We start from the raw sequence: 72,089 nt of genomic DNA on the forward strand, positions 1-72,089 counted from the left end.
AGTGTAGATCTCCAAAATTGTGAATCAGACCCTTGCTGTCACAAAGTACAAACAGTTTGTATCCCCACTTGTGGGGTTTCATCGGGTTGTACTGTTTTAGTAAAGATGTGCCTTTGAAGGGCACAATCTGTTCATCAACACAGAGCATTTGTTCCTCAATAGGAATGTTTTTGAATTTGTTTTGAAGAGCATCAACTAGTGGGCGGATTTTAAATAGCCTATCTTTGTTTGGATCATTCTGTAATGGCATGTGATCATTGTTATTGAAGTGCAAGTTGGCCTTCAGTTCCTCCCATCTGTTACGTGACATAACATGTGCAACCTTTTCTACTCGTGTATTTCCATTCCAATACATTCCTACTCCTAGGTAGACCATAAATGCTCATGTAGATGCAAATGCCTATAAACTGCTCTACTTCCTTCTCTGAGGTATTCAAGGGTTTATTCGGATTTTTTTGGACACTATACAAGTTTGACTGAGTAGCAATCAAAGTTAAAAGGTCATTGTCAAAAAAAAATCTTTGAAGTAGTCAACTGGAGACTGAAGTACATGTTCGTTACTTAATTCTAGCATTGGCGGAGAAGGTTTCTCACTGTTATCTGGATTCACTTCATTCCAAGCAGGTGCTGGTTTTTTTGGAATCTTCTTTTTTGTGGCTGTAGACGTTGAAGGGATGTTCTCTTCGTCTTCATCTGTGCCATCACTGGAGCTCGCTGCATTGTTCACTGAAACAAAACAAACTCGCTGTTGCCTTGCTTTTTTTTCAAACCACAAAAAAGTATGTATTTCACACTAAAATAAATAACATATTGAGGTCTTTACTAGTATATAACAGCACCGCTGAAACAATTTTTCTATACAGGCCTAGTGTAACATAATCTGAATTATCCTAACCGTGTGCATTAAAAATGGTGCTGTCATAACAAGAAAAGACATATAATAAACAGAACATAGCCTATTAGTATTGAATATAAATTTAGATTAGTAAGTATGAGCCTAACTAAGTTAATTATGGAATTAATGGTATAAATAAACTTACAAAATAAGGCTAACTTGTTTCTTTTTGTCACGGCCAGGGGTGTAATCTGGATCCTCATCTGAGTCATCCACCAAACTGTCTTCACTGTCATCGGGGGGTTAAAAGCGAAGTTGTGTTGTTATGTCTTCTTAGTCGACAATGTGACATCTGACAAAAATAAACATTGTTGTACAAAAAGCTTGTAGGTTGACTTTAATGCCCAATGTGCCATTTTTGGACGAAAACTGAAAAAACTGCAGTTTTACAGTTGTGCCCAATGTGACAAATTTGGCACAAACCTAAAAAAGCATCATAAAACATAAACTAGACATATTTTATGAACTAAAAACTACTGTAACACACTTTCAGTTAACTATGTAAACTAGACCATATTTTATAAAAAGGGTACTTACTTTTTTTCTGCTAAATACAGGTATGAAGACTTAGAGGTTATGAAGAATTGGTGTTTACTGTGTATGGTAGATCTGCTCACTGGCTGTAGTTCACATAACTGCCACCAGGGCAACCAGCACAGTACAGTAAATTATTGAAAACAGTTCCATATGTGTCACAATGGGCATTTAAGGTTGTAATTTTCATTCTGACACTATACTACATGCATAAAATGGGTATGTGACAAATTTGGCACAGTGGGCGTTAAGAGGTTAAAACAACACTTTTCCAATATGATTAAATTTTGGACGAGGCCTTATGAAACCAAAGGTTTCATCGTCAGGTGATTCCACAAAGGCATATTGGAAAAGGGTTGTTTTAATAATATTTTCTGCAATTTTATTATAGTTTATTATTTTTGGCATAGCATCACAGATTCCACAGGATTGACTCGAAGTCTCAACAATTACTATGAACAATTGTCCGTTAATTATTGTCAAACAAAACTATAATTTACTTGTATGGTATTCTCGCAGAATCACCTCGTTGTTGTCGACCAGCACAATTAGATTTATAAAAGAATCTGTCGATGTAACAAACGAATAGATTGCGTACATAAATAATGCCATGAAAATCTGCAGATGACGGAGCTATATATGGGATAGAAAACTTTCAAGATTAGACATCAGATCACCTTAACAATGGTAAATGAAAAAAATGTACAATGCTGTCACTGAAACATCATCTACCACGCGTTGCTATGTATGTGATGCAACCTCAAAGGATTTTAACGATCATAGTTTTACATAAATCTATAAAGACTTTAACATTTGATCTAATGATACCATATGCTAGAATAAGGCTGTTTGAAAGCTTGTTACGTCTCCAATACAAGTTTAAAAAAAAGTACTGGCAGTTTAAAAATAAATGAAAATGAAAGATTGTAAAACGGGCAAAACTGGCAATCCAAGAAGAAATTAAAGGAGAGCTTGCGCTTATTGTTAATGTTCCTAAATAGAACTTCTGAAATAGTAACGATGGTAATACAAGCCAAAGGCATTTGTTATTATCCAGAAGTAGCAGTTAAAATAATAAGGCTCTCTTACGAATGAATTTACTTGATAAATATTGTCTTACAAGTAATTTCAAGTGCATTTAAAGTAAACCTAAACAGATTTTTCATACGCCATAGTAACAGCTCAACTATTATACATCCAACTAAAACCCTAAAATACACAACATTCTTGTTTTTAATAAATTTTATTTGTGTTCAATATTTTTAAGGACTTCCAAAGATCTCATTAGATTATTGGTAACACTTTGGCATAATAACTTTCAAATATTATGTTATAGTTTATAAATCCCAATTATTCGTAATCATAACCTTAAGTTTGAATTACTTTTGGAATATTTCACAACTTAAATATGTTGTGTTTCACTTTTTACTTTGAAATAAGGATTTAGGTTCAAAAGAAACTTAAGATTAACAAGTTCAAATTATTCTTCAAACCACAAAAAAGTCAATTATAAAACATAATATAAAGTAAAAGATACATCAAGACTTTAGTTCGTTCAAGGGTTTTATATGTATAAAACAATACACAGTATCTTTCTTAATTCACGTCAACAATAGTACACTTAAATGAAGCCTGAAGAGAAAAAAATGTATTATGGTCAATCCATTTTTAATTTATATGTTTAATTTTTTATGATAAATTTTACTATTTTACTGTATCTAACAGAGGTTGGTAACTCTCCCCTCCAACAGTGAAGCAGAAACCACAAGTTGGGCTGCTCGTTAGCTGGTGGACTAGGATTAGGACATTTTCATTATATTTCTTGAGTTGTTATGTTATTATAGATAAATTTTCAATTGATACAGAATGGACGTAAAAAATGAAATATCAGAAAATGAACAATCACATGGTGATACACACGAAAAGGATTCCAAACCCAAAAGGTAAATAGTTAATGTACATATTCGGCAATGTTAGGCTAGGTTCGCTTTAGTTGAATGATATGCAATTTTGTTAAACTTGAATCGTAAGTCTTATCATATTATAGCAGTTATAGAAGATTCTCAAATATTCAAAAAATATGAATTAATTGATTTTTTGTCTTAGTAATAGGTTGTTTTATAATATAGTAAGGATGAACTGGAATTTATTATATATTCTGAATGGACACATGCTATCTTTGCTACCATAAAACTATCCATCAATAATCTGTAAATTATGTTATTTATCCTTTTGGATTAACCTACTTTTTACTTAAATCGTAAGTCTTCACCTTTGTTAAACAGGGTTTTTATACTGCCTACATGTTATAATAGTCCTGTAACCCGCTACAATATAAGTGGCAACCACAACAATATAATCTTCTATTGGTTAGAAATATCTATCGAATACAAAAACAATTCACCTATACATAATGAATAATACCAGCTGTTTCTAATTTGATAAATAACAATACAATGTATGAGATTAAAGGCCGACCCGGAAAATCACGAATTTGACATTAACATATTCTGCTCATCCTCCTGAACAAAAGTATAGGTTAGGGTACGATAAGCGGACCCGGTTTTTTATATCGAAATTGGCAAACGATATTACTCAATCATAACCATCGATATAATCAATCGATACTAATTAATTATTTTGAACAATTCACTTAAATGATCGATATCAACAGTTGTAATCACTTTCAAATAATACACGTAAGGTAATATTTCAATGTTACATAAGTAACATGTGATTATTAAAAATGGCAGTAAATTTTAGAAAACTACACAACATTGCTTTGAAAGATGGTAAGACATGTTTTTCGTGGCTTCAACATGTAGGACTCGTACCGAAAAACCCATTATGTTAAATTTGTGGGAAAGAAACAAATGAAACTGAGAGAGGAGCAAATATGATCGTCTTCAGTTTTCCTAATTTTGGTTATAATAATTTGTTTGATCACTGTTAATATTAAATTCACATTTTAATTTAAAACATTAAATTTTTGTTGTTGCGGACTACAGATACTTCTATATCGATTGATAGTCTACGATTTGAGATGCGAATATTAGGTATCGATGATTACATTCTTCGATATAAATAACCGGGTCCGCTTATCGTACCCTACGCAAAATATGTGAGGTTTTAGGGGGTGAAAATGAGAAATGGGTTTATGGTACCCATGGTTTTAGGGGGTATATTCATAAATAGTTAAGTTATTAACCCTCCGGCTGGCGCGCATTTGAGCCTTGACTGGCACCCTGTTTTGAAGCTTCGTGCAGAGTTTTAAATTTTTTATCCTGTACAATTAATTATTGGAGAAAACACAAATTTGTTATACATCAAATTACTCTGCAGAATATGTTGTACAATATAAACATAATTATAATTTGACTTACCTGAATAATGGTGGATGTTTGATGGTCAGAACTCAAAACTATTTTTTCAAAAAATACTTTTTTATATTAGGCCATTAAAAAAAACTCAAAATTAATTTTATTTAAAAATCTAAAATATGCATAATGTTCACTTACTTATGCAAAAAAAGAAAATACATAGTTATAAACACTTTTATTTACAAATAAAATTACAATTGAAAAAAACAAGACTATATACAAGCACTAACAGTTGCCGAGTCGCGTCACGCGGAGGTAGTCGGGAGCTTTTAGCGGCCAGTAAAATAACAAATATTCATATATATATATATATATATAAAAGTGAATACATTATTAGAAGGCTTGGAATCTTATGATTAAAGTGATATAACTTTTATGCGATTCGAGCGGTAATTATCGGAACTATGACGTAATTAGTAGACGATGTTTAATGAGTCGTATATTACGACTCTGCCAGTTCACGGCGGGAAAAAATGAGTCGTAATTTACGACGTTGCCAGCCGGAGGGTTAATATTTTTATGTTCTGTTTGTGTGCTGTGTGTCTCGATATCTTTGGTTATGTTATCTGCGGCTGCGGGACTGATATTGTATTTGTTATCTGAGCGCTCTGGGGCTGTGGTCCAGTGTTTCACAAGATATCGTGTACTGTAGTTCAGATCGAGTGAGTGCTTGTCAATCATGGAACGAATCGTAGTGATTTATGTATCAGAGTGTTTTGTCAGGCATGTTAGGAGTTTACGTTTCGACAGAAATGAGATTATTTCCTTTAAATTTAATTACAAGTATTCTGCATTACTGTCCACTTGTATATTAACATTAGGGTTTTTACATGATTTATTACGTTTTTTACACTTTATGTACATTTCTTTGCATTACTTTTCAATTTAAGTTATATAAATTTCTGATCAGCTTCTCTAGAATTTGATATTTTACTCATAGGTACTATCTTGATGGATGTTTTTTCTTTCGTTTACCTTTGCTGTCGCAGTCCACGCTTATGGCCGGAGGCACTCGTCGCAACCCGATAACAGCTTATTAATTTGTAGCCTGAAATTAAGAAAAACATTGTTTGTTTGGGTAAAAATTATTTGCTCATTTCAGTATTATTTTTTATTTACGTTTCCAAAGATGGCGGTGCATCCGATGACATCATCATGAGGTTGAATCAGGGTCACAAAAGGTCACATAACGCCCGACGTGGATGTACAACATGGAAATATTGTGTGTGAAAAGTAGTTTCATTTTTTAATGTTCTACAATTTTGTTATTTGTCATTTTTACTGTTCAGTAGGGCGATTTCAATAAGTTAATAACACGAAACTCGTATTTTGCTGCTCCGGCCGTTACTTTCACAATTACTCAATACAATTTCAAATTCATGCCTATATTGTGTAAAAAAGTAGGATATTTTTAACCCATTAACCACTTATCACTTTACCGTCTCGTGATGGCCCACGCAGTACCAAAACGCCGATCACGAGATGGTACTGTGATGACGACATACATTATTAAATATTGGTTTAAGCAATAGTATGGGCTCTAATGATAAAGTTTATGTATTAAAACAAAATAAAATAACATGTACTAAACATATAAATTTAATATGTATTAACCCCATAAAAATATGAGCGTGATTAGTGTTTTGGTACTGCGTGGGCCATCAAGAGATGGTACCGTAATGACGACATACGTTATTAAATATTTGTTTAAACATTAGTTTGGGCCCAAATAATGAAGATTATGTATTTAAACAAAAGAACATGTACTATACATACATATAAATGTGTATTAATTAACTCCCAGAAAAATGATTTTGTATCAAGTATAATACTACACCCTTGTGCTTTTTGCGTGTTTGCTTGGATTTGTGTAAGTAGAACACAAATGCCGCATTTTATAAAAATCTATGTAAAATTGAAAAAATTAAAATAAATCTATGAAAAAAAATTTCCCATTTAAAGAATTAAATTTCCCATAAAACTATACCAAATATCATGGATTATAACTGTGTTTTGTACTAAAAACAGTTTTTTACTATGAAAATGTACAAACGAAATTCTTAAAATTATTCTCGAAATGAAAAAAAATTTTATGTATGTCAGTGTTTAGAAATTAAAGTATATTATAACCTATTTTATTAGCTAAAAATCAAAAGCTCAATCAACCAAATAACAAATAAAATTAAATGTTTTGTGAGAGTTTTGCTAAACCCTTGCATTTTTTGCATATTTAATTGTATTTGTACAAGGAGGTTAGGCGCAAGAATATTGAGTGACTTATGGGTTAAACATTGAACATTAGATGATATGTTGTTCCTTTAAACCTAGTGTTCAGTTTGTAGTGAGGAAATAATAACTAGAATCAAATGTGGAAATCAAATAGTGTTTTTTTTTTGCATAAGAAAACTCAAATCAAACACAAGGTTTACAAAAATGCACTTGAGAAAACTTTTTACACTCTTAATTTGATTTAATGAATATATTAACTATAATGTACTGTTATACTGTCCATACTTACTTTAGTTGGTAGAATGTGGCTTATGGGTGACAGCCGCACTACTATTACTCCTAAGACATTTGACCATGTTACAGTAAGTACGGTAATACTGTTGTGTTATATACTCAAACATCGTAATTTGTTGATTTAATTTATAATATTAAAGTATCTTGCATGAGGTTTGGGGCAGAAAACAAGGGGAGGCTTTGATAGCGGCCTACACTCGTTCTTATTGTTATTATCGAACGATTCAATATATTATTATGAAACTTTGATAATGTATAATAATCATATGTACAAGTTGTTATACTATTAAAAACAAGAATAGTACATTTCAATTTTAATAACATAAATTTAACATTAACAGTGCAAAATAACAAAACCAACTATGGCCTACATATCTAAAAAAATGTTACAACACTTACAGCTTGCCCAGATAGCAGCTGAGCAAATGCTTTTGAAAAAAGAGGAAAGTGTTCTCCCCATGGGTAATCGGGAGCCAAACCCATATGTGTATATAGAATCATCTCACTTAATTTCCTCATATTGATCACCATTTATAAATTCTCCAACAGTTCATTACTTCTTGCTGTTTATTGCGTTCATTAAAAATTACTATAACTAAGTTGATATCATATGTGTAAAAATTGTAGTATTCATTCTGATAAAAACAATAAATCCATGTGATAAAAACATCTGAATATGAATAACGAGTACAGATCACTTATTAAACAAGAAATCAGTAACACTACATATTGAGATCTGAAATCTGATCTCTTCTTCAGGTAAAGAACTAACCTAATACATAATTACAAACTAGATTAAAATAAACAAATCTTACCAAAGCGTTGTGGCACGCCTATAAGTCAGGAATCACAACCTACATGTTGTTTTTCAACTTCACTAACTCTATAAACATGCACTTAGTAAAAAACTATACAAAACACTAATCATTAAAACTTAACTACGGAATACAGGTCACAATACGTCTTCATTCGTCTACTAACCACCTACGACTGACCAGAGGGACTAGCCAATGGTAATCGTCACGGCTGGCTAAAACAAGATGGCGGAAATAAAAAGGAAGGGGGACAGGAATGGGCCCTTTCGTTATTATTGGTTCATACAAGATGAACTTCTTAAAACCATATTGTGACTCCGCATTGGTTTATTACAAATATCTGATCCGTTTGATAATTTTGGTTTTCTCTTTAGTTCATTTTTTAGAATTGGCAACCAAAGCAGCCTAATCTCAACTGATGGTTGACTGATTGGTTTGTCTGCCAATTTAATGTATGTTGCCTCAATTAATTTCCTTTTGAAGAAATGTGGTTCCCGATGTATTATGTTGGCTTCATCCCAATTCATATGATGGTCTTCGGACCAACAGTGGTGTGCAATTTTTGACTTTTCTGTGAAACCCTTTCTCGTGTTTTCTTTGTGCTCTTTTATCCTTACGTTTAGTGGTCTATGTATTCCCTATTGCAACTACATTTTATACTGTAAACACAGTTTTTGGAATCCTGTGTGCCATTTTTTGGTTTTGTTTTTACGAGACTTTGTCTAAAAGTGTTGTGTGTTTTAAACGTGGCTCTAATGTTGTACTTTCTACCTACTCTTCTAATTTTCTCCGATAATCCCGGCACATAAGGGATTGACATAAACGCAAATTTATCACAATTCTGTTTTTCTGACTCAGGAATGATCCTTCTGGTTCGTTTGCACTTATTTATTACTAATTGAGGGTATCCATTGCTTCTGAGATCCGATTCAATTTTCATAAAATCTTCTTTTAGTCCATCTTTATCTGAGCACAAGCTCTTTGCTCTATCAAACAACGAGTAGGCTACTCCTTCTTTGACAGATTTTTGATGGTTGGATTGATAATTTAAATATTTTCCTGTGTGTCTTATCTTTCGAAAAACAGTTGTCTTAAGGACATCCCTATCTCATAAATACACACACATCCAAAAAGGGAAGCTTGTTTTGGACTTCCACTTCCATTGTGAGGCGGATGGAAGGAGAAATACTATTAATGTGATTCAAAAAATTATTTAATTCAATGTCTCCATGAGAAAAAATAACAAAGGTATCATCCACATACCTCCGCCAAATCTTCGGTTTGAACTGAGCTGAAGCCAAAGCTTTTCGCTCAAATTCCTCCATAAAAATATTGGCGAAAATAGGAGACAGTGGAGAACCCATTGCCATCCCCTCATCTTGACGGTAAATTTTACCCTCTAACTTAAAATAATTGCATTGAGTGCATAGTTCTAACAGTTCCATAATTACTGGCACGGGAAGTTTAGTTCTATCCTTTAATGTTTGGTCTTCTTTGAGACGTGATTTAATAATTCCGCGAGTTTCTGGAACTGGTACATTTGTAAATAAACTTTCGACACCAAAACTTACCAGTTTGTCAGTTTCAGTCAACTTTAGGGATTTTGACTTCTCTACAAAATCCCTGGAATTTTTGATGAAAGAGTCAGTTTTTCCTACCAATGGCGTAAAGATGTCCAAGAGGACTTTAGACAATTCCCTGCAAGGTGAATCACGAGAACTAATGATGGGCCGGAGAGGGATGGTAGGTTTGTGGATTTTGGGAAGACCATACATATGGGGGATTTTGGAGTGGTGAGGAGTTAATTTAGATCTAAATTTATCTGAAAAAAATTCCTTATGTTTTCTTAAGGTGTTTGCTACTTTGCGTTCAAATGAATCAGTCGGGTCTTTATTTAAAACTGTATATTTGCCAGTATTTAAAGTTTCCGCAATCTTTTCTTTATACGCTACTGAGTCAAGTACAACAGTAGCGTTGCCTTTATCGGCTGGTAAGATTTTGACCGTGTCGTCTTTCCCAAGGATCGACATGGCCTTTTTCTCCTCTATTGTCAAATTGGGTTTTGTGGGGGGAATTTTTCTGAGTAAAAGACTGGCCTCACAATGAAACCGGTCACCCTGTTCCTCAGATTAAGAAAATTGAATCGGATCTCCAAAGCAATGGATACCCTCAATTAGTAATAAATAAGTGCAAACGAACCAGAAGAATCATTCCTGAGTCAGAAGAACAGAATTGTGATAAATTTGCGTTTATGTCAATCCCTTATGTGCCGGGATTATCGGAGAAAATTAGAAGAGTAGGTAGAAAGTACAACATTAGAGCCGCGTTCAAAACACACAACAATTTTTAGACAAAGTCTCGTAAAAAAAAACCAAAAAATGGCACACAGGATTCCAAAAACTGTGTTTACAGTATAAAATGTAGTTGCAATAGGGAATACATAGGCGAGACAAAAAGACCACTAAACGTAAGGTTTAAAAGAGCACAAAGAAAACACGAGAAATGGTCTCACAGAAAAGTAAAAAATTGCACACCACTGTTGGTCCGAAGACCATCATATGAATTGGGATGAAGCCAACATAATACATCGGGAACCACATTTCTTCAAAAGGAAATTAATTGAGGCAACATACATTAAATTGGCAGACCAACCAATCAGTCAACTATCAGTCGAGATTAGGCCACTTTGGTTGCCAATTCTAAAAAATGAACTAAAGAGAAAACCAAAATTATCAAACGGATCAGATATTTGTAATAAACCAATGCGGAGTCACAATATGGTTTTAAGAAGTTCATCTCGTATGAACCAATAATAACGAAAGGGCCCATTCCTGTCCCCCTTTCTTTTTATTTCCGCCATCTTGTTTTAGCCAGCCGTGACGATTACCATTGGCTAGTCCCTCTGGTCAGTCATAGGTGGTTAGTAGACGAATGAAGACGTATTGTGACCTGTATTCCGTAGTTAAGTTTTAATGATTAGTGTTTTGTATAGTTTTTTACTAAGTGCATGTTTATAGAGTTAGTGAAGTTGAAAAAAACAACATGTAGGTTGTGATTCCTGACTTATAGGCGTGCCACAACGCTTTGGTAAGATTTGTTTACTTTAACCTAGTTTGTAATTATGTATTAGGTTAGTTCTTTACCTGAAGAAGAGATCAGATTGCAGATCTCGATACGTAGTGTTACTGATTTCTTGTTTCACTGAACGATGGCAAATGTCCGGAAAAATCCTGTTTCCTTCACAATCCTTCCATCGTCAAAAATAACCTTCAAACAAAGAATGTATAATGTATCCTTCTGATGTAGTCAGCTCGTAAAGTGTTATCCCATATTTTGTTGCTTTAATTTTTATATACTGCCGAAACGACAGTCTTCCTCTAAAGAGGACCATAGCTTCATCCAATGAAAGCGACTTACAAGGGCTGTAAACTCTAGCACAGTTTGCTAAGATATGGTTTACTACGTTTTCAATTTTATGCATTCTGTTGTTTGTGTTATCGGTGTCTGGATCATAAAACCGTAAGCATCTTAAAATGCACTCAAAACGGTTACGGGACATTGTCCACACAAAAGTAGGATGTTCGTATAGGCTATCTTTGGACCAATAGTGCTTTATTGACGGTAAGTTTACATTACCCATGAACATGCACAGACCCAAAAACTTTTGAAATGATTTATGCTCTCTTGTTTGTCCAAGTGACAATTTTTTCTAGGAGAACGTTGTCAAAAATAGCATCAAAAGCTTCCAACGGGTAGCTGTTGTTTGTAAGTGTATTTCTTCTTCACCTGTAAACTCGTGAACTATTGGAACATTGTTTGTGTTGGTCCAACAACCAACTGAACTAACGTAGGCATTGTGAACTTCATTTGTTACGAACTGCACGTTAGAGTCATCTGCCAAACTATTTTGAGACTGTTCAGTTTCATCAGTGACAATGTTGGAGTTATTTACAATTTCATTAGCCTCAATGTCAAACAATTCATTTTGTCCTACTACACTACTATCATCACTACTATTATAGCTCGGAACGTACTCACTCTGTCCATCTGATGAAAACAAAGAACTTGAGTCATATTCACAGTCACTATTACTCAGCTCACGATCTATTTCACTGTCAGTACACACAAGCTTACGTTTCTTATTTCGTTCTCTGCAATAGTTTCTAAACACTAACAAAACTTAACCTCAACCGTAGTTCAGAAGAAAAAAGCCCGTGGTGTGAGGTTTACAACAAGAACAGTGTAGGCTGCAATGAACAAGTTTACCAACTGTGCGGGACGTAATTTTTAAGATATCCAGAGACCAAGCGTCCCACATGTGAGCCAGACATCCCCATAGACCAATAAAAAAGTATCAAGCCTCTAAAATAGACCAGTGATTTTTCAAGGCAATAATAGTGGCATGCAAACAGCGGCGCAAATATGGGACGTCAGTCTATTTGAGGTACCCCGAGCGGCGCATATTTGTGACGCCGGTGCACAGGTAGAAACCGTGCGGCTCATATTTGAGCCGGCTGGTCTATGAGTATACGACTTTTCTTAACATGGTTGTAGCGAACGTGTTAAAATTGAAGTATTATTAAGATCCTTAAAAATATTATTAGACTAAGCAATATATTTAACCATCTATTAAGTTTGTAATATATATTTGCTGTAATTTTTTAATTATATTATGATATGTATAGTAGGTTTTACTATAGTAGGTTTATAAGTAACTATTTGTTGTTTATTAATACGTAATACCATGTATAATATAATTCGGGTAGACTTTAATAAGCGGCCTACACTTATTCGGTTGTTTCTATCGAATGGTTCGATTGTTTTTATCCGAAAGAATAATTCAATATTACAATTTATTTAACTTAGCACATGATTTCAATTTATTAGTTATAGTAATTTTAATGTAAACAATAAGTAGCTAGAAGTAACTAATATTTGAGACTTTGAAAAATGACAATTAATTAATGTGAGGAAAAATATGTGAGATATTTCTTACAAGTGACAAGATTTATTTAAGTGGCTTCAACATGTGAGTTCGGCTCCTGGTAACCCATGTGGAGAATTCTTTCTTCCATTTCACAAAAGCCATTACTCATTGATATCAAGCTGGGCAACTTATAAATATTGTAAGGTTTCTTTGATATCTAAGTCTAGGCCACAGTTGGCTTTTTTCTATTGTAGTGTTATTGTTTAATTTATATTTTTTAAATTTTAATGTACGAGATTCTTCTTGTTACAGTAATTTATTATGACTCTTATTATGTATGAATTTTACATATGGAAGTTAGATAATATATTAAATTGTTCGATAATAGTAATCGAATAACGAGTGTAGACCATTTTTTTAAAGTCTTCCCTATAATACCACAAAGAAACTTAAGTTTTGTTTTCACTTGCACTTTTTTGACACAACCTCTTTAGTGCATAATTGAAATGTATTCATCATAATTTGAAACATATTTATACAAAATTAGGAACATATTTTTAACACTTTCACTGCGGCCTCCTGATTTTGCTAACTTTCTTACACTGCCATCCGTTTTAATGATTTTTAAATAAATATAATTTTTAACCAATTAAAAGGAAACCATGGGACACATTGTTTTTAAAGCTAAGTTCTGTCACTTTCTACACAAATGCTCATGCATGAATATTTTCAAACAGAAAATCTTGTTTTAAAACTGAAACACTTTTTTTAGTAAAAAGGTTGACCAAAAAACATCACCGTATTAGTCTATAACATAAATATATTTCTCATTACTATTTGCTGTATTCGGCATTGTCATTACTGTCACTATAGCTACACTGATGGAAAGTGTCTCTTCTTACAGCCTTTTCTGATTTTTTAATTTACAAAGAGTATAATAACAGTTTTTGTTACTATTTAGCTTATATTTGTTATTTGAGTAAAAAAACAAAAAATTATGTCAACAAACTTACTTGCGTCTCTAAGAAGTCCATTGGTAGTACAATCAGAATTATTATCAGTGTCATCTTGGAGTAAATCATCACTTTCACTGTCATCTGAAAATATAAGTAACTCTTCTAGCATTTGATTTTATTCAATACTTTTACGATTTATTGTATTTGTTACTCATAACACAATTGTAAATTAAAGTAATAGCAAGCAAAACAATAACAATGCAGACGACAACTTAGCAGAACGATAACAAACGGCCAACACAATGCGACAAGTTCGTAACAAACCACTATTTTCTAATATTCCAGATTACAACATTTCATAGATCATAGAGTAAGAAATAAAAACGTGTAAATAGCGAATAACTATCAATGCTGACTCAGTCTAAATACGTTTAAACGCATTTTATTACTGTAAAAGTTGGTGCCATCAAAAGACATTGCCGGCAGTCTATAGAATTCCATGTGGGATGTCAAATGACGTTGTAAAAATTTCAATGCTATAGACAATAGTATTGTTTTTATTATGTTAACACACTAAAAGTAGCCTATAGGATATCTCAGTGGGACAACACATCGAGATTGAGAGAACAATATGAAACGAAAATATAAACTAAGTGAACAAAGCATTGTCTATTCGTGGAATATGATAGAGGATGAAAGGATATCCCCTCTTCCCTCCATGAATCACTTGCTTTACTTGTTTCAGTTTCATTTTAATTCATCCACATTTGCAGATTTGAATAGCTCAATGTATATTTTTTTATTTAAACATATACGACAAATAGCCTACCCTTGAATCACCTTTAGTGAAACCGGATTGTGTGAAGTATTGTAGTAGTATCTGCGTTATTTTGGATAAGAATTACATGTGAGGGATCAACCCATCAAAAATTGTGACCGCACAATTCCAGTACTAAAGGAGTTAGATTACTTTGAAAAATGTTATCCAACTGAATGTGTAGATTTTTGGCATGAAAAACCCAGCAAGGCTACGTCAACGAGTAAATCCCAGCGCACACGGAGCGTCTATTCTGCAACTATAGTTGGAATCCAGTTGCGTCTGCAATTAGTTTGTAACTAAAACAAAACTTCTGTCCGCACACGTCGAAAGGTTGGTTGTGTATCAGTTAGTTGCGTCTTTAGTGGTGGATTAATTTAACGGAGTTTGTTTTTAAGACCTTGGCTTGACCGTTTGCGCTTACCATGTCAGACTTAGACGAAGAAGACATTGTTAACTACTATCAATACCGAAGATGGTGAAGGGTACAGAGAGAGCATTGGGTTCACCCTTGTTTAACCGAAAATGTGAAATCTAGGCTATTTGTAGCAGCTAGAGAGCTGTGTAAGTCAGATAGGAAGTTGAAATAATTTTACCAAAAGATAAAAGACTTCTTTTTGGAACTTACAAGACTGGTTTGGAACGTAAAAGACTGGTTGGTCCTTCCTTGGAGAAGCTGGACACAACCATGAGGAAATTTGTTCCTCTGCTGGAGCTAGACGTGATGTGGATAAACTAAAATCCGGATATACCAGGAATATAGACAATGGATAATTTAGATTATAAATCCAATTTATATGTTGCAAATTTAATAGTAAAATAGAGTTAGTATAAGCTAATAGTATAAGACAACCATGACAGTCAACTCATTGATATTTTTAATTAACTAAACTACCAAATAACAAAAACTAAAATGTCGAACTACTTTTGCTGCAGAAAAATTTGTTTAGGAATGAGTTAGGCTACATCATTGCGATCAGAATTTCTTTCTCAACAAGATCATCTGCTTCAAACATCTGTTCGTTGATATATGTTTGAAGAAACACCTTCAACACCACCACTGTATGCTACATTAATTTCTGTAATGTTAGACGACTAGTTTCACTAGTCGCTAGTATTTTGTTGTTTCTCGTAATATTATTAGAGTTGTGTTAGTATCAAACGACATCAAACTATTCCTTGTGAAATTTGTCATCAAGTGGTATAGATATCTTCAAGGAATAAGTAAATTATAAGTGCTTATTTTGTGATCAAACTTTATAATTTCGAGAGGACTGTAGCCGCCATATTGATTCCCCGGCATTACTCATTAAGTATTCTAAACTCTTATTTGAGAATTCTAAGCTTGCATTTATAAACTATACAGTGAACAGTGGTTTTATTTGTGATTCTTTTATTGTACAATCATTTAGAGACATTCACAGATCTGTAGGCTGAATTGTGATTTAAAAATCATTATTCCTAGGCCTAGGCCTGGATTACAATATTACTGTTTATTTCATTTTTTTTTATTTATTGAACACTATGAGTGATCTAGTAAATAAGTCAGGTGAATTTAGACAATTATTATTGTTAGACAATGAGTTTTTATTATAATAAACTTACTTCATTTTAAGCATTGTCTCACAGTATATTGTGTGTTGTTTACAACTTTTATTTCTTGAAAAAACACTTCTTAGGATATAGAAGTGCATCTGGGCAGAGGAGTGTGTGATGCATTGCTGTAGCGATTGGCTGGGCAAATAATATGGCCTTGAGATGATTCACCCTCACCAACCACTGTTATGCTGTTTCGCACTTATCTCCCGTCCTACCACCATTCCAAAAATATAATATACAGAAACTGTTAATACATAATTCATTTACCTACACACCCATTCTAATAGGTTATTTTTATATGTGATTGGATTAACCGAAAAACACGTTGTATGAAATAGTTACTCCTCTTTATTCCGGTTAACTGGGGTTTTACTGTTTAACCCAGTCATAATTGTTGATTTCTAAACAAATTCCATTAACTAAACAAAAGTTACAGTGTACGTAGTGTAGGTAAAACTGTATGCCTGTTAAGTAATACCAGTCAAGTTCATTTCAAAATTTTATCTAAACAACATCAAATAAATCTGTTAAGCGCACACCAGGGTTCCGAATCAGTGTGGAAGACTCCATGTTTGGCCTATAGTGGACAACAATCCTGCACGGAAACTGACTCCCAAGAGACAGATGTTTACAATTTTCAATTTTGATATAGAGATCAATTTTCACAAAGTTTCACACCTAATTTTAATGCTCTAAGTTACTTATTAGAAAGTTATCTTACATACAAATGGACATAATACATAGAAAACTAAATCCTTTACCAATTCAACTTCTTAGTAGTTAATTCTAAATAAGTAAATTTTTAAAACCACAAATCTAGATTTTAAAACGTATAAATGTATTGTAACATTTCCTTGTGCGCCTTCTATACACAAGCAGACACAATCCGAGTTCACTTTCAACTGCTTAACAATGCAAATGAATAAAAACTGCATTTTCAGGTAACAAACGTCTATTGATTTTCAGGCAATAGAAGGTGTTTCCTGTTTCATGGGCACTATCCTAGGAATATGCAAGCACACAAATTGAAATGTTGTAGATGGAGCTTATATTGGTTACTGTTAACTTAATTACATTTAAACATAAAACCAATATTTAATACTTTTATTAAAAGATGATGAAGAAATTATTAATAAATCAGGTATATACCAAATTAAATATGATGACTTGAACAAAAAATACATTGGACAGACAAGAAGAAAAATTCATACACAATATAAAGAACATTGCTCCCACATTAAATTCAACAGAAAAGAAAAATCAGCCGTCGCACACCACTGTATCAATACTGGACACACTATATCACAGGAAAACCTAAAACTATTAAAACATGTTAACATCCAAGATCATGCTACAGGTCAGGGAAATCAGGGAAGTCAGGGGAAAAAAAAACAGGACTGGAAATCAGGGAAAAGTCAGGGAATCCGGTCTCAAGTCAGGGAAAAGTCAGGGAATTTCGACGTTGGTCAGGGAAAAATATAAAATCCCTTTACACAAATAAACTTACTGCCGCCGCGCCGAGTCCAAGCCTGCAGACGACGCGGCACATGAAGCAGGCAGCCGAGGTGGCTCGGCCGGCTATTAAACTGTCTTCACTTTATTTTTTGCTTTTTTATATTTGCCACCCTGTTAGCCTCAACACCGCTTTTTTCCACCCATTAATTGCCAAAAACCCTGGGGATTGCGTCGAAAAAAGTCAGGAAAAAATGAAAAATTTGGTCTGGAAATCAGGGAAAAGTCAGGGAATTTCATTATTGGACTCCTGTAGCAACCCTGAAGATATTTAAATGCATGGGAGTCATATTACATTAATCAAACAAACACAGAAGATTTATTAAATCAAGAAGATGGACTAATACAAAATGCAATATTACTTAAACGAAGATTACAAAAATAAAATTCAAAATTTATATAGTATAATACCAGTAATAATTTAATTGTATTTACACACTACGCCACACAGGACAAATTAATATTAAATCACATATGTTTAACTATTATTAAAAATCAAATTTACGTTTTTTATTTACTTTTGTGATGTGTCTGACGAAGATAGCCTTGCTATCGAAAGGCCTCACAAAAAAATAAAAGTATTAAATATTGGTTTTATGTTTTAATGTAATTAAGCACACAAGTGTTTACAAGTAAAGTAGTAAGTTGCATATTACAGCTCCAGTTCTGTAGTAGTTTTCCAATTCTGACCTAAGTTTAAAATTTCAGGTCACTTGGTCTAATTAAAGTCAACATTGTATTTAACATGTACAGCCAAGAAAGTGAGTTTATTAATATTAACTTTTGTACTACTAACATATGAGATACATGCTCCGGCCATCTCTTGCTTTTTTCATTAGCAATCCGTGTTAACTATACACAGAAAAAAAATTCTTTGGCGTTTAGATTGTTGTGAACATGGCATTGCAAGTAAAGATAAAATGTTTAAGCTTTGTATGAAATCAACCAATCCAACAGAGTAACTTCTTCACGCATGTTGATTATTTACTATAATATTTCATATGACTAACCAACATCATATATTCTGTTTACGAATTTGTTTCTTCGGTGTTTTCCTCATTGCCGGAGGACTGTACAGTGGCACGATGGTTATCTAAAAGAACTGTTACGTAACAAAAGTCACTTTTTGATGGCCAGAAATGTACACTCCTAATGGACCATTGTGTATAATTTTCAATACTGATCTGGAGGTAGAGTTTCTTCAAAAATGTTAACCCTCTAGATCTTCTTGTTTGGCAGTTATTGTGGCTACAGACAGACTTAAATCGGATTTTGTTCATCAGCTACATTTGGGAGAGGCTAAATGCTTAGCCAAAGGTGTATAATTTGCATTCAGGAAAATAGTAAATGATTGAAAGATATATAGAACTGTTTAAATGTAAAATATAATCTATAAAACAATTTAGAAATATATGATAATAGATTAGTTTGAATTTCACTATACAATTTTAAAATGTTATGCTACAAATGTTATTATTAAGTTTATGTTAAGTTAGTGCAATTATGAATAAGTTAATATTATACTGCTGTACCTATCTTTTAGATTGTCATGGTAATGGTACACTAGAACCCATCATATTCGACCCTGACAGGACCAGGACCTGAGGAACAAAAAATAAAACCCTTTTTCGACATATTTGATGAAAAACAGTTGTGCAGTAATATAACAGTGTGGACATTATTGTTGAAATAATTTTACCTAAAATTGAAATTATCTTTTTATTATATAAATTAACTAATTGACGAAAATCCAAAAAGTCAGGACATGCTTTTAAAAATTATCACCTGATATTGGACAACTGTATATATTCAGACTCTAGGTCAGATATCCCGAAGAATGGGTTATCCTAAGTGATTGGATATGATGGTATGGATATGGATTCTGCTGTATTATGTTTCATTATTGCTGGTGAATTCCTATTTGTGTCTTAAAAAAAAATATCAAAAAACATTATCTTTGATAAGTTATACATTTGCTTGTCAAAATTCTTATTTCAAACACCATTACAATTGTTTACATGCTGTCTGAAGAATGTTTACTAGATCTGATATTTGTGCAGTGTTCAATTAAGAGGGTTGATAAAAATTAATGTATTTAATTGTTGATTAATAAACATCTAAAAGGGAAATTGTCATTTTGTTTCAAACTTTGTTTTGAATTTTGTAATTGATGCGCTCAATGTTCTGTATTGATACGTTGCCAGAAATCTAATACTATCTATCAAACTTTGATGTTATGTGATTTCTTATTCAGGATTCAGTCAAGAAATGAGATATATTTTGCTGTTAAGTATTATTTTTGTAAAGTGCTCTTGAAGACTTGGTTTTTGTGTTGTCAATGGACATTGAGTTGTTAACTTTGTTTTGGATGTTTCATGTTGGTACAAACGTTTTAAATTAAGTATTCGTCAGTTCTAAGGTAATGATATTTTTTTCCAGTTCCAAAAAGCGAAACAGAAGAAAAAAGGCAAATGGTATTGAAACCGCAGAGTCGTTGGATTCGTCAATTAATGATGCTGAGCTTCAAGCAGGCTGCAACTTCTCCATTCAGGTTAGTATTAAATAGGTATTTTATTTTCTTATTAGAGAAGTCGAACTTTTTCAGCAAGGAATATGTATTGGAAATTATGGGCATCAAGTGGGTAATTTTTACATTTTTTACAATCCAATGTTAACTCGTTCAGAAATAGGATAAGTTAATAGTCCTTTGGTCAGAAGAAACTAATAGACTGACTTTTTAGGGAATTGGTACAATACAGGTATTAGTGTACTTGACATTGCTGTATCTATCTACTGTACCTAGCAAGTCAAATGATGCCTGCAGAACTAGACTTTTTAGACTTCTTTGTTAGTATATATTGAGTGGAAGTGATATGACTCATTTAAAAAAAGGGTCAATATATCAGTTATTTCAAATTGGTTGCTAGGATATTAAATAAAAAAAATAGGTTTCCTATTTGTAATAACTATATGTGGATTAGTTTCTGGCCCTTGCTTAGCAAAGTAAATCATCAATAAATACACACAATCCATTTTCAAAATTTCAAAATGACCGGTTTAAAGATTTAGTCTTTAAACTTTAAACACTTTATGCCAATGCTTAAAGAGTATTTGAGGAAGGATATTAATATTTTCATATAAAATAGTCTAGGCTATGTCCATCTGTTTGAATAAAATTGTATATTATTTATCTTACTATAAAGGATGTAGGAAAAAGAAAAGTGTATTTAATCCTATCAGTTATCTTTAATTTATCTTAATCGTAAATGGAAAATTTCCCACGTTTTACTAGTGACGTGGTGAAGATTGGAATAGTTATCATTATATAGATTGTATTAATGGTTTCTTATAAAATTGAGGTATTCTCATTTATTTAATATCCTCAGAAGTTCCTCGTTTGTACCTTGTTTCTCAATGAGTTATTTATTTCCTTGTAGTTCAGAGGGAGTATGTTGACACAGTGAACTAAAAATGTGTTTACATGTGCTAAAGGAAACTGCCCATTGTAATTAACTGCATGACAGAAGTTCCAGAGTTTATTTCACTGGAATGTGCTGACTGATGGATGTACTGACGCAGGACTTGTTTGTTTACATTTGCTGCAAATATTTGTTATGCTACACTTTATCTTTGATACATTTGTAATCTAGATAGTTACTATACCATATCATAGTATCTGAGAATATTTGTAAAATAATTATAGATATGCTTGTCTATATAATTTTCTTTCACATTCAGACTATTTCTTGTTTGTACTGAAGAAATCCAGTGTTCAGTTAGGTAACTTGGATTTAATACAAATCTGCCTTTTGCAACAACCCTTATAATAATATTTTCTGAGGATTTCTTTAATTGCCCTATAAACATAGGCCATTTTGTATTTTTACAACAAAACTTTATCTCTAGAACTAGTAAAGGCACAGATGCCAAATTTTTCACATATTTTATGATGAGAGAGAAAAATTTAAAAAGATAATTGAGTGATTTGCTTTAATAAAAAAATAGCGCCTGTTGAAAATTTGTCAAATAAAAAAAAACCCATATAGACCTGGTACAGAGATAGAATTTACCTTTCAGGATTAGTACATTCCATTATGAACCAGTAAAAAGTTACAAGATGGCGGCGATTCACATTTGTATAAAATTATCATCTCCACTTATCTATAACATAGGCCTTAATTGAATTTTTTTGTAATAAAGTGTAAACAGTTTTTATACCTGTAGGCCTATAGTTTTATTTTTTCTCAGTTTTATCCATATTTCAAATAAAAGTCTGTACCTTTCTTTGGCCGTTATACCCTAGCTATTACGAAATACTGCATTTTTCTAACTTTAAGGAGAGCAGTTTACAAATTCTATCATCACACACTTTATGTCACTACTTAAAATTTACTAGAAGAAGGGCATTGATATTTTCACACAAAATAGTGAATAATATCACTGTTTCTTCGTTATAAAGTATTTGGAAGAAATAAGGTTTAGATTGAGACTACAACTTTTAACAGATTGCTTCTAGCTGTAAGATAAATATCACGAATCTCACTACCAAACGGAGATAGAAAACCCAAACCCACATTTTAAACATTCCTGGTATTTTTATAACTTATATTTAAGCTTTCAATATTACTAATATTACTTTAAATTTCAATATGATGGAGTTGTTTAATATTTTAAGAATATTGTATTAACCTTTTCTAGATTGACTCTACCAACTTCTAACAAGCGCCAAAAAGTGTATTTTATAATTTTATTACATTGATACTTTTTTATCTGGTGATAGCTCAGGAATTATTATTACTTTTTGTGAAAAAGATGTCAATTAATAACTATTTCGTATATTAAACAAACCTCAGATTTCAGTACTTTAGTAACAGGATTTGGAAAAATAAAAAAAGCCATTTACACAAAGATTATATTAGTTTTACTTTTTATATGCAAATAGATATTCACGTTGTCAATCAATAAATTAATTAAAAGAGTCTTTATTCATCAGTATTACAAGATTACATTGAATGGTGTCCAGTCTTAAAATAACAATAAGCCTAAATTACAAAACTCAATTATAATCTTCAATTAATACATTATTTTTATGCCAATATTAAAACATAAAATTAATCAAAAATATTATATAAACAGTATATACATCTTTTGTATTCAAAGATCCGTGAATGAATAAAGCATTTACCTATTAAGTATTGTTTGAGTTTATTTTTGAATTTAGAGAAAGAAATTTTTAATTTAATATTTTTTGGCATTTCCTTATAAAACATATATTGATGGTAGGTACTGTTTAGTATTTGACCTCCCATTTTGGACTTAACTGATACTATAACTTCATAAATGTACAATCTGTAGACTGTAGAACTTTTAATTCTGAACACTTTTCTTTTAACTGATGTTTGACGTTTTAAATTCAGTATTATTCTTATCGCTTTTTTCTGCATTTTTAATATTGAGTCATGATTTATTGGAGGTTGTTGCACCATATAAGGAGATACCAAAATTAATTATAGAATAAATAGAAAAAATATAAATAATTTTACTAATATCACAAAGATGTCTTAATTTTCTTAAAGCAAATAAACCGGATGATGTTTTTCACAGCACCTTGCTTATATGGGGGTCCCAGTTCAAATTTTTGTCATCTAATAGACCTAAACAGTTGACCACTTCCACCTGGAAAATTTAAAACTCATCAGAAAGAGAAAATGGCTCATATGTATTAAAATTTTTCGAGTGAAATATCATATGTTAGTTTTGTCTAAACTTAAAAGTAGATTATTTTGGATAAAATATCGTGAGAGATGTATAGAATTATTATTTAGTCTAATTTCAATGTATTCCCAAGAAGGAGCATTTATATTTATACTTGTATCATCCGCTTAAAAGCAAATTTTACCAGAACAGCATAGTCAAGGAAAGTTGTTTGTATAGCAAATGAATAAAATTGGACCTAGAATCAAGCCTTGAGGTACCTCATATTTACTTGGTTGTATATGCCCACATCATATAAACAAATAAGTTTTGAATCAGACAAACTAACATAGGTTGGGGAGATGAGAGCTAGCTGGCCCGCCCAGTATTACTGCATAGTAATCTCACATGTGTCTGACACCTAGCAGATGTAATTACTTCTAAAAATTGCCAAGAGTTGACTGGGTAGTTCACTAACAAAAATAAATAGATCACAAAATATACATTCATGCTGCTTTAAAATAAGTATTAAAACATACAACTGTTACGTCACTACTCTTCAAAGGGTTAATATACCAAATACAGAGTTGTAACACTATTTAATGCTACCGTATATAAAAAGATATTGCTTATTGTTCTACAAATTAATCTTCAATATTATTAATGAATTTTCATTAATGTTTTTGATAATTTCTACAAATGAAACTTACCTTTATTCCATTAACTCATTTAGGTTTATGTTTATATCTTTTCCCTCAGATCTAATTAAAGAACATGCTTATTGGTTGTTTGCTGTAGGGCTATATGTTGTTTAATGAAAACTATGGCACTGAAACAGATTCAAGTTAATGGTGATCAAGAGACTGGATGATGAAACTAAATCTTTTTCAGGATATTCGTAAGGCCATGGAGATGTTGTCACTGCAGCAGAAGCCAGCAAAGACCACAGAAGAGGCTCTGCAGAAACAGTACCAATTCTGGAGCACTCAGCCAGTGCCAAAGATGGGTGAGTGCTTATACATTTCAGAATTCAAAACAATTGAATTCCCTCCCATATTGCAAGTTTGTTATTTTTCTTCTCTTAACTCATTTTTATTTCAGCTCCTCATTTCATCATTTGCATTAGTTTACTTGTAGTCTTCAAAAGGACTGTTCTAGTTATCATCTATGATTAATATTATTGAACTTTGTCAGTGTTTATTGCTTAATAGTCATCTGTATAAAATGCTTTTGGAAAGAAACGTAATAAGGTTTGTTTTACATACTTTTACACCAAGAATAGAAAAGTCAACTCTAATATATTGTTATTTTAAATGTTTTAACCTTTCCACTGTCAGACAAAATATTGGCTACAAGCGCCACAGTGTCACTGATACTGAAACTATTAGCCCATTTTAAGACTTTGCAATGTTTTATATAAAAATACATGACTGCTTTATATTTATTTAAAATATGTATTAATTATAATTATATCACAAAATGTTCTGTTTTTTAAAGTTAATGAAATTAAAACTTACATATTAATTTTGGCCATATTAAAAAGATGTAATACAAATTTCATATTTAGGACTTTAATCAACTTAAATGTTTTAAATCTATTCATTGAATAAATTTACAGATCTAGATATATAGAAAATATTAAATAATATTAAACAACACAAAAACATAACATATTTAAAATTAAATTCTGTTTATGAAATAATAAATGTAACAATTTCATACATATTATGCTGTTATTAAAGTTTATTAGTACGGTTGAGTTTATATAACTTTAATCTGACTCATCTGGCAGTGTGTGACAGGAAAGTTTTTTTTAGTTTATTTGTTTTTATAAATAATGTTTTAACTTGTAGAAATATCATTTTAGTTTGCCTTTTATTTTGAATAGATAAAGAAAAATAGTGGTTAAAAATGTATTAATCCTTTTATCACCTAGTTAGTATTAGTGGAATATGTAAAAAAACACCTTTTTGGTTAAATTTAAGCTTTTACTTAAAATATTACAACTTTTACATTTTTAAGCAATTAAGTTGACTTATTTTTTGTTTTCTTTCAATAAATTGTACTCTTCTTAAAGAAAAAAATACTTAAAAGTTTGTTGCAAACTTGCTTTTACTTTCAAAACAATCTCAAAAATCTTTGATTTTGAACCTTTTCATTTTTCCCCTTGTAAATGGTCATTGAAAACATATGTCTGTTGCCCATGTCAATCTATATTTATTTTGAAAAAAGTGCTTGAGGATTATACAGAGGCAACTCTGTCACTATCTACTACTAATTTTTACGTGATATAAATCGGTTTCAATTAGGTTATCAAAAATATGTTACTAGTAGTACCAAACTTAAAACTGTACAAGCACTCCGTGATCTCAGCTTGGTACCAGAGTACCATAAAACCAGAGAAAATTTGTTTTCTCAGTCCAGAAAAAACTTTTGATCTTGCCTTTCTTATAAGTAAAAATACCATATTATTCAGTTTTATACAAAAATCCAGATTTTTCACTTTTGGAAAGTGTCTAGTGGTTTCTGATGACTTAAAAATAAAATAAACCACTAATATTGTTGAATTTTATATTTTTTGGAACTCAATAAAATATTATTTTATTGTTTGATTTTATATAAAGATGAAGTATATTTATCAAAGAACATCTACTGTATAAGTTTCAGTAGTATGAGTTGTTTTCTAAAAAATATTAACTATATTAGTATTTCATAGTAAAATAAATTGTATAGGCCTAATGTATGTTGACAGCAGACATAGTTAAAAAAAACTCAACATATTAACTAGCTTAACATATATTTTGTTCACTAAAGCTAGTTGGGGGATCTTCCTATTAGGACTTTTGAAATTACTTAATAACTCCCTACATTTTTCCTATGAAATCAAAACAATGTAATTGCCAATTATTAACAATAAAACAGCTCAATATAAAGTAAATGATAACAGGCCATATTATGAAAACAAACACAGATCATCTCATTAGTAGTCTGAAATACTGTTTTGTTGACATTTATTCATGTCACAGAATGCCGAAATAAGAATGCTAAAATCTACTAGCAATACATGATTCGATTGTGATGTTATTGATCATCTCATTAGTAGTCTGAAATACTGTTTTGTTGACATTTATTCATGTCACAGAACGCCAAAATAAGAATGCTAAAATCTACTAGCAATACATGATTCGATTGTGATGTTATTGATCATCTCATTAGTAGTCTGAAATACTGTTTTGTTGACATTTATTCATGTCACAGAACGCCAAAATAAGAATGCTAAAATCTACTAGCAATACATGATTCGATTGTGATGTTATTGATCATCGTGACATTAAATGACATTTAGGCATTTGGTATAACTCATTATATGGCTGGTAAACATAATAAAAGGAGACATGACTGAGATTAATGCCCAAAATCCTTCCTCGTTAATTTCGAAAGGAAGCGGCCCCCACCTCCAACTTTTCCTATCCAGAATATCCATTCTGGAAGTAGTGCAAAAGTCTGTTTTAGGATTAAATACAATTTCTGAGCTTTTTATTTTAAGAAAAAAAAACTGTTTTGATTGTTAAAATGTTTAGTACATTTTCTTTTTTCTTGCTAAAGATTCTGGTTTGAATTCCTAAGTAGCCCATACTAGAGCGTGTAAAATAATATGGAATTTTATTAAAAAGTTTTAACATAAATTTGGAAATAAAGTAAACCAATTAATTTCTAGGTAATTAATTGTTACAGATGCCAGATTGTTAACACGTTAAAGTTTAGTGATAAACATATAACAATGAAAAAGTCCTGTGGCCCCTCAAAATTATCCATTGTCAAAAACATACTACTTCCTAGTATTATATAAATTAAAACCCATAATAGCCTATTGGTACATACAGTATTTATTCCCTAGTGTGGTACTCTCACTTCATTACATGAGCTGATAAGGATTAATAAATGAGCATGTATATCAATTGTTTAAACAGAGTTTAGTGGTGTTGACATATAACCTGTTATTTCCCTGAGCTTACATAAGCTAAGTTAGCATACCCCAAGAATAGAAATTTTTCAGTTTGGGAGCCAGAGTGTTAGATAATAAGATAATATAATAATATAACATAGCAAAACATTACATAACAAACTGAGATAAATATATATGTGATTATCATATCAAGTTATTTAGCCAATAATACTTAATACTACATGCAAATGTCAACTTTAATATAATGAGTGTATGTAATAGAATGGAATTTTTATAGTTTTTTGGAATAATATTATGGTTTAATTACTGTAACACATTTTAACATTTTACCCACTAGGCACTCTTAATATTGGCTAGATATTAAAAAGTGGCTACACTTATTCAGCACTTTAAAGGCTTTTAGAAGTTCTTATGATATAATCTTTCTTCAATCATATCTCTAGGCTATACACCATATTATGCAAGACTTCAACGCCTTATCAGGCATGATGCTTTACTAGTTTTGAATATTCTACTTCATATGAATTTAGAACTAATTTGATTGGTGCTTGTAAAATTGACACCTCTTTTTACATATGCGTAATATAAGCGACATACAGTCTTGCCATACAGATATCATGGATTGGGTCTTTAATCGGATCAGATGAACTAACGATTGCCATTAAGAAGCGGTGCTTTTAGAAGTCTTGTATTGATAATGTAGTTGAAGAAAATTGTTTTAGTATGAATTGTAGTGTACTGATTCAATATGTGTTGTATATTGAAAGTTGTGTTCGAGGAAATGAAGATTATGTGATCATATAGGTGAACACTTTTAGTCGCACACTAAATATTTTCCTTGAAATTTGTCCAGCTGGCACATATTTGTGCCCCATGGTTTCTCACCATGGACCAGCGGCACAAAAATGTTACATTCGGTGTGACTAAAACCAACCAGTAACACAAATGTGTGCCGCTGACCTCCCTTAACTCTTTATAAAATTATTTTGATCTTTTGTAACTTTGTATGTGGTTTGTGACCACTAGTTTTCGTTGTGTCACATTAAAATTTGTGATTTGGTAAGTACTGTCAATTAGTGTTCCGGAAATAATTCTAATAACCTAAATGATTAAAAGTGGTTTCTTTACTAATTACCACCTATAGTTTTATAATTACACGTGATTTATAAGAGGCACATATAATATGTATCAGCTGGTCTATAGTATTTTATTTAACTGCTATTGAAAACATAATATAGTATTGCTGTATAGACCAAGTGGTACAAGTAAATGTGCTGTTGCAATTAAAAATTGGTAACTATATAAATTAACATATAATTATGTATTACTGGTATAAAAAAACATTTCATGTGATTTTTAAGGTTGGTGTGTGGTGAGAGTCATATTCAGTGTAGTTAGTACCTTGGTAAGGTGTTTATTATGTAATGCTGTTTCAACTGGTTATATATTTTTAAGGTTGGTGTGTGGTGAGAGTCATTCAGTGTAAGTTAGTACCTTGGTAAGGTGTTTATTATGTAATGCTGTTCAACTGGTTATATATTTTTTAAGGTTGGTGATTGGTGAGAGTTGTGTAGTAGTGTAGTAGTCATATTCAGTGTAGAGGGTAGTTTATTATGTAATGCTGTTCAACTGGTGAGAGTCATAAGGTTATTTAAGTATTATGTAATGCTGTTCAACTGGTTATATATTTTTAAGGTTGGTGTGTGGTGAGAGTCATATTCAGTGTAGTTAGTACCTTGGTAAGGTGTTTATTATGTAATGCTGTTCAACTGGTTATATATTTTCCACCTGAGAGCAAACATGTTAACACAATCTCTATTGCAGAAAACCTGTTTTCAGGTCATAAATTTCTATCTTGAGTAATTTCTATATCCCGCAAACTCCCTGCTGATATCAACAATAGATGATGTTTTAGATACGTTGTGTTAAAAGGGGTTGTTGTTAGAACTCTTTTTTTGAAATTGTTTTGTGTTGTTGACTGTTTTTGAATTGACGTAAATATTGAAAATGTTCGTTGTGGTACAATTTACTGCATATCCAGCCAAGGTATTTGCTTACTGTTGACATAAGGTTTATATAATAGCCATGTGCATTATGACGTGCTGGCAATGGCTCAATATATTCAGATTGTTTGTCCTGGTGTGGGGAGTTATCACTGATGTACATACCTGTTGTAAATGTTAATAAAATATTCAAAATGTTTTATATTTCATAATTTTGAAATCAAAAGCGTATTTATAAAGTGAAATAACATTTTTACCAGACTCTGAGGTGAGGTGTGGTTAATACAGAAACTTGTAGTTATGATATCGTTGATGGGCATAGTGATGTTGACCTGACTGGACCGATAACAGACGACCTTACCCTTTTATCAGTAGTTCCATAACTCACAGATAACTTCATAGACAGTCCACCTCGAATTTTAACACAGCAGTTTCAATATTTCATCATGTTCTGTATAAATGCAGTTATTCACTACTTCAGAAATATAGTAAACATCAAGGCTCAATCTAATCTCCATTATTATTTCAAATATGTAACCTTTTTCAGCCAGCTCTGAATTAATGGCTCTTTACAGAACACTGATAACTTTTAGTAATTTTTAAAACAATTGTTACTCATAATGTACATGTATGCACTAGTTGTATTTACAAATTATTGAAAATTCAGGGGTTTGTACAACACATGAATTTATTGTAATACCCTGTTTTTCTAGTTTCTCTCTTTGTTTAGTAATAGAAAACATTGTAATATTTTTATTGCAGTATTTGTTTTATAAAATTCGTATGCTCTTCTTTATATTGATAAAAAATTACTGGATTGTATTAAAAGTTTAAGTACAACAATTTTTTATTGCACAAACTAGTAAAAATATTGTATAAAACGGGTTTTATATTAAACAGGTATCTAAAATCTTAGTTGAAATAAAATGTAATTTAACCTGTTCCTTTGGGTATGTAACAACTTTGTATCAAACGGTTTTACCAAACTTTATTAAAAACAATTTTTTAAAGTTTGTGTCTTCTCAGCTAATGGAATTGAATAACAGTGTAGACCAGAAGCTGTTATGCTGTGAAAAAGTTAAGATATAAACAGTACATACTATGCTGTTGAGTTGTGTGAATCCTGATAAACACCACGATGTAAGCAAACTCATTCAGATACAAACATCGTAATAGGGGATTACATTGAAAATATTGACACTACTCCAGAACATAATCTGCGATTTTTGAAAGTCTAGCCGTGGTGTATTCACTCAGAATGTTAGAAAATTAAACCCTTAAAATGAATTAAATAATGAAAGGACAAGAAATGTTTCAATGTATCATTATGCTCCCTGTACATATTAAAGTAAAAATAAACCCTAATATATATTAGTCAAGGGAGTAAGTAGTTCATAACGTTATAAAGTCCTTTGAAGAGGCACAATCAAAAAATCTCCAAGAGTATCTGAGGAATAAATCAGATTGCAGTTCTTAAAAGGTGATAAAAAAAATATCACTAAATGATTTGAAGTTTGATATCACATCAGCTGTAACATTATTATTTAATGCAATGCTTGAGAACAAATAAATTAAATAGAATAAAAAGTAGTTAAGCAACTGTAATATCTAGAAATTGAAAGTGTGTCATATTTTAGTTTCGTTATAGAATTCTTTATCTCAATACCTGTTCCAGATGAGAAGATCACGGTGAATGAGCCGATTGAGCCTGAGAAGTCCCTAGCAGAGATAAGACAGGAACCGTACTCTCTGCAGGAAGGCTTTCAGTGGGATACTCTGAATCTGGATGACCCCCTGGTGCTCAAGGAGCTTTACACACTGCTCAACGAGAACTACGTCGAGGATGATGACTCCATGTTCCGCTTCGACTACCCACCTCAGTTTTTGAAATGGTTGGTTCACTTATTAACTTTCAAGAGCTGTACGTAGTGATCTAGCAAATTATTCTTTAAAAGTCCTTTATGAACTCACCAAACTAAATTTTTGTACTCCTTAGTTTATTGTTTTGTGGTGCGCTATAGAAGACATTAGTCCAGGACCGACTATTAAGGTTATCCTAACATTTTTCACTGTTGTGTGACTATATCTTAAGTAGAATTCAAAATAGAAACTACCATGTGATAAGCTGAAACACTAACTATTCACTTCCAAGTTGTTTTGTATGCTGTTAAGCATATTGCAAAGTGGTCAATGACAAATCTTTGTGTTTTTCAGTTTTAAATACAATATTCTTTAATAATAACGGTACTTTGAAATAGCCCACAATGTATCCATTACATTTTTTTAACTGTTACCTTGGCAGTATATTGTGAGAGCTTCACACAACTGTTATTACACAATCAAAATTATATGTTTAAATGGATAGATGCTGTGTGAAAGTTTAACCAGTTATTTTACTAGCAAGTTTAACTATTGGGGTTTAACTAGTTTAAGTTTAACTAGCAAGTTACCAAGTAAGTAAAGACCTAGCTAAAGTTTTTCATTATATGGTGATAATGTGTGATAATTTGATTTATGTGGACTCTTCTTTTGTCTATTCCAAATAGGAGAATCATTTTATATGGGGATGAACAACTCTCCCATCTTTTCAGGACCTGTAAATTGGTGATGGGTGAATCCTGAATTTTTGAATCTCAAATCCAATTCCAAATTCCAAAATTAAATTCTGGAAGACTTTTTACTAATTTCAAACAAAATCACAAAAAATCAAATTTCTGTCATTCTTAAACCTTTGGAGAATGATAATATAACAAGTAATCCAAGAATACCACTCTATTTGTAAAGAGATTTGCGTAGGTTCAGAGAATTGAATAGCTAAATTATAAGTAAAAAATCATATCCCCTACCTTATACTTATAATCTGATAGATTATATGTGCTTCTGGAATATATGCTTTTAATTTGAAAATAAATATGAGCACACATTTGTATCACTTATTAAAAATATATCAACATAACAAATTTCAAACCAACACTAGTCACATAAAGAAATCAAATATAAAAATCTCAAATTTTATAGAGGTAATATCTATATAACTACAAAAATTTTGAAGTGAACAAACATTAGCTGTTAATAACCACGCATAAATGCAACAGACTCGTGACATTCCATAGACATAAACATAGAAAAACGAAACTCTTAGCAAAATATTATTTACAAAAGCATGATAATTAATTTGATTAGGTTATCTATCTACGGGTTTTCATAAATAAAATTAACAAAAACACGTTTTAGTGATCGGTAATTTGCGTAATGCCGATCAGCTGTCATCCGCCAATAAACACAGCTGATTCATGGCGATGTGCAAACATAAGTATGAAAAATATTAACCGCAAGCAAAATATTTACATAAGTACGATAGATAAATAATTAGGTTATGATTTTATGGTGTGGGCATTCATAGACAGCAAAAAGATGTTTTAGCGATCAGTAATTTGTGTAATGTTGTTTAGTTGATGATTAATGACGTGCAGATATCCGCAGATTCAAGTTTTGAATCTTGATTATCAAATCTGAATCTTTGTTGAAGATTTGATGGATTTGAGATTTTTAATACTTTAAATACCGAACGTAACTTTTAATACAATTAGTATATGACATAAGACAGTGACATTCACATACACACAACAACTTAAACATAGAACACTTTTTCGCTTTCAAATCATATATAGTGTATTATTACAAAAATATTGTTCCCAATAAAATAAGTAAATGAATATAAATAATTATTTAGATTACCAATCTGTCTGAGGTACTGTATAAGTGTCTCCCCTTATCATCTATTTTAGTGGTTGGGTAGGCCGAACATTGTGTGTCCTCTGTCTAGGCAGTATTATGGTTTCATGCCATTACTAATTTTAAGTTTAGGTTTTGAGATACATTTTACTAAGGAATGGACTAAGAATCTGTGGCATACTAATATATGAGTGTCGAGCTAAAAGTGTGATTGTGCAGGGCATTACAACCACCAGGGTGGCTGAAGGACTGGCATTGTGGCGTGAGAGTCACCAAGAATGGCCGTCTGGTGGGGTTCATCAGTGCAGTTCCTGCCACACTCAGCATTTACAACCAGTGAGTAGCATTTACCACGGTCTATTTGTTAACATTTCTTATTTTACAATCACTAATTCTTTTATGAACTTTGACGTACCCAGTACATCCACTTGTTTATGCTTTGTGTGCATTATAACATACTCAGTACATTCCGTGATACTCAAAACAACGAGTTCCTTTTTCAACTAATTTGCAATTTTAATAATTCAAATCACATATTAGCTTGTACAGATTTAAATAAGCAGTTGATTATCGTTACTTAACATTGTTTCAGTAATAAAAATTAATATATTTAACTGTCACAATCTGTGTTTGTATAAGGTAGTTATGTACAGAATTATATTTCTTTATTCAAGTTTTATTTTTCAATGGACGATTTGGAAAGGAAACTGATTGTTATAGTTATTAGCTGTCTATAAAGTGGAACTATTAAATATTATTACAGTCTAAACTATCTCAACATTGCAGTTTCAAAATAATTCATTTATGTTAATCTTTAATTAATTAATAAAAACAGTGTTTTTCTAGAGTGAAACTAATCAAAGCCTTTGGGTACCCAGTTGACATTGGGTACTTGTGGCTGTGCCTACATGAGAATATTTATTTATTTATTTACATTCCAACGGCAATACACCAATTTACACTTTACAACAAGTTGATGGCTCATGTTAAGAAGAAAACAAAACAGCAAAACTTAACGAGTAAAACAAACAATTGGATATAACAATAGCTATGCTACAAGATGCTTAACTGTCAATGCAATGCCTTACAACTAAATCTGACATTGACTACTTAAATACTTACACAACGAAGATATCCGACAACTCTGCCACAAATGCTAATAATACGGCGACTAGAAAGTACTACGAATCAGATAACAAAGATAACAGAAAGAACAAGAACAACGGACTTAATAATAACCATAACAAGGCAAAAATATCAGAGCAATGAATAACAAACGAATAAATAACAACACTATAGAATAACAAAACGATAGAGAATGTGATTAATAACAAAAAAGAAATTGCAATAAGACTATGATTATGACTAGAAGAGATGACTAATGCAGGTCTGGGCTGGAGTCCGCAGCAATGCAATTGATGGCTCGAAGGGATGTGGAGAAAAAATCCACAGACGAGCTAATGTCGTTGCCGAGTCGCATCAATCGTGGGATGGGGCTATGTCGGAGGTAGTTCCTGGCGGCATGACTCAGCTCGAACAAATGCTGCTGCCTTGTTCCTGTGGGGATGCGAAACCGGATCATCTCAAGTAGGCTGAAGCAATTGATCTGGCAGTTTATGAGCCTGTACAGGAAGTAGATATCAGCAACTCTTCGTCTGCACTCCAGACTCCGAAGACCATACGCAGCCGACAGCTCGTCCACTGAGACGTCAAAGTATCTCATCCCAGAACGGCATCCCAGAAATCGCACAATGCGTCTCTGCACTGACTGGAGCTGTTTGATATGTCCATGTTGGTATGGGGACCAGACCACAGAACAATACTCCAGCAGCGGGCGAGTAAGTGTCCTGAACATAAGGGCAGCAGCGCCGGTACTCAGCCCGTGTTTAACTGTCCGGATGATCAAACCCAATGACCTTGAGGCTCTGGAGCAAATGTGGCTGATGTGGGAGCCAAATTCGAATGACGAGTCGATTAAGACGCCAAGGTCCCTGATTACCTCACATCTCTCCACCCGGGATCCGTCCATGGAGTACTCAGCAACTATAACAGTCATCCTCCTACTATAGGTGATAAGCTTGGACTTCAAAGGGTTCACAGACATTTCGTTGGAGGTGCACCAATTAAGGACATTGTCCAGGGCGCTCTGCAAAACCTGGCAGTCGTGGATAGATGTTACCTCAATGAAAAGCTTAATGTCATCAGCAAATAGCAGGAAGGGAACACCAATGACTTCCTTGATGTCATTTATGAATATCGAAAAGAGAAGAGGACCCAGATGGGAACCCTGGGGCACTCCAGAGCTTGTAACAAAGGAACAAGATAGGTGATTGGCAAACCGGACGAACAATCTTCGATCAGAGAGGTAGCTCTTGAACCATCGCAGCATCACCCCGACGACCCCTTATCCCTCCAACTTAGCAAGAAGGTGCCGGTGACTTATTTTGTCAAAAGCCGTGCTAAAGTCTATGTAAACTGCATCCACTTGGTTTCTGCGGCTAAGAGCGTCCATCACATAACACTGGAGTGAAAGGAGGTTTGTTTCCTTTGACCTTCCTGTGAGGAAACCGTGCTGCTCATCAATGATAACATGCTTGAAGAGAGGCTGCAGCATGTCCAGAATGAGGTTCTCAAACACCTTACTCAGGACAGATTGCATCACAATTGGTCTGTAGTTGGTACCGTCATTGCAATCGCCAGACTTCATTATAGGGATCACGAATCCATCCTTGAGAGCATCAAGGAAAATTCCAGTGGACAAGCTGAGGTTGAACAGAAAGCAGAGCGGAGGGGCCATTTCGGAGTGACAAAACTTGAGGACCCCCGGAGTAACCTCATCAGGACCACATCCCTTAGCAGAGTCAAGAGCAACGAGTTTTCCGTGAACGGCATTGAGCGAGACAGAGCAATCAGAGAAGACAAAGGAGGTATTGAAGGGCGGAACAGGCAGAGCTTCGGAAGATGCAGGTGTGTATACAGAGGAAAAGTAGGTGGCGAAGAGCTCGCACATCTCAAAAGGAGTAGAGACCTCAACGTTGCCAAGTCCAAGTGAAGAAGGAGTGGTAGATGTGCGATTGAGGTCATTCACGAAGCTCCAGAACACCTTGACGTTCGAGGAGATAGTAGAGTTGACGTAACCCACGTAGCTAGCATGGCATTCCCTGGAGAGGGTCCGGCAACACTCTCGGATTCTGCAGAACGAACGATAGTCCATCTCATCGTGAGATCGTTTGAACCTCTTGTGAAGTATCTTCTTAAATATGACTAGCTCCTTCAATTCTTTAGAGAACCACCTAGGAAATGCAGAGGGACCAACACGCTTCCAGGGAGAGTGGGATCTAATACAGAGAAGAATGCAGAGAGAATAGAACAAAGAAGGAAATCTAAATATTAAATCAAGTACTAAAAGTGTTTGTGATATTACAATATTATACAGGAAGTTGCATTAACCATTCATTAAAACAAATAATTTTCTATATATTAATTGCACTTGAAATATACTGCTAAAGGAATTATTTGTCAACAGATTTTAGTTAGACGCATCTTGCGTAAAAGAAATTTTGTTTAAATAATAGAGTAATTATATAATCTGTACTAATTGCGACTGAGTTTCGATTATGAAATATACATATTATACTGTACTCAATATCAATACTTTATTTCATAATAATAAGAGGTCACATTTATGCCATTAAAGATTGTCTCTATTTATCATTTAAATTACAAATATAACCTAAACAAAAATTATTTGTCTGTTAAAGTCATACTGTTGTGAGTAAGTTTTTCTCTGACCATGTTAGGATCAACCAAATATTCAGATTAGCAAGGTTCAGATCACTGCAACTCTGTAGTAGATTATTTTTGAATCGGAAACACAATCATGTTTTAAATTAAACCACTAACTCTCTGTAGATCAATTAACATTAATAATTGATTTTTTTGCACAAATAGGAAAAGAATATCACTTATGAGCTAAGTTCCCTGATCAACAGAGTGTGACTTAATTAGTGGTTAAGTTTTACTAAGTGAATCTGTTCTTATTTTTCTTTTCTCAGATGTGTTCTGTCCTTGTTTACAGAACGCAGAAAATGGTAGAGATAAACTTCCTGTGCGTACATAAAAAGCTGCGCAGTAAAAGAGTGGCACCAGTGCTGATTCGGGAGATAACGCGAAGAGTGAATCAGACCGGTATCTTTCAGGCAGTGTACACAGCCGGAGTGGTACTACCAAAACCTCTCGGCACTTGCAGGTCAGTAGCTATACTATCTCAGTTGTGTGGATGGAATTCCTTTTGGAGAAACAACATTTTGGATATTCCCAAACACCACATAAATATTATTAGTTCTACAAACACCAACGGTGAGTGTGAAATTGTGGGGGATGTAAACTTCATCCATAGATATTCTTTACATGTGATGGATATTGTATTGTACTTGGTGGAGCATTTAATCTTTTTCAACAATTAAGTCTTTTAGGATTGCACCAGAGTACAAGTCTTTATTTGTTTGATGCCTCAACTGATAAAAGTTCTGTGGTCTTAGATTGTTGGGTTCTGCACCGATTAGAATCTAATCAATGATCCAACCAATTAATCGAATTTGGTTGTTGTTATAATCAAAGTGAAGTATAGACATTACTGTCAGTAAATTAAATCTCCAGGAAGGTCATGCAACTCGGCCCTGCATCAATTGATATACAGGATTGAGAAGACGCTGGCAGCAAAAGAGGTAGCCATAGGTGTCTTTTTGGACATCGAAGGAGCCTTTGACAATATGGGCACTCAGGTGATTATCAATGTGATCTCTAGACGTGGTATTGATGGTCAAATATGTGACTGGATAAGGGCCTTGCTCACAGACAGGGTGGTTGTTACCACCCTTATGGGAGCAAGTGTCAGCACAAGGACTATGAGGGGATGTCCACAGGGCGGCGTCCTTTCTCCTCTCCTGTGGAACCTAGTTGTGGACGACCTGCTAATGTCTTTGAACAGTAGCAGTGTCTTTGCAGATGATATTGTGATTCTTGTGGGTGGCAAGTTCAACGCAACAGTCACGGAACTGACCAATGCTGCTCTAAACATGGTGGGAAACTGGTGTGATGGGGTGGGCCTTACTGTTAACTCCACCAAGGCTGCTGTGGTTACCTTTACCAGGAGACGACAAATGGAGGGTATTGGTCCATTTCTACTCAGAGGTTCTTCCATTGAGTTGAAGTCCGAGGTCAAGTACCTGGGCGTGATCTTAGATAGGGTTCTAAACTGGGGACCTCATCTAGAAAGAGTCATCGCCAGGGGGAAATAGTCTTTAATTCAATGCAGACGCATGATAGGTGGGTCTTGGGGACTTAAGCCGGAGGCCAAGATGGTGGTAGCTTGTCTGGCTGGCATTCAAAGGATGGCTTGCCTTGCTATCACAGGAGCTTTTCCTAGTGCGCCAGGTGCAGCTCTAGACTGTTGCCTCAACCTCGCCCCTCTGGACATTGTTATTCGGGCTATGGCCAGGAGGAGTGCCTACTGTCTTCAGCAAGCGGCACTCTTAATCGGGCTGGCCAATCAGGGCTCAGCGTCAATTATGACAGGCCCACAACCATTCTGCGGTATTCCAAGATGTGAATCCTTTGGGGCTGTCTCGAAATGGGTTCGCGCTGAACGAGAGAAGGTGGAGGTTGCATCCGGGTATGAGAATGAGCAGAATGGTACTACAGTCGCCTTCCTCCAGAGTAGTGTCTGACCTTCTCTCACTAAATAGATCGCGGGACATGGTCACCTGAGAAAGCATCTTCACAGAGTCGGCATCCTTCATGAGGATCCGTTCTGTAGAATGTGTGATGAGCAGGATGAAACTGCCGAACACTTGCTCTTTGATTGTCATTCAATAGCAAGGGAGCAGTATGCCTACCAAACTTTGGTAGTTTGGACAAGGGCGTTGAATTTCCCCAGGAAGACCTGATAGGTTGATTTTGGTGGTTTGTAAAACTGCTGAAAACATAGACTGGTAGGCCTCATAGTGTGTTTCCGGGGTGCGCAAAAGGCCCTTGAGGCTTAAGTGCTTGGCAGTAGGCGGCTCCATAGAAGAAGAAGAAGAAATTTAATCTCCAGCCTATGTCAAGGTGTAACTGATGTTGCATTTAGCACATTTATCTGGTACTTATACACAAGAAGAAAAAAGGCAGATAGGGAATTCACATAAAATAGATTTGGTTCTTCCTTCTCTTAAAGAATATTACTAATTTGTTATGATGTAAATTTATAGTGCTGTTTTTTGTTCTCTTAGAACAAGAAGCTTATAAATTGCACTTAGTCCTACAAGAACCTTAGCGCAGCTTCCACAGTAACAGGATATTCAGGATGAGAAAGGTTAGGAAGTAGGGGCCGCTTCCTATCGAGATCCATGAGGAAGAATAAGGGCACTAAATCTCAAAGTCATGTTACATGTCTCCCCGGAAGAAGGGAAGGCCAGCTCTGAACGAGCCTCTCCAGTCAAAGTAGGTAGGAGGTGGCACACCCTTGTTGAGGTTAGAAAGAACCTCTGAGGTTAGGGAAAAAATCCCACCAACTCCAACAGTCATCTCCCATAGTAGACTAGACCTATCAAATTGCCCTTGAACCCCAGAATCTCGACATTTGCGATTAGTGATGTGCCACTCCTGGACATCCATAAGGTTGCCCAGATTTAAGTGACACATCGGTTTTTGCTGTGCCCAGTGGTATGTTCAACTGGAAGGTATAAACCCGCCAGAAGTTTTTTTTTTTTTTTTTTTTTGGGCTGAGGATGGGGAATCTGCAATCAGATACATGGAGGGTTCTCTCTTCTTCCCTTCACTCCAGTGCATGCGGGGTTTGACTACGTTATAAAGATCGCCGACCCGCTAAACCCCACCCTCGTCCTTCCTGCCCACCAAGCCGGGACCACTTTTAGCATTTCTTCAGCTGGGTGAGTGTCTTGCACTAAATGCTTTCCTTCTTCACCTCAAGTCCTCACGGCTCATCTTCCATTTTCTTCCGTATAATGGAAAAGGCCATCTTACTGACTGCGTTCCACATGTCTTCCGACTGCACCATGTGAGAGACCAAAGTCTCAGGTATCAGTTGTCCGGTTGTTTCCCAGCAATTGGCTCTCTCCTCTGTCCACCTCTTACAGAAAAAGAAAGTGTGCTCAGCAGTATCTTCCTCTCTGCAGTAGTGGCATATACTTGAGTTACTTCTGCCAATCCTCTCCAAGTAACGGCGGAAACACCCATGACCTGAGAGGATCTGAGTCACATGGAAATTTACCTCCCCATGTGTCCTTTGAAGCCATACTCTAATGTCTGGTATGAGCCTTCTGGTCCAGGAGCCCTTACTTGAGACCTCCCACTCTCGTTGCCAAGCATCCCTCAGTCTTTCCTGCAGCTCCGCCCTGTCTCGTTCTCCCAGGTAGCTGTCAGTTCTCTCTTTCACCAGAAGATGGATAGGAGGAGTCCTAGCGAGCACCAAAACAGCGTCGAGAGATATCGTCCTGTAGGCTGATGTGATTCTCATCGCAGCAAGCCGTTGAACCCTTAGTGCAGCTTCCTTTGCTCTTCCAAACTGCATTGCACTCGCCCACACCGGTGCACCATACAAGAGTATGGACTGTGTTGCTGAGAAAATCAGCCGCCTCTTTGACTCCTTGGGGCCCCGAACATTCTTCATAGTCCCACTTATTGCCATTGCCGTTACTGAGGCCTTTCTTGCTGTTTCCATAACATGGGGAACGAAAGTTCTTGACTTATCCAGCCAAATGCCTAAGTACTTGACCTTAGTCTTCGGTGTGACAGTCGTACCCTGTACCCGAAAAGTGATCGGTCGAAGTCTCCTCCTTCCAGCCATGATAATTGCCTCAGTCTTTTGTGGGGCCAGCTCAAGTCCCAGTTCCTGCAGATGATCCCCAACTCGTGCAATGGCTTCATTGGATCTCTCCATTAGCACATGTTCCGTGCTTCCCTTGGCCACCAGGGCCAAGTCATCAGCATACCCGACAATTCGTACCCCAGGCGGGAGAGCCAAGCGAAACACAGTGTCGTACAGGACATTCCAAAGGGTTGGGCCAAGCACTGATCCCTGTGGAACTCCACTGGTAACTTGCCTCCTCATTCCATTTCCGAGGTCCAGTGTTCTCTCCCCTAAATACGCCTGAATCATGCGCCTAAGATATGGAGATACTCCAATCGCTTTCAGCCGCTGCAATATCTTCTGCCAAGAAGCACTATTGAAGGCATTTTTCACATCCAAAAGGACCACCGCTGGTATTTCCCGGTATTGTCGGCCTCCACCCACAGCACGTCGTACCAACTTGATGACCATGTCCACAGCATCTACTGTTGAGCGTCCAGGTCTAAAGCCAAACTGGTTGTCAGACAAAGCATTGGTTTTCTCAAGTTCTTCTTGTAGTCTTCCTACCAGCAGTTGCTCAAACAGCTTCCCCACAGTACTCAGCAGACACAGTGGCCTGTATGAGTCTGGTCTGCCTTCTGGCTTACCCAATTTTGGGATGAGGACCAGTCTTGCCATCTTCCAGCCTGCAAGGAAGCTCTCCTCTCTCAGGGCCATATTTAACACTTTAAGGACCTTGTCTGGGACTACACTCACTGCCACCTTTACTACCTCTGGGGGAATGCCATCAGGTCCCGGGCTCTTGTTAGACTTGATCTTTTTTCCCGCCACGATAAGCTCATTTTTGGTGAAAGGTGGAATCTCCAGAGCAACAATTTCCTCATGCACTACAGGTGGGTGCTCAGGGAAAAGTACATCTACGCACTGTTCAATTGTTTCTCTATCTAGCACTGGTAGGTTGCGTCCAAATCTCTTCATGACAATTTTGTAGGCATTTCCCCACGGATCTGCCTCAAGTAGGTCACATAGGTCTTGCCATTTGCGTCTCTTGGTTTCCAAGATCTCTTTCCTGTATCTTTGGCGTTCTTGTCTGAGCAGCACCACCAACACATCCACTTCAGCTGCATCTGGTCGCGATCTTCCTCTCGCCCTGGTAAGTCGCCTCCGCAAAGACTTACATGATGATCTTAAGGCTGCCACCTCCGCGGTCCACCAGTACACTGATCTCCTAGCACCAGGCTTCCTTGGTTGCAATACTTCCCCACACACTTCATCCAATGCTTGAGTCAGTTCATGCGCTGATCTGCCATCTATCTCATCAAGGTGACGCCTCAGAGCCTCCTCCAAAGGTTCCATGTCACTCGGCCGTACTCTCCACCCTTTTGGCAGTAACGGTGCAGTCTGCTCCTCATGGTCCATGCACAGCTCAAAAAAATATCTGCTCATGGTCGCTTAGGGTTTCCTCCTCACTGACATGCCAGCACCTTACTTTCTCTGCCAAATCTTCTGTAACGAAAGTAAGGTCGAGTATGGAGCGATACTCTCCTCTTCTAAATGTTGGCACTTTCCCCTCATTTAGCAGGACCAAGTTGTTTCCTGCAGCCCAGTCAACAACTAACCTTCCTCTTCTTCCTGAGCACGTTTCTCCCCATTCTTCAGCCTTGGCATTAAAATCACCACCAATGATTATTCCTTTTCTACAGTTCCTTCTAAAAGCCGCAAGTTCTTCTAGGCTTTCTTCAAACTCCATGATTGGTTTGCCAGGAGGGAAGTAGCAACTACACACGATACACCGCTCGTATTCAATCCATGCAAAATTGTTTCCGTGTCCTCTTCCTTTTACCATATGAACCTGACTTAAGCTTTTTACACAGGACCCTTGGCGAGCATCAACAGACCAAGACTGATCATTTGCTGTCCCAATATTAGGTTCACTAAGCATGATGACATCCAACCTCTTCCTCCTGGCCGTGGCTTGCAATAAATCTATTGCAGCTTGGCTCTTCATTCCATTTAGTTGGACAAAGCTAATCATTACGTTTCCCTTCTGGGCATTCCTTCCTCTTGTGGCCTTCCTTCTTGCAAAAGAAACACACTGTGCTCCGGTCAGTACCCCTGCAGTAACGTGCAATGTGTCCTTCCTCAAGACAACGATAACAACGTATCCGCTCTTCGCGAAATCTTACTCTGCACAGTACCCAGCCTATCTTGAGTCTACCGGCCTGGGCCAGCTTGTTTGCTGTAGGTTTTGGGAGGATTACTGTTGCATTCTGGGTTTCCCCATATGCTGGTCTTAGTGAAGACACCTTTGCATCCAGAGTCGAGACACCGACCTGCAAAGCTTTTGCAAGTGCAGCCAATATGTCCTCCTCAGTAGCGTCTACCTCCAGATCTTTGATGTGCAGAACTGCCCTCTTCTTGGGAGCTACTGCAGAGATTCCCTCGATGCCCTGTTTTACAATGGCTTCTCGCAGTGCTTCAGCTTTGCCTGTTTCTTTTTTCAGCCTGATGACCAGTCCTCCGTTATTTGCTTTTCGAAGTGACATTACTTTAGCACCCGTCTCATCCAGGTCCACCTTGTCTTTTACAAGTTTGACAAGGTCTGCATAGGTCCTGTGGGTTTCAGTCCTCACCACAACTATCTCTTCGTCTTGTTGGCGTCTCTGCCTTCTCCTGGTCACTGTGCGATAGCCTTCTTTGTCTGTTCCTTCCTGGGTTTTATCATTTTGAAACCCCTGCCTTTCTTCTGACGGTTTTGGCTTATCTTGAGATCCTGTATTTTCTGTACCATGTGGAACGCCAGCATTCCTAGGAGCAGACTGCTTAAATTTGGGTTTGCGTCCAGGCATATCATTCACTGCCTGCTTACTACCATCAGTCTTCCGCCGAACCTCCTTTCCCTTGGTGTGACCAGCCTGCCTCTTTCCTGTGTTCTGGATCTCAGTACTCCAGGTGGGTGCTCAGGGAAAAGTACATCTACGCACTGTTCAATTGTTTCTCTATCTAGCACTGGTAGGTTGCGTCCAAATCTCTTCATGACAATTTTGTAGGCATTTCCCCACGGATCTGCCTCAAGTAGGTCACATAGGTCTTGCCATTTGCGTCTCTTGGTTTCCAAGATCTCTTTCCTGTATCTTTGGCGTTCTTGTCTGAGCAGCACCACCAACACATCCACTTCAGCTGCATCTGGTCGCGATCTTCCTCTCGCCCTGGTAAGTCGCCTCCGCAACGACTTACATGATGATCTTAAGGCTGCCACCTCCGCGGTCCACCAGTATACTGATCTCCTAGCACCAGGCTTCCTTGGTTGCAATACTTCCCCACACACTTCATCCAATGCTTGAGTCAGTTCATGCGCTGATCTGCCATCTATCTCATCAAGGTGACGCCTCAGAGCCTCCTCCAAAGGTTCCATGTCACTCGGCCGTACTCTCCACCCTTTTGGCAGTAACGGTGCAGTCTGCTCCTCATGGTCCATGCACAGCTCAAAAAATATCTGCTCATGGTCGCTTAGGGTTTCCTCCTCACTGACATGCCAGCACCTTACTTTCTCTGCCAAATCTTCTGTAACGAAAGTAAGGTCGAGTATGGAGCGATACTCTCCTCTTCTAAATGTTGGCACTTTCCCCTCATTTAGCAGGACCAAGTTGTTTCCTGCAGCCCAGTCAACAACTAACCTTCCTCTTCTTCCTGAGCACGTTTCTCCCCATTCTTCAGCCTTGGCATTAAAATCACCATCAATGATTATTCCTTTTCTACAGTTCCTTCTAAAAGCCGCAAGTTCTTCTAGGCTTTCTTCAAACTCCATGATTGGTTTGCCAGGAGGGAAGTAGCAACTACACACGATACACCGCTCGTATTCAATCCATGCAAAATTGTTTCCGTGTCCTCTTCCTTTTACCATATGAACCTGACTTAAGCTTTTTACACAGGACCCTTGGCGAGCATCAACAGACCAAGACTGATCATTTGCTGTCCCAATATTAGGTTCACTAAGCATGATGACATCCAACCTCTTCCTCCTGGCCGTGGCTTGCAATAAATCTATTGCAGCTTGGCTCTTCATTCCATTTAGTTGGACAAAGCTAATCATTACGTTTCCCTTCTGGGCATTCCTTCCTCTTGTGGCCTTCCTTCTTGCAAAAGAAACACACTGTGCTCCGGTCAGTACCCCTGCAGTAACGTGCAATGTGTCCTTCCTCAAGACAACGATAACAACGTATCCGCTCTTCGCGAAATCTTACTCTGCACAGTACCCAGCCTATCTTGAGTCTACCGGCCTGGGCCAGCTTGTTTGCTGTAGGTTTTGGGAGGATTACTGTTGCATTCTGGGTTTCCCCATATGCTGGTCTTAGTGAAGACACCTTTGCATCCAGAGTCGAGACACCGACCTGCAAAGCTTTTGCAAGTGCAGCCAATATGTCCTCCTCAGTAGCGTCTACCTCCAGATCTTTGATGTGCAGAACTGCCCTCTTCTTGGGAGCTACTGCAGAGATTCCCTCGATGCCCTGTTTTACAATGGCTTCTCGCAGTGCTTCAGCTTTGCCTGTTTCTTTTTTCAGCCTGATGACCAGTCCTCCGTTATTTGCTTTTCGAAGTGACATTACTTTAGCACCCGTCTCATCCAGGTCCACCTTGTCTTTTACAAGTTTGACAAGGTCTGCATAGGTCCTGTGGGTTTCAGTCCTCACCACAACTATCTCTTCGTCTTGTTGGCGTCTCTGCCTTCTCCTGGTCACTGTGCGATAGCCTTCTTTGTCTGTTCCTTCCTGGGTTTTATCATTTTGAAACCCCTGCCTTTCTTCTGACGGTTTTGGCTTATCTTGAGATCCTGTATTTTCTGTACCATGTGGAACGCCAGCATTCCTAGGAGCAGACTGCTTAAATTTGGGTTTGCGTCCAGGCATATCATTCACTGCCTGCTTACTACCATCAGTCTTCCGCCGAACCTCCTTTCCCTTGGTGTGACCAGCCTGCCTCTTTCCTGTGTTCTGGATCTCAGTACTCTTGTCTATTTTCTGTATGGAAATGGTCTGCGATGCCCTTTCTTCCACCTGTGGGCATCCCACTTGGACTTCCTTCTCGTTGTACATCTCCCTAGGCACATTTTTTCGCTGCGGTGATAACAGTAATTCCATGTCCAGGGAGCTGACCACTTTTCCAAGAGCTTTAACTGCATCTCTTATTTCCATTCTCTCATCTGTTCTAGTAAGTTCCTGCAGTTCCTGTGTCCATTTTATAACCCGCCCCCAGGCTTCTCTGGCTCTCCAGAGCTGTTTTAGGTCTTCTTCTGTAGGAGATTCTTCTCGAGACCTCTTAGGTGTGTGGCTCACCAATGGAAAAAAGTCCGGCAAGGAGTTCTTCCGCTGAATTGGTGAACGCTGCAGCTTAGCGCTCCTGGCGAACGCCTTCTCCTCCCCCTTGATTGGTCTTTCATCTAATTTTTTTCTTCCAGTAGTGCTTTGAGAAGCGGGGGCCTGGTTGCCTACCACCAGCTTCTCACTACCCCTCCCATCACAGAATTTGTCTCCCCCAGAATCCTTGAGACAGCCTGGTGTCAAGACACCAGAGAGGGATTCACCAGATTGGCTACCCTCCTGGGGTAATGTGTTTTGATTCTGTAACATTTCACCATGAACTCATCAACCTGTTTGTGGGAACGCCCGCCGAAATCGTTGCCTTGCAGACGTTGACTCGCCGACCGCCATCCGGTACTGGACCCTTCTAGAGAACTCCTCTTCGGCTCCAGCCCTGTACTGAGTGGGCCCACGCACTTTCACCCACCCAGGGATATTTATTGACTTCCCAGTCTAGATCCATGGTGTTCTGCTCTTGGCAGTTATGGCTCTTCACCATGCACCAAGGTCTTGCAATAGGAGAGACTGTGTGTTAGCCTCTCTATTACCTGAGGATTAGAGAAGATGTCCTCTTAGGCAGTTTAACCTCATGCCCAGGAGCCCCGCCAGAAGTGATCCCTGCTGGGTGTAGTGCTGTCTTATTCTTACATATAATATTTATATCAAGGTATCAAGTTACCGGATGTGACTGTTTTTTGATCAGATGTGTGTGCTGTATAGGTATTGGCATCGTTCGCTGAACCCCAAGAAGCTGATAGAGGTGAAGTTCTCTCACCTTTCTCGCAACATGACCATGCAGAGAACATTGAAGCTGTACAAGCTGCCAGATAACACTCGGACACCAGGTTTCCGCAAGCTCACCGCAGACGACGTGCCCAAGGCTCACAAACTGCTGGCTGACGTAAGTAAAGTACAGTTATCTAGAGGTTCTTTTTTACGGGTTACTCTGTCACTGGGGAGAAAAAAATGAATACAGGTAATAAATAATGAATGCCTGAGAAATACAGAGAATTGCGTATAAGAAATTTTTCAAACATTTAAGTCATTTTTGTGCAACTGCCCTGAAGAAAATTTAAGACATCTTAAACTTTGAAAATTTAGTTTTTTTAAATTTAAGTTATAATTTAATTTAATTTATATGAACAGTAATAACTGAAATAGTCAATTCACGGAATAGTTTGTGAAATACAGTACAATCTTGTTTATTCGCTTTGACTGAAACCGGAGTGATCCGGAAAAGTAAACATCCGTATAAATAGAAAATTCACACATTTGATTACAGATACATAATAAGGAATTATTGGTTACAAATACAGGGTGTTTACTAAAGGTGTTCCAATATTGTAGTATTTTGTTCTAGACATGAAAATGAGCAAAAAACTTCATATGGAGGTATGTCCTAAAACCTTTAGTTTTTCGTCTATCTGTCTTTATGTGATTTTCACAAAAAAAATTATATATCTTTTATAACAGTAAAGATAAAGTTATGCAACTTTGCAGTTGTGTTGACCTTTTGTATACCCATTTGAGAAAAAAAAAAAAAAAAAAAAAAAAAAAAAAATATGAATTATCTTTACCCGTTTCAAAATGGCGGCCAATCATACATTTTGAAGTTCAATTCCGCTAAATCGATACCCTGTATGAACATTTTACAAGAATAATAAAATGTTGTAAACTTTATCCTAAATCTATCAGTGGTTGTTTCATGGTTCATGGCTGTTTTATTAACATCAAATAAAAACAACTGATTAGTACTACCAAACATAATACCATGTTTTACAACATTACATACTCAGGGAATATGAAACTCAAATTTAAAAAAACAAATAACATTTATTAATGATAAATTAAATTTAAGTATTAGATGTAAGAATTTAACAATTAAGAGAACCATTATATCATTCTGTTTTACAGATCATAATTTTGAGAAAACAAATAAAATAGCAAATAGAAATAAATGTTTACTGTTAGATATGAAACTCAATCAATCGTTTTTATATTACTCTGTTAAAATATTTCCGGGAAGTTCGATCATGCATACATTTCAAGAAATTTCTGCTGATGAAGTATCAGTCACTAAAAGTGAGCCACTAACAGGTTTAGCTGTGTTGTTGCATCATAATTAGTCATGACATCTTCTGATTCCTCATTATCAGAGAATTGTTTTCTTTTTCCTCTGTTACCATTGCAAATAAGCACCTGATACTCAACACAGGTCAACGTAACAAGTTGCTGATACTCTACATTGGTCAATGTAGCAGCTGCTGTGCACTATGTGGTTTAACATAGCAATCTGCTGATACTCTACATGGGTCAACATAGTAAGCTGCTGATGTTGTTTGTACATGGGTCAACGTAGCAAGCTGCTGTGCACTACATGGTTTAACATAGTAATCTGCTGATACTCTACATGGGTCAAAATAGCAATCTGCTGATACTGTACATGGGTCAAAATAACAATCTGCTGATACTCTACATGGGACAAAATAGCAATCTGCTGATACTGTATATAGGTCAAAATAACAATCTGCCGATACTCTACATGGGTCAACAAAGCTAGCTGCTGTGCACTACATGGTTTAAAATAGCAATCTGCTGATACTCTACATGCGTCAATATAGTAAGCTGCTGATGTTTTTTGTACTTGGGTCAACATAGCAAGCTGCTGTGCACTACATGGTTTAACATAGTAATCTGCTGATACTCTACATGGGTCAACAAAGCTAGCTGCTGTGCGCTACATGGTTTAACATAGCAAGCTGTGGATGATGTACATGGGTCAACGTAGCAAGCTGCTGTGCACTACATGGTTTAACATAGTAATCTGCTGACACTCCACATGTGTCAAAATAGCAATCTGCTGATACTGTACATGGGTCAAAATAACAATCTGCTGATACTCTACATGGGTCAAAATAACAATCTGCTGATACTGTACATGGGTCAATATAACAATCTGCTGATACTCTACATGGGTCAACAAAGCTAGCTGCTGTGCACTACATGGTTTAAAATAGCAATCTGCTGATACTCTACATGCGTCAATATAGTAAGCTGCTGATGTTTTTTGTACATGGGTCAACATAGCAAACTGCTGTGCACTACATGGTTTAACATAGTAATCTGCTGATACTCTACATAGGTCAAAATAGCAATCTGCTGATACTGTACATGGGTCAAAATAACAATCTGCTGATACTCTACATGGGTCAAAATAGCAATCTGCTGATACTGTACATGGGTCAAAATAACAATCTGCTGGTACTCTACATGGGTCAACAAAGCTAGCTGCTGTGCACTACATGGTTTAAAATAGCAATCTGCTGATACTCTACATGCGTCAATATAGTAAGCTGCTGATGTTATTTGTACATGGGTCAACATAGCAAGCTGCTGTGCACTACATGGTTTAACATAGTAATCTGCTGATACTCTACATGCGTCAATATAGTAAGCTGCTGATGTTATTTGTACATGGGTCAACATAGCTAGCTGCTGTGCACTACATGGTTTAAAATAGCAATCTGCTGATACTCTACATGCGTCAATATAGTAAGCTGCTGATGTTATTTGTACATGGGTCAACATAGCAAGCTGCTGTGCACTACATGGTTTAACATAGTAATCTGCTGATACTCTACATAGGTCAAAATAGCAATCTGCTGATACTGTACATGGGTCAAAATAACAATCTGCTGATACTCTACATGGGTCAAAATAACAATCTGCTGATACTCTACATGGGTCAAAATAGCAATCTGCTGATACTGTACATGGGTCAAAATAACAATCTGCTGGTACTCTACATGGGTCAACAAAGCTAGCTGCTGTGCACTACATGGTTTAAAATAGCAATCTGCTGATACTCTACATGGGTCAAAATAGCAATCTGCTGATACTGTATATGGGTCAAAATAACAATCTGCTGTGCGCTACATGGTTTAACATACAAAGCTGTGGATGATGTACATGGGTCAACATAGCAAGCTGCTGTGCGCTACATGGTTTAACATAGCAAGCTGTGGATGATGTACATGGGTCAACATAGCAAGCTGCTGTGCGCTACATGGTTTAACATAGCAAGCTGTGGATAATGTACATGGGTCAAAATAGCAAGCTGCTGTGCGCTACATGGTTTAACATAGCAAGCTGTGGATGATGTACATGGGTCAACATAGCAAGCTGCTGTGCGCTACATGGTTTAACATAGCAAGCTGTGGATAAGGTACATGGGTCAACATAGCAAACTGCTTTGCGCTACATGGTTTAACATAGCAAGCTGTGGATGATGTACATGGGTCAACATAGCCAGCTGCTGTGCGCTACATGGTTTAACATAGCAAGCTGTGGATACTCTACATGGGTCAACATAGCAAGCTGCTGTGCGCTACATGGTTTAACATAGCAAGCTGTGGATGATGTACATGGGTCAACATAGCAAACTGCTTTGCGCTACATGGTTTAACATAGCAAGCTGTGGATACTCTACATGGGTCAACATAGCAAGCTGCTGTGCGCTACATGGTTTAACATAGCAAGCTTTGGATGATGTACATGGGTCAACATAGCCAGCTGCTGTGCGCTACATGGTTTAACATAGCAAGCTGAGGATACTCTACATGGGTCAACATAGCAAACTGCTTTGCGCTACATGGTTTAACATAGCAAGCTGTGGATGATGTACATGGGTCAACATAGCAAACTGCTTTGCGCTACATGGTTTAACATAGCAAGCTGTGGATACTCTACATGGGTCAACATAGCAAACTGCTTTGCGCTACATGGTTTAACATAGCAAGCTGTGGATGATGTACATGGGTCAACATAGCAAGCTGCTGTGCGCTACATGGTTTAACATAGCAAGCTGTGGATAATGTACATGGGTCAACATAGCAAGCTGCTGTGCGCTACATGGTTTAACATAGCAAGCTGTAGATGATGTACATGGGTCAACATAGCAAACTGCTTTGCGCTACATGGTTAACATAGCAAGCTGTGGATGATGTACATGGGTCAACATAGCCAGCTGCTGTGCGCTAGATGGTTTAACATAGCAAGCTGTGGATGATGTACATGGGTCAACATAGCAAGCTGCTATACACTACATGGTTTAACATAGGAAGCTGCATATGATGTACATGGGTCAACATAGCAAGCTGCTATGCACTACATGGTTTAACATAGCAAACTGCTGATACTGTACATGGGTCAACATAGCAAGCTGCTGATGATGTACATGGTTTAACATAGCAATCTGCTGATACTGTACATGGTTTAACCTAGCAAGCTGCTATGCACTACATGGTTTAACATAGGAAGCTGCATATGATGTACATGGGTCAACATAGCAAGCTGCTATGCAGTACATGGTTTAACATAGCAAACTGCTGATACTGTACATGGTTTAACATAGCAATCTGCTGATACTGTACATGGGTCAACATAGCAAGCTGCTATGCACTACATGGTTTAACATAGGAAGCTGCATATGATGTACATGGGTCAACATAGCAAGCTGCTATGCAGTACATGGTTTAACATAGGAAGCTGCATATGATGTACATGGGTCAACATAGCAAGCTGCTATGCACTACATGGTTTAACATAGCAAACTGCTGATACTGTACATGGGTCAACATAGCAAGCTGCTGATGATGTACATGGTTTAACATAGCAATCTGCTGATACTGTACATGGGTCAACATAGCAAGCTGCTATGCACTACATGGTTTAACATAGCAATCTGCTGATACTGTACATGGGTCAACATAGCAAGCTGCTGATGCACTACATGGTTTAACATAGCAAGCTGTGGATGATGTACATGGGTCAACATAGCAAGCTGTGGATGATGTACATGGGTCAACATAGCAAGCTGCTGTGCTATACTTGGGTCAGCATATTAAGCTGCAGTGCACTACATGGTTTAATATAGGTAGCTGCATATGATGTACATGGGTCAACATAGCAAGCTGCTGTGCACTACATGGTTTAACATAGGAAGCTGCTGATGATGTACATGGGTCAACATAGCAAGCTGTGGATGATGTACATGGGTCAACATAGCAAGCTGCTGTGCTATACTTGGGTCAGCATATTAAGCTGCAGTGCACTACATGGTTTAATATAGGTAGCTGCATATGATGTACATGGGTCAACATAGCAAGCTGCTGTGCACTACATGGTTTAACATAGGAAGCTGCTGATGATGTACATGGGTCAACATAACAAGCTGTGGATGATGTACATGGGTCAACATAGCAAGCTGCTGTGCTATACTTGGGTCAGCATATTAAGCTGCAGTGCACTACATGGTTTAATATAGGTAGCTGCATATGATGTACATGGGTCAACATAGCAAGCTGCTGTGCACTACATGGTTTTAACATAGGAAGCTGCTGATGATGTACATGGGTCAACATAGCAAGCTGTGGATGATGTACATGGGTCAACATAGCAATCTGTTGATGCTATACATGTGTCAACATAGCAAGCTGCTGATGCACTACATGGGTCAAAATAGCAATCTGCTGATACTCTACATGGGTCAACATAGCAAGCTGCTGTGCACTACATGGTTTAACATAGCAAGGTGCTGAAGATGTACATGGGTCAACATAGCAAGCTACTAATGCTATACATGAGTCAACATAGCAATCTGCTGCTGATGCACTACATGGTTTAACATAGCAAGCTGCTGATACTGTACTGGGTCAAAATAGCAATCTGTTGATACTCTACATGGGTCAACATAGCAAGCTGCTGTGCACTACATGGTTTAACATAGCAAGCTGCTGATGATGTACATGGGTCAACAATGCAAACTATTTAATACTTAATGTAGATCTGAGAATATTAATTGACTAATCGAGATCATAGGTATGTAAATAACTATCTATAATAAATAATCTATAATATAAATGTTACGTCATCGGTATCTGATGTTTATTAACCCTCTCCTGCTCGCAAGGCATGAATCGGCACGGCCACCACATAGCCACTGCAGCTTAAACGGCACAGATCGGCACGCACTGCTTTACCCACTAGAGCCGATAATTGCTGCTCTCGAGTAGCAATAGTTTGTACTACTATGGGTTGTTTGCTATCAGGAGACCATTTACTTTACTTTTACAGTAGATTTATTCCATTATTTTGCTATTTATATTAGTTGTGCGGAAACAATGGCGAGTTGTAGTCGTATACTTCGTGAAATCTATCTCGTTATTAGTAATGATTGCGACGATTCAAGTGAGTGTAGTGATGTATCAGAGCCTTGTGAAGTGGTTGGTGGCATTGAGGATGTAGTTCGGAGTGATCACAGTGGCAGGGGCAGTGACCTTCACCAAGTAACTGCGCAACAAACAACACGGCGCCCAGCTGTTCGTGTGCCCCCTCCCTGGTGTCGTACAATCAACTTCATTGAACCAATATATAGTAAAATAATTAATGTATATAATTATAGTTATTTACAATGACAGAACGTGTGTAAGTTGAGGCGTCGCGTATTTTGACCGAGCGCGACCGGCAGAGCAAATTAATTGAGGTTAGAAGCATCGTGAGCGCCTGAAAACAATGCGAGCGGGAGAAGGTTAATGGTTTGCATTAAGATGAGTACTTTTTTTTCAAATGAATTATATTTCCAGTGTCTAAGGTGGGTTTGACTTGTTGCCATGATAAAAAAAATATATACATACATAGGTCTGAGAAGTTTACTCTAGTCTGAAAGCATTTACTTAAGTCTACTTCAGGATAAGGGGTAGTTAGACTGAAATTCCCATCTTCCACACCCGCCTTTCTGTTAAAAAGATCAGCTTTGGTTGTAAATATCTCTGCTGTATGCCGAAACATACTCAAAATAATGTGTGGTAAAACTCACGTAAGGTACTTCTGATCTGTGGTAAAGTGGAAAATCCCATCTGGTTGTGCGTTAACAAATTAATAAATCAAATTTTGCGGTAAATTTCTTCGCTATATGCCAAAAGGTTTTCAAGATAAAATAAGAACAAACCTACATGACCATACAGACACAAACAAAAACTTTTTAGCCAAATAGACTAGTAGATTGATAGGTGACCACATTTAACTAGCATCTCAACTTGTTCATAGTAACAAATCAGACTATTACAATTTCCTTTCATTTGTTGGATTTACATTTGGATGTTAGTCTTATGTTTAGTTTTCATTTAATGTAAAATTAAATAGTTAGTTGGTCTTCAAAAACAATTATTTGATACTTGCATAACTCTAGTACTAACTTGCTGTTTTTTTTTATTTTACACTCTACATTTTATGATAGAATCATTTATTTTGAAACCTACACATTAATTAAATAATTATTTATCATTTATGTTTTTTACATGCAAGATTGATCAATGACAGGAGAGCATGTACTGAATTGTTATGTTTAAGATTAATGTTCACCATTAATTACCTAATTTTGTAAAGTTCTTATAAGTTAATAATTTATTCTCTAAATTTAATTAGTTTCTACCTTGTTCTAGTACTTGTCAAGATTTGACCTGGTGCCATTGTTCTCTGAGGAGGAGTTTCGTCACTGGTTCCTGCCACAACCAGGCATAGTAGACTCGTACATCGTAGAGAACGACGGTAATGTTACAGGTAAACATTGTTTTAGTACTTGCCAAGGTTTGATCTGGTGCCATTGTTCTCTGAGGAGTTTCATTACTGGTTCTTGCCACAACCAGGCATAGTACACTCGTACATCGTAGAGAACGGTAATGTTACAGGTAAACATTGTTTTAGTACTTGTCAAGGTTTGATCTGGTGCCATTGTTCTATGAGGAGTTTCATTACTGGTTCCTGCCACAACCAGGCATAGTAGACTCGTACATCGTAGAGAACGACGGTAATGTTACAGGTAAACATTGTTTTAGTACTTGTCAAGATTTGATCTGGTGCCATTGTTCTCTGAGGAGTTTCATTACTGGTTCTCGCCACAACCAGACATAGTAGACTCGTACATGGTTGAGAATGACATTAATGTTAGAGGTAAACATCGTTTTACATAATTTTATCTTGTCAGAACTTTAGCTATAATAGTAGAACTTTTTGAAAGTGTGTCATATAACTTAAAACAATGTTTAAACAAAACATACAATGTTAAATATTTACAGATTGTCATAATTTCTCTAAAAGAATTCATGAATGGAGTAAAAAGATTTGTCAATGAACCAGTCTTACAACTTCTTCTTTAGAGCTGTTGGAAAACTACTCTTGAGACTTGTTAGTAGGGCATTGAAAAACTTTGCTCCGACATATGACGACTTTCTCTGGAAGAGTGCTAGGTGATGTATTTGTAGGTTAAACTGTTAGTAGTGCCTTGTGTTATGTTGATTTAAATAAGTTGGAAGAGGTCTAGACTTTCATTTTTGGTCTTTATTAAGTTTCTGTAAAAAATTGCAAGTAACAAAGGCCTAAATAAATAATGTGAGAAGAAGACAAACAGAGCAATTTAGTGCAGAGTTCTCTTTGATAAGAGATTATTATAGTATGTAATTCACTAAATTTGACCTGGTATGTTGTAGACATGGTCAGTTTCTACACACTGCCGTCGACTGTTATGCACCATCCTGTCCATCGGACCCTGAAGGCTGCCTATAGTTTCTACAACGTATCTATGAAAACACCCTGGGTCGACTTGATGCAAGATGCACTCATATCTGCCAAAAACGTAAGTAACCATGAGAACAAAAATCAAGTTCAGTGATTAAGTTATTTCGTAAAATATAATTAAAATGTATGTAAAACGTGTGAACTAGCAAATGGAAAGGTTGCTCATGGTAAATTACAATATGCACTTATATTTCACTATTAATCAAATCAAATCAAAATATTCATTCTTTTGCACAGCTTATACATTGAATAGTGTCAATTTAATGAAAAAAGTAGTCAAATTACAATATATAATTGTAATGTAAAGTTTATAATTTAATTTTAACTGATACTACCTAACAAGTTATTTAACAGTTATATAACAAGTACCTAAACAGTATGCACAACTGTCTTTTAAAACAAGTAAATTATTCTCACTTTTTATATAATCAGGAATTTTTCTGAAAAATTTATTTCCTACATATAATGTATTTTTTTATAATTCCAAACTATGATAAGGGATCACAAATTCATTTTTACATCTGGTGACATACTGATGCACCACCTTACTGCTACTGATGGATGTTTCATGTTTCACATACATGATGGCTTCAAAAATATAAAGTCCATATATAGTCACTATATTTAATTCTACAAAACGTTTTTTGACAGATTCAAAAAATTTAATTTTAAAATGGTTCTGACAGCTTTTTTTTGAACTTTAGTATTGCATTGAGATTTTCTTTTTTAGTAGCCCTCTATATACATACAATCCATATGTAATGTGAGACTGAATGTTAGAAAAATAGATATGTTTTATGGTGTCATAGTACTTACATTCAAGCACCAATATTAACCAATATTTAAAACTTTATTTTGTAAGGCCTTTCGATAGCAAGACTATCTTCGTCAAACACATCATACTTTTGTAAAATGTAAATAAGTTAACAAGTAGCCAAAACAAGCTCCATCCTCAACATTGTTAGGCAGGTTACTTTTCCTATTAACTAAGCTATTGTACATACATTTGTCTAAATTCAAATTTTCATTTGGCTCTCTTATATTTAAAAAGTATGAATTAAATATGTTACTTATTTTAAGTGGATCATTAATTACTTTATTATTTTCTTTAATTATTATATTATTACAGTAATTTTTATTTTTGTTTATGTTTCAGAATTTAAAATATTGCAAGTTGTTTGATTTACATGTTGGGACTTTTTAATTTTTCTATTATTATATTTTTTGCGGAAGCTAAGTTTTTCCTGTACAATCTATTTTTTTTATTTTAACACACTGAGCAATTCTTTATTCTTACTTAACCTGGCAATTTAGTTTAGTTTAATGATCTCCTTTTTTCATCCTTTAAAGAAGAATTTACCCAGTTATTATGATAAGATGTTTAATTTTAAAAGATTTTGGAGGAAATGCTAAGCTAAAATAGTATGTTAGTATTTTGTGAAAAGTTGTAAATTTTTCATTGGTTTGAGATATAAACACATTTTGCCATCATTCCTCTCTTAAGAATTGTTGGAACAGTTTTATATTTTCTTGACAAAAATCTCTTTTGGTTTCAGTAGTATAATTAATTTGTTTGCTATTTTATTTTCCAATAGCTCTAAAACCTGACCATCATGATCTGATAATACAGTAATGACTCCAAAAACTCATATTTGATCATTAGTAAATGTTGTAAGAAAATTATTTATGCAGAAAGTGAACCATGAAATACACAAGTTGGAAAAGAAACTACATAATTCATATTAAAATTTTTTTACATTTTTCAGGTTGTTGTGTGAATTATTATTATTTAATACATTAATATTTATATCCTCTGCTATAATTTTTTTTATTTGAAATTTTTCTAGGAATTGATCGTTTCCGATACTCGATACTGTAGCTATTTTTACTCAATTCTGATACCAACATAGGTGCTCAACTATGCCTGAAAGATCACAATTACACGATTAGTCAGGGATTCTCGTTATAGGACATTTCAAACAATGCAATTGTTTTCAAATTTTTATTACTCTACTATTTTTTTCAGTTAATCTGGTAGCTCTTTGATATTTTATCTCTGTAAAGCTTCACAGAGTAAAAGTGTTAAAGTCTAATAAATAATTTTAATTTTATTACATTGGTTTAGTAAGTCTTCTGTGATCAGAAATTTCTAACATTGAATGCTGAAAAACTACCTACGAGATCTATAATAATTTGTTTATATCTTATGTTTCAGGCTGGCTTTGATGTGTTCAACGCTTTAGATCTGATGGAGAACAAAGAATTCCTAGAGACCCTGAAATTTGGTATCGGCGATGGCAACTTGCAGTACTATCTGTATAATTGGAGATGTCCCCCTGTTGCTCCGAACAAGGTGGGTTTTTTATGGTCAATAATGCATTTCACATCAGTTTTCCGATTACACGTATGTTAGTTACAGTTGTATGACAGGAGACACTGGTGTTTCAGATCGGACTGGTGCTGCAGTGAATGCTCGCCGCGCTCGTTTCAGCTTGCTTCACATCACTCGGCCGCACCCCCTCACTCACTGTTACCTGGACACTCAACTATTCTGTATTAGCAACTTATTCAATGAAATAGTCCAGACTGTACAATGTTGTGTGTGATTACCGTATTCGGGTCTCGGTGTACATATCCCACCCAGACAGTCTTCACCCGGTAGAGTATACCAACTGCAAGGGCCAAAACAGTTCAAGGATTCAATGAAAATTTAAGAATTCAGATTAAAAATAATCTTGTAAAAAGGGCTGCCAAGATTTTGAAGTTAAGTTGTGAAATCACATAAAAATGTATTCATTTATGGATTCTAGGTGTTGAATTTTAATAAATATTACTTTATACTGTAAGAAATAAGAATCGAAGATTTTAATTTGCCCACGGCCTGAATGAACAATATAAGTAAGTTGTAAAATATACTTTTATGTGTTAAATAAGTGGATCAAAAATGTATCTAATATAAAATTATGTATAAATATTTTGAATGTGTTATAACTATAAGAATAACCTATCAGTAATAAAATTCAAGCGAATAATAATTCCACTTTTTTATTTAAAATGTATAAAAATATCTTATCATGCTTTTAGACCTTTGCTTTCAAAATTATTACATTCTATTTGTAATCAATAAATATTGATGAGAAGTTTGAATAACGATCAGACACTTTCAAAGCTTCTGGTCCAAACAAATTGGGTAACAGTCCTTGTAAAAGAGACATTGCTTTAAGTTTCACAGTTGCTATTGGAAAATATGACAGAAATTATGTGATATAAATTACAGTAACATATTTACTTAAAACAAATTTATACAATTTTCAAATAATAAATAAGACAAGTAATTTATTTGGTTTTAAAGTGAATTAGGATATTTTGGGACCAGACAGTAAACTTTATTATTTGATGTGTTTATACAAAATCTTGCAATTCAAAGTTTTATCAAACATTTGTTGTCATACATTCTGACATAGTAGTTGAAATACTAGTAAAAATTGATTAGTTTAATGGAAGTGGGTTAAATCATGACTTATTCAAATAGAAATAAAAACCATGTAAATCAGGAAAAAATAATTTCGAACAAAGTAACATTGGAATCACATATTTTATATTTTGGTTTTTTTTTCGTACAATCACGCACTACCAAAGATTTTCTTGTTATTTATTATGTAATAAATTAATACACTATTTAACTTAAGCATGCAATTTAAACAATTTATTGATATATGAAACAGGTAAATAAAAGGTATATTTTTGAGTGGATATAGAACTAAATGCCAATTTGTCATGGTTGTGAGAAGAGCACACTACTAGAAGTTGTAGGGTATGTTACCAAATTGCAGTAACTAGGTCTACTAGTCTTCTAAGACCACGGGTTACAGGTCCCTACCATATTTTCTTACGTCTAAGGACAAAGCAATATTTCCACTCCTGTAGAAAGTCCATTGAGTTGTGTGTGTGTACTGAGTAGAGTTTGCTGAGAAAAACGTTCATGAAACACCAATGTTTAGTATTTGGTTTTCATATTTTTTTGTTTTAATGAATGTGTAAAAAAAATTTAAAATTTATATTTTGCAGGATATTGAATTAATTACAAAATATCTTGTATAAAATATGAGACATTATATATGCATTGCTTCTTCTTATGTTTTTATATTGTGAAATATTGTATTATGTTTTGAAGTTGTATAATACAAGTTTTATTGGTAAAATTTTTAGTGACTTATAAAAAATGTAATTTAAAATCAGGTATATAATATTCTAAACTCAAATAAAGATTATAAATAAGATTTGGTGTTATAAATTTATAATGATTTTAAAATTTAAATTTGGACTAAGTTATCTATTAGATTACAATAAGTAGTTTTAAATTTGTTTTTTTAACAGTTTTTCTTATATCATCGCAAAGGATGTTCATGCCAAGACTGAATTATGAGTAATAAACAAAAGGTTACGTACGTTACGTTCAGTCTTCAGTCTTAAGCTTCAAAATGGTCACCAAAATCGAATTCCCCTCCAACAGTGAAGTACATAGTGTTATTAGATTTATTTTGCTAAATGATATGCAGTTGATGAAAATACATTGTGAATCGTGTTTTGTGTATGAGAAAAACATTGTAAGCTATAATTAAAACTTGTGCCAGTTTTTTCATGAAGAATGTACCACTGTTTACGACAAAAAGCAAAGTGGCCTGTGGTTACAGATAACATTACCGAACAATCAATCATGTAAGCCAAAAAATCTGAGTACCTACCTTCACGTAGGCTGCTGTTTGCACACCCATTTTATCAAGCTTTCCCCCACCCCTTTGCGAACAATATCGTTAAATAAAATCGAAAGATCACAATCACAGATAGTGTATGAAAATTGCAACTGAAAAAACTAGCGTATCGTAAATTTCTTGCCCAACAGTTTATACATAATCTTGAATGATAGAACTCAAAACAAAGAGAATGGGACTGGCTCAGAAGTTTCTTATCTGGTACCATGGAGAAGGTGAATATTCTTTTAACCACATAATTACATCATGAAATGGGTTTCCTATGTCTAGGTCAAAAAAAGAAGAAAATCAATGGAGTAAGGTCATATCTCGCTGCCAAAAAACCACAGCGGTCGGTTACATGCATAGATGACAAAAAGTTATTTAATCGTTAATGAAAAGCTTGTACCTAGATAAGTGCTTATATGTTAAAATCAGTTTTAACCCTTATAACGTCAGTATATCTTTTCACGACTTCCAGCAAACGGCATAATATTAAAAAAAAAAATTTTAATGTGTAAAGTTCATTTTTTATTTTCTATAATTATGGTAAGTATAAAAAAGTAAAAATTTTAAAATTATCTTGTACGTACATATATTTATGGGACATTAAATTGTAGATATAAATAAAGTCAAAATAAAAGGCACACAAAATTTTATTAGCTAAACTATAAACATTACTAGACAATTATATAAATATAATTAAAATAAATTATATTTATAATAAATTATATATAATAAAATTAAAAATAAATAAAAACCATATAAACAGAAAACACGACGAAGGAAACCGACTCAGCGATGGTTAGACACGCACTACCTGAAGCCAAACTGCAAACAAAAGCGCGCGCGCTGTACGGCGTCTGTGCCGTGTGGCGGGGAGAGTGTCTAGACACCGCGTCTATTGTTTCAAACAATGTAACGCGACAGCTATATTTTGACGCTTGACATAGGTCAATAACCCACACACATGGTTGACGCATACCGTTAGTGACATTGATCGGATTTAAAAGGAACTTAAATTTGCTATAGACGCAGTTTTGTGTCGATGCGCCGTACCGCGTCTTTGCCGTTTGGATATAGTTTGTCTATGCGCCATATGGCGTCTGTGACATTATAAGGGTTAAGAGTTTCTCTTTCAAATGTATATAATAAAAAAAGCTGTAAAAGGTACGTGTAATTAATTTTTGGTTTAAGCAACTTACTTTCTGAATGACTCTCGTAAAGTAAAGACTGATTGTAAATTACACAATGTTTTGTTTATTAATAAAAGTATTGAGACTTGTACAACATCTAGGATTGGTTAGTTCTTTGTTTGAATTTGTTTAATTTAAATTGAGGAATTTATGTGAAAAGAACTAACATTTTTGACATAATTAGGTCACAATGCAAAATATTGCACAAAGATGTAACAATTGTAATAGAAATATATATATATATATATATATATATATATATATATATATATATATATATATATAGCAAAATAACTGTCTAATAAAAGAAAAAAAAAAAAGCAAAAAGAATGGTTTAGTTACATTTTATTAGTTTAAAAATGTTAGTATATGTTCAAATCATTATTTACATTTGAGTGGCACAGTAAAGTAATAAGTAAATTATAATTAAGTATAATTATATAAACATTCAGCTTAACACATTCACTGTGGCAGAATAAATAATGAAGTAAAATTTATGTTGACAAATTTAACTAATGTGAAGACAGTAGAAAAAGTTTTCCTTAATAGGGTCATATGTTTTTGATCTTATTGGTAACAGATGTGCCACTTAAAAAAGCAAGCTTGGACAAAGATGTCCACTTGGGGATTGGCATACATATAGCCAAATACTTATCTTTTTTGTCATATAAGTCATATTCACTGTGACGTAAATAACGCCAATTTATAAAATATAAATAAATAGTCTACTCAATTAATTATTGCTTGCACAATTACTAGGAATAGGTCAATTTCTACTGAAACAAAATAAATGATAAGTCCCTCTAGGCACTCTTGTATAAACGACCAGTACTTTGACATGATGGTGGAAGAAAGCACACTAAAACTAATAGGCAAACGTAATAATCCGCAGCGAATGTGTTAAAATGGCCTCTCCAATGTTTAGAGTAATATGTCCAAAAAGCGAATAGCTGTCTTTCATCAATGATTTGGAATAATGAGATCTTGAAATTATGATGGTTAAAAATCAGTGTACATCTGTAAAGTGAATTCTGTTAATAAACTTCAAAATATTCTGATTGTTTTATTTGTTTTATACATCTACCTGGGTTTGAGGTGCAAGTACTTGGCTTGTAAGCAGGTCCAAAATATTTGTGGTTTTAATATGCTGTTACTTACGTTTATTTTTGTAACAATGTTACTCCCTCAAAAAGAAATGTCTTGCCCACTTTTGTTTTGTCCTCTGATACTTAAATTTGTACACTATAAAAGGAATTATTTTTCCTTTGCTTTCAATAAAGATCATTGAGTGTTTCATTTCAATTTGAGTTACATATTTCTGTAAAAGTTTTTTTTTATACTAATTGCTTTTAGTATTTTGTTAATGAACTTATATATATAAGTTATCCCCGATACACAAAAAATCCCCGATATATATATAATGCGGCTAGAGTTTAGTTTTGGTTAATTTCTTACAACTGTAATGTATATTTACTTGTACAAGATTGTTTAGCAACAAATTCTGTTTCTTGGTTGAATATTACTAGCAATTTTCTAGCCTTGGTTGTACTAGCTTGCTTGAATAGTACAATAAATTATTTCTATTCTTTTCTATAAGTGTTCTTTATTAGACTTGAAGAATGATGGAGTTTGAAGAAAAAATTGTAGAAGGGATTTTTATTTTATCAAATAACACAACTTTTATACGTTAAAATTATGATGTACTTAAAAATTTCTACCACTTCATGTTTTTTTGATGAACTATAATCTATAAAAAATTTTCAATAAGTGTTACTTTTTTTTCAGCAGCTTGTATCGTTAAACAATAAAAAACTAATAATAAACGCTATTTTACTTAGATGGGGCGAGCCAAACTCCTACGTACTGATACATATCACACACAAGTGAAGTATTAAAGAGACAGTACACAATGGCTGATAAATACAAAATTGCAGTGTACTCAGACTGTGGAAAAAATATTAGTTAAGTGGTGTTGTTTCCAATAGAGATTTGATTTCCCTGAACGTTGGTTCCTCTACGTTACATATACAAGGCAGAAGTACCCAACACCATGTGTCACGTAACAGGTTTCACTGAGGTTACATGTGAAACCTCTTCTTGAGTTTATAGCTCATTTCAATCTTCAGATGTCCGCGGACAGACAATCTACAGAACAAATTTTTACAGCACCCGCAAAACAAAATAAAAATTGTGTCAGCCTACTTAGTGACAGGTTTCAACAACATACAGCTAAATCACATAGATAGACATGGACCAACATAGAAATAATTCTTATTTATGTAGAAATGCAGTTTCAAGTCTATTTTAAATCTTTTCTGAAGTATCTTGCACCATGATGCATTCAGATTTTTGTTCGTGTTGGATTTCATAGCTTTGAATAATAAATAAAAGTCTGTCTACTCACCGAGTCACCAAAACATGATCTGTGAGTTATGGGGTAGTTAGACTACATGGATTATGTCACATGTTAAAATCTCATTATAGATTGTATCAGTTTTTAATTACTCTGTGATTTTGTGATTTTCTCATTGACGTCATGGTAACCCATAAGATCAATGTAAAAATGTTCGCTAACTCTCAGCTAATCCTCATTGGGTGACATGCATCATCACAGAATTCTGTGCTGTCTATACAGAAATAACACTGCATGTAAAATTTCAAGTACATAGGTTAGTTTGTTTTCTTGACATCATTCGGACAGACAGATAAATGAAATTTTTCCAGCCCCTTGAGTGACATGCTTCACTCACGCTCAAGCATCAAAGTAATTTTTGAATATTGAAAAAAATATCTCATTAGGTTATTTAACATCTCATTCAACATTTAAAAATAATTAAACTTAGGAGGATCTTTATGTTATGAAAAAGAGACCTCATTAAAGGGGACAGTAGTTTATCTCAACTCAAAAAAGTACTTTTTTTTTTAGATAAAATGGTTCTATGGGACTTCTTAGTCATCTGAAGTACATCCAGCTGAGCTATGAAACTGAAATTCTGTACGGGTTTTAAGTACTGTACATCTACAAAAAAAATAAATATTTGATGAAAATTGAAAATATCTTACTTATAATTATATATTGCTTTTTTATTTCATGTATACTGTATAAACAATTTTTAATTGGTTATAGGCCAGATTACAAAATACAAAATTGATTTCATTGGAAAGATTTATTAAATCCTAATTTAAGTAATATTTTCTCTGACCTTATACAATTTATTAGTTCTTTACAAATAGAAGTGAAAGAGTATCTGAAAGAAATCCGTATGTATTATGGGAAAATAATTAAATTTTGCTTTTCATTTCCAACATTTTAGACTTATTAAAGTTGTGTTATTGAGTTATAAGTTTAGTAATCACAGTAATAAACATGTAATATAAAGACATATCTGTTAAAAAAAGTGTAATATTACTCTCTTTAGTTTTATTTATTACAATATTTCATCTTTGCCAAAAGTGTGTTATTTGAGAATGCTGACGGACTTGCTGACATTGTGCAGGTACATCTGTATATTCGTATTGTACAATGGATATGAATTGAACACTTTCTATGTATTGAAAGTGCTTCAAAACTTTGAGCAGTGTGTGCCAAGATTGTATGAAAGTAGATGGGTTGAAATTTTAAATCTTTTTACCTTTCACATTCTAGGTGTTAGTTTCTTGTGTGTTCATGTTTGTTACGTTCTGATTGTGTTGGCGGTGGAGCAGTGTATTGTTTGTTATTGACTTGCTACGATTTACTTGCTTATACTGGCGTAGAGTGCAAGTTGGGACGAGCTACGCTTGCCGCGCAGAGTGACATTGCCTTATCATTGTTGTCACTGTTTTATTTATCCGATTGTTTTCAATGTCATTTCATTAATATATTATACTCTTCAATTATTATTGTGTTAAATCATCTTAACATTGAATGTCTTATTTACTTTTACCCGATAACTATTATATTCGACTTACGTTATCAATATTGTTATTATATCATGAATATATGTATAAAATCTTTCTAGTTAGCGTATGATTTAGTACACGAGCCTTACAGTTATGTAACCTATCGGGATCACATGTTGCAGTGTAAATTCAATAGTCCTTCTATCTGGTTTTGTATATATGTTTTTTTTAGATTATGTAGTATATTGTTCCTCTTATTTATTGTTATTTTGTTTAAAATTATTGTAATATTGTGCAATAAATAAATGACATCCAACAAAAAGTGGATTGGCTGATTTGTGTTGTCATTTAATTTTATACCCTCCATAGTAATAACGTTGTTACAGATTAAAGATTTATTTAACAAATGTCGTAATAACTATACTAAATTCAATTCAATGTGGCTGTTGGGTATCTTAAAGATTTTGACTTAGGCCTAAATTTGGAAAATAGTTATTTATTTTTCAATTAAATTGGGTAATATTTGTATATTAAATAAACAAAATTAATAGTCTAATGCAGGTTATAAAAAAATGATAGTCATGGTACTGGCCTCTTAAGAGCAGGCTGTACTGAAATGTCCTTCGTGTTTTCATCATAAGAACAATGTTAAACCTCATGTATTTCTACGCCCTTAATATTTATGGTTGCGTTATGGGAAGTTTTCATAAATAGCGTCTAAACGCTTAAATTATTCTTGTAAAGTTTATTAGTTTTTAATTCCTATGTAAGTGATAAAGTACAAAAAAAGATTGACATTTTTTTCCTGAAAACCAGTAATAATAATAATGAAAAAAAAAATGAAAATCGTATGTGGACGCATACTGATTATATCTTTAAAATGAGACATCTCCCATGTTTTTGTGACTAAGTAAGGTTATGAAATTGTATGAAGTTAAACATTGTTCAAATGATGATAAAATCAAGATGGCTGCCTCTACACTTGGCTCTTAAGCTTCAGAATGGGGAATTTTAAAATCAAGTTGTCATGTAAATAATCCATGTGGTTTTCTTGCCTACCTAATTGAAATAATCAATATTTACAAGAATTACAAGCCAGTGCTTAAAACTAAGGTCAACTTAGTTACAGAAATCAATATTTTAAAAATAATTTTGTGTTGATTTCGATACTACAGTATTCTTAACATTCCTGATGAATTTGAAATACATTTAATTGGACTTGAACTGAATTATAACTATTTTTCCTGTCACATTTAACTTAAACAAATTTTATTCATATAAAAATCTGATGTATTTTAACATCAAAACAATCAGTAATTATCGTTAGGTATTTGGACTACTCAACGGCAATGTCTCATTTCAATCTGCTGCTGTAAGAAATTTTGCAGCCTTTTTTCAAAAACGTTAATTTATTTAAACACATTGTGCAAATTGTGAAGGAATATGAGAACGAAAATAACAAGATACAAAATGATCCTCATCCATCTTCTTTGTTCCCAGCTTGATATTGAATTCTCTGCGAGGTAATGCCATTCCTTGTAAGCTGGGAGAATAAATGCACTTTTTCCTAGAATGAGTGTAGGAGAGCAGCTATGTCTGTCTCCTGAACTTAAACATAAAAGATAAGAGACAAAATGTATACTTATGTTTGTCATTTAAGGGAAGCCCTGCTCCATTCGGTTCAGATTTCTGTGACAACAAGGTTTCAATTCCGCAAACTAAAGAAGATGGTCAGCTAAAGCCAGAGAATTTACACAACTAGTTTTCAGTCTCAAAGTCCACATATAACTCTCAAAGAAGGGGGCACAATTTTAAAAAAGTATCCACAAAAAGGACAAAAATGAACAACAAAGGAGGAAAGCCCTGCCGCAACCACGGCTCACATGATAAATTTGTACCTCCTCCTACCACTTCAAACATCATGGGACTCCACTCATAAATGCTTGACACTAGTAGAAATCTATGTGGCAGTTCTAACTCAGTCAAAACATATCAGTGGCAAAGTAAATGACTCTATCAAATGCCTGTGTAGTATTTAGAAGTGCAGTGTGAGCTAATATATCTTTTTTTGATAGCAGCCGTTCATATCTGTGTAAAATTTATATTTGAATTACTGCGCAATATAGAGCAAAGCGAAATCAATTACAAACTAATTAAACTCTTACGCATAAAATATTTTATCGAGAAGAGACATTTTTTACTTACCAACCAAGTGATGAACATTTTACTTCAAAAGTGACTTTGACTTTATAACATGGAGAAAATTTATTGAATTCATCTAAAAGTCTAGGGTAACTTTCGTCATACTTTAAAAAAATTATACATTCTTTCTATGATTTTCTTCGTCATTATAATATTGTTTTTAATTTTAAGAAATGTTATTTGCAGGGGTGATAAGAGTGAAAGTTGGTAATGCAGTTGATTTTTATACTGGTGTATGATTTTAAAGGAACTGAATAGATGCATAGTTGATATTTATCTATTATAATAGTTTAAAGTTGCCTAATAGTTGTAATTGGTGTAATCGAAATTCAGCAGATATAAAAGTAAGTGCTGATGAAGGGCCTTCACATAAGAAAGGGTACTGGATACATTGTCCTTGGACCTAGGTCCTATGGGGATCCATGCTTTGGACAAACGAAATAACATATCGTTAGCATAAAACTGAGTTGCTTATATAGGGTGAATGAGTCAGGACCCCCTCTCTATTTTTGTATAAAGTTTATATAAGGAGATATCCTTTGTGTAGTAGTGCTATGTGGAAAGGAAGCTTCATTTGATGATTTTGAAAACTTGTGTCTCCCAGAAACACGGGATTTTGGGGGCAAGTCAAATATTTCAAATGCACTCCCCTCTCAAGTGACCCTTCATTTTGAAGAGGATAAATACATTTTAAATAATGGCAAAAACCAGAGATACCTAGACTAAAAAATACAATAATAAAGTGTAAAACTAGGTGAAGTGGCATTCTCATTGCCTTATCAGGTATCAGGTGCACAATTTAATTTCAACTTGAGGCAACACATCCTGTTTTGTTTTAGGGTTTTTTTTACCCATATTTAGTAAAGGTTTAACCTGTTTCTGAACTTCGATGAAAAAACAAGCTTTTATAACAATGTGTGGTTGCAGTTATGATAAGGCCATGAAAATAGCCAAAGCTATCTATTCAAAATTCAATTATCAACAACACATTTAACTTAATGTAAACTTGTTTTAGGGTTTTGGACCCATATTCAGTAATAGGTTTAGTGTTGAGGGTTTATTGTGTAAAATGTGTTGTTCAATCAAACAAACGCAAACGTGAATATGAGAAATTAAAAGCAAGAGCTAACAGTGAAAACATTCAAAATTGACTTATTTCTGAACTTTGATGAAAAACAAACTTTTTCAACAGTGTGTGGTTGTAGTGATGATAAGGACCATTGAAATGTCAAATGCTATTTACGAAAAATCCATTGTAGGGACCTCCAACCTCCGATTCTTTTCAATGTTCTGCACTAATTCAGTTTCAGTCAGAGGCGGACTTGAACATTTGCCACCAACAGGGTATTGCGAAGCCGTGCCGCCCCCTTCAACAACTGGCGTATCGTTCGTTCTCCCTCAGCATACCAACAATGTACAGGTGAGAAGTGTCTCAAATGCACGTTGCAATGCATGTTGCGGCGACCGCAAGAAACGTGAAATACAGAAAAGTATCAAACGTATTTTATAGATTAAGCCGTGGCAATAAAGAAAAATACCCAAAAAATATAAGTTAATTCAAATATAATTCGCCAAATTAGGTCGTTTCATAGAAGATTCACGTGGATTACAACTCTTATCAAAAGTACGAGCTTAGTAGGCTGGAGCTGTCTGCAAATCACCTCACAGATCTGCTATTACCTCACAAAATCAATACCAGACAATCCCCATGTGTTGACTTCCGGTCTAAGATATTTCTAGTGCCATATTAGAAATCCCCACGTTGTCTTGAGAAATAGAATATACGCATACATGCAGAACTTAGAAGCCTACTTCGGCCACAAACCAAAAGGTGTCAACTATAGGCCGTTTAAATTAACGATCTTATGTACTTAAGGTGTGCCATTTTGATTTTAATTTATTCTCCAGACCAAGAAAATGTGCTGAAAAGTCCCGGGACGGTCTAAAAACTTTTGAACTAATTACAATATAAGAACCAAACTGAAGGCAAACACTTTGAACATTTGTTATAACTATTTTGGTAAGTGATTTGAAGTAAAAGAAGTAAAATAAAAGATTAAGTGTCTCAGTTTTCTCTAACAACCAGAATGTTTGCATTTGAAAAATTCTGTATTTTATAATCTTTGAGTGTCCGCCAACTGTTTTACGTCAGATTATCGCCAAAATGTTTCTAATTAAAAAGAGCTTTAATTTGTTGTACGACTCGACCTATGCTTCTATTTAAGAAATTTTCACCAACCCCTAGCGGGACGTCCCCCATAAGCAGGATATCATGGTGAAATACATAAAATAATAGTTTTATATGAGCAAAAGCTTGATGTAAATTTTGGTTCTTATATTGTAATTAGTTCAAAAGTTATTAGACCGTCCCGGGACTTTTTCAGCACCCCTGTATACATATCTCGATCACAGAAAACTACTTCAGTCAAAAAGGGTCTACTTATGTCTAATCCAAGTTATTTCCGGTGACATATCTTATTTGAGTTTGCCTTGTCACGATGCAGAAAATATACAAACTTCTTAGGACTAAGAACAGGTGTTTAGTGTCGGTTCAATTTTTATTATGAAACATAAATATTATAGTTAAATTAGTGGTTAAAATAAATAAACATGTTGTCGTGCTGTCATAAAGAATGTTTACGCAGAACAGTTGATTACATTTGACAGGCTCAGTCAGTTAATATTACTCAACTTTAGAGAAAAATATGTTACTTTTCCGTTACTTTAAAGAGCAGTGGGGCGTAGTCCTGAGGAATTTTCGAAATAAGAATAGGCCTGCACTCATTCCAGGAACCGTAAGAATGTCTATATAAAATTTTCAGTGTAATCGGTTGAGTAGTTTACGCTTGAAGACAAAACAAACAAACAAAGCCACTTTCGGTTTTATAATATTATTAGGATTAGGACAGAAGTACTATATTCATAAATTCAATTAAACAGCCGAGAAACTAATATTCTCGATCGCATCAAAAGTACGCCAAGGAAAGTTGTAATTAAGGTGCTGATTATGAAATTTAACACATTCTGTGTATCAAGCACCTTCTCCTTCGTCACCAACCACAAGTCCTCAAAAGTCCAAAACCCGCTTAGGTTATTCCTGAGCGTATATCTCTCCAATTATCTCTTGATAAACAGTTTTTTCGACGTTGAACATCCAGACCGATCTTGGAATTAAAACTCTGCGGCAGTGTACGGTACTCAATCCAATTCTCGTACATAGACAGGGAATCAAGCCAGGTTGAATTTTGGGGGAGAAGCGGTCAGTGGAAAATCTGGATAACCTGCAGAGCAATTTCAGACTGTTATTTCTCATCTAGTCTATAACAAGGCTAACTGATTAAAGGTCTGTGGGAGATGATCCAGCAATCAATGATCCAGGAGGTGCAGACAGTACATGTTTAGACAAGACTGACCGATCCAGCCGAGAGACGATCCAACAATTGTCAGGTTGCCTTCAATCATGAAGTTAAACCCACTCTGACAAGTCCAACTTAGTAATCATCTCTCTACCAGCCAGGAGGTGCAGACAGTACATGTTTAGACAAGACTGACCGATCCGGCCGAGAGACGATCCAGCAATCGTCAGGTTGCCTTCAATCATGAAGTTAAACCCACTCTGATAAGTGCAACTTAGTAATCATCTCTCTATTAACCAGGAGGTGCAGACAGTACATGTTTAGACAAGACTGACCGATCCGGCCGAGAGACGATCCAGCAATCGTCAGGTTGCCTTCAATCATGAAGTCAAACCCACTCTGACAAGTCCAACTTAGAAATCATCTCTCTATTAACCAGGAGGTGCAGACAGTACATGTTTAGACAAGACTAACCGATCCAGCCGAGAGACGATCCAGCAATC

The 72,089-nt window shown here is 35.0% G+C and overlaps 2 protein-coding genes across 2 annotated transcripts; both read left to right on the plus strand.

The window, feature by feature from the left end:
- The first annotated feature begins 3,176 nt into the window (after positions 1 to 3,176).
- LOC124362009 (glycylpeptide N-tetradecanoyltransferase 2-like) lies at positions 3,177 to 59,234 on the plus strand. The gene is made up of 11 exons (XM_046816147.1): positions 3,177 to 3,372; positions 20,398 to 20,509; positions 24,544 to 24,658; positions 31,298 to 31,514; positions 33,577 to 33,693; positions 37,436 to 37,606; positions 47,287 to 47,467; positions 55,068 to 55,185; positions 56,112 to 56,257; positions 58,415 to 58,552; positions 58,648 to 59,234. The coding sequence occupies exons 1-11, from the start codon at positions 3,296 to 3,298 to the stop codon at positions 58,666 to 58,668; spliced, it is 1,413 nt and encodes a 470-aa protein (XP_046672103.1). The 5' UTR covers positions 3,177 to 3,295; the 3' UTR covers positions 58,669 to 59,234.
- LOC124362011 lies at positions 41,473 to 44,430 on the plus strand. The gene is made up of 2 exons (XM_046816148.1): positions 41,473 to 42,102; positions 44,162 to 44,430. Exons 1-2 carry the CDS (start codon positions 41,517 to 41,519, stop codon positions 44,257 to 44,259), a joined length of 684 nt encoding a protein of 227 aa, XP_046672104.1. The 5' UTR covers positions 41,473 to 41,516; the 3' UTR covers positions 44,260 to 44,430.
- Positions 59,235 to 72,089: the final 12,855 nt, after the last annotated feature.

This window comes from Homalodisca vitripennis, chromosome 5, assembly GCF_021130785.1.
Source record: "Homalodisca vitripennis isolate AUS2020 chromosome 5, UT_GWSS_2.1, whole genome shotgun sequence".
Lineage (NCBI taxonomy): Eukaryota > Metazoa > Arthropoda > Insecta > Hemiptera > Cicadellidae > Homalodisca > Homalodisca vitripennis.

What these genes read in the sequence shown, in the direction of transcription:
- LOC124362009 (XM_046816147.1), top strand. Translation starts at nt 3,296, where the DNA reads ATGGACGTAAAAAATGAAATATCAGAAAATGAACAATCACATGGTGAT. An exon ending in GAACGACGGTAATGTTACAG is followed by an intron (nt 55,186 to 56,111) that starts GTAAACATTGTT and finishes GGTATGTTGTAG; the next exon opens with ACATGGTCAGTTTCTACACA. An exon ending in CCCCTGTTGCTCCGAACAAG is followed by an intron (nt 58,553 to 58,647) that starts GTGGGTTTTTTA and finishes CTGGTGTTTCAG; the next exon opens with ATCGGACTGGTGCTGCAGTG.
- LOC124362011 (XM_046816148.1), top strand. Translation starts at nt 41,517, where the DNA reads ATGCGCCTAAGATATGGAGATACTCCAATCGCTTTCAGCCGCTGCAAT. An exon ending in AATTTCCTCATGCACTACAG is followed by an intron (nt 42,103 to 44,161) that starts GTGGGTGCTCAG and finishes TCAGTACTCCAG; the next exon opens with GTGGGTGCTCAGGGAAAAGT.